Source organism: Herpailurus yagouaroundi, unplaced genomic scaffold (genome assembly GCF_014898765.1).
Source record: "Herpailurus yagouaroundi ecotype Mexico unplaced genomic scaffold, PumYag 162, whole genome shotgun sequence".
Classification (NCBI taxonomy): Eukaryota; Metazoa; Chordata; class Mammalia; order Carnivora; family Felidae; genus Herpailurus; species Herpailurus yagouaroundi.
In genome coordinates this window covers 3,656,246-3,726,630 of record NW_024412403.1, presented here as the reverse complement: position 1 = coordinate 3,726,630, position 70,385 = coordinate 3,656,246, and the positions used below count along the sequence as shown (strand labels likewise).

The following is a 70,385-nucleotide window of genomic DNA, read 5'->3' as shown; positions in this document are numbered from 1 at the left end:
GTGCACATGTGTGCATGTGAACGTGTGTATGTGTGAGCGCATGCGTGTGCCTGTACGTGGGTGTGCGTGCATGTGCGCTTGTGTGTGCGCCTGTGTGCAGTGCGCGGTGAAATCGGCACAGAGCGTGCGGGGCCTCGGTGCGCGCACCTGTGACGTGAGGACGCCGTCCAGCACCGACAGCTGCTGTGGGGACGCAGCCCGACGAGCCACCCGCCCAAAGGGAGCTTCCTCCCTCCCCCGTACCCGCCATCCAACGCTTTACCCGGCAGCTGGTGATGCTCTTCACGTTACCTTGGAAACCCCAGCTGGGCACAGGCGACGTTAGCGTGGTGACCCCTCCAGTCGTCAGAGCACACGGTCCTCCAGGCGGCAGCCGTGAAGACCTGCAGCACCGCGTTCCGGCCGCTCACGCGGACTGGACGGCGCGGGCAGAGCGGTCCCTTAGCGGCCCGGAGGCCTGAGCCCGCGGGCGGAGGCCCCTCTGCCGCCCGCCCAGGTCCCTCCTCCGCTGCCTCTGGCCCGCCCCTCCCCGCCAGGGGCACGTCCCCCCTGGTGGGCGGGCCCGGACCCCCAGCTCTCTTTGACTTCTCCTGTGGCCTCCCCAGGCGAATCTCGGCCTCGGGTGACAGCCCCTGCCTTGTCCCAACCCGGCCACCCCTGGGGATGAGTGCCAGCCGGATCCCAGCTAAGGTTGAGACCTGACAGTGGTGTGGACCTGGACCCACTTCACGGATGGGGAAGGTCAAGGCTGGGTGGTGCTTCCGCGGGGAAGAGCGTGGCCTTACCGCAGCGGTACTCGTCCTCCCCATCCCTGCAGTCCGAGACCCCGTCACATCGAGCTGTCAGTTCAATACACTTGAAAGACGAGCGACACCTGTACTTTCCGGAACAATCGAAGTGGACTGAGGAAAGGAGAAGACAGGTGTGGCAAGGAAGGGCTTCTTCGGTGCTCAACACTAACAACCATCCACTGGCCACGTGGCCTTGAGCCATCAATAATGAAACCATCCATAATGAAACCTGCACTGAAATTGCAGCCTGTTTCCCTCAGCCCGGTTTCTGTGCCAAATTCCAGAGGGTGGGGCCGCTGTCTCACTATGTGGCCTGGAGCCACAATGCGGGGGGGGGGGGGGGGGGGTTCAAGGTCAAGAGAGAAAGGGCCTGGCTGTGGGCCGACTGGCTGAGCCTGCTGAGCAAGGAGCTCCGAGTGAGGGCCACGCAGCCCCCAATCTGCCACCTGTTGTCTCCGACTGGACTCCAGGCAAGAAGAGAAGGGACCATGGACCACACAGCCGAGCAGGTGGGCCGGTCATTTGAAAGAGGAAATGAGATACTGTTCCCTATCAGAGCCCATCCAAATGACTCACTTTCTCAAAAGCCACATGAACCTTCTTTTAAAAATAGCAGGTATGCCCGGCCCGGCATGAATGGCCTCCTTGTCTTCTCCTCCCGGCCACTCACCCCTCCTGCCCGCAGGATTCTATTTCATCAGCTGCTTTGGGACACTTCCAACCGGGCAGGTTCCTTGGTGACAAAGCCCCGAGTGTGGCCAGCAGCCCCTCCTGGGCCCCAGGCTGGCTTTACACTCGTGCAGGCAAATAAAACTCAAAGTCAGCAAACCCCAAAGACGTTTGCCTCCAGTAATTAAGGCTGAGTGGCATGAGCTGGGGGCAGGGGGAATGGGGGGGCTCATGAAAGTTTAAATGCCTGAATAGGCATTTGAGAGCCTACTAAATAATGAATCGTACTCACTGCCCAGACCAATGGCCAGTGCTAATATCAGTGCAATGATCCCGATGACGATGATTGGAAAGAACTTCAACGGCAGGAGGGACAGTATCTGTGCCGCGACCGCGTCCGCATCTGAAAATCGAAAGGCGGGGCAAGAACAGGAAGCCACAGAGCGGCGGATTTCAATAAAACAAAACTTAAAATTTAGCTATCTATTCCCCTTTCCCCCGGAGCAGAGAATGTTCCGGCCCAAAGCAAGTGGCCACCTACCTGGGGACACTTTGTCCCGGGGCTCAGCCCCACACTCTCCGCCCTTGGCCCCGTTGTGTCCATCCTGGGTTGGGGGGGCGGTGTTACGGCTGAATTGTGTAACCCCCCCATCCCCGATTATGTTGAAGTTGAACCCCAAATATCATCTTATTTGGAGATGGAGTTTTTACAGACCATCAAATTAAAAAGAACTTGGGGCCCCTGGGTGGCTCAGTCAGTTTAGCATCCAGCTCTCAGTTTCGGCTCAGGTCATGATCTCATGGTTTGATGGGTTCAAGCCCTGCATCGGGCTCTGTGCTGACAGTGTGGAGCCTGCTGGGGTTCTCTCTCTCTCTCTCTCTCTCTCTCTCTCCCCCACCTCCCCTGCTCACGCTGTCTCTGTCTCTCTCAAAATAAATAAATAAACTTAAAAAAGTGTTTACTAATTAAAATAAAGTCATTGTGTGGGTCTAATCTAATCTAACTGGTGTCCTTTACAAGGGGGACATTTGAACACAGAAACAGACATGCACATGGTACATGGTGTGAAGATGCACAGGCACGACCCCATGTGAAGATCCGGGCAGAGATTGGGGTGGTGAATCTACAAGTCAAGGAACCCCGAAGGTTACCAGACAAAAATGGGGAGGAAGAGGTGGGAAAGAAAGGAGGAGAGGGAGGAGGAGAGTAAGAGAAGGAACAGGAAGAAGAAAGGCCACACACTTCGTGGCCCGAAGGATACAGAGCGAGGGGGTGGAGGCAGAGGGCAAGGTCTTTGTTTTGGCCACAATGAGCAGGCAGCTGCACTCTCAGAGCCTAGACCGACACTTGGCGGGCAGCGGTCCTTGGTCAATACGGCTGTCCATACAGCTGACCCTTGAACAACGCGGGTTTGAACTGCGCGTGGAGTTTTTATAGGACGGTCCGGTCAATGTATTTTCTCTTCCTTATGATTTTCCTAATCACGCCTTCTCTTCTCGAGCTTACTTTATTGTAAGAACAGTATATAATACGCACAGCAATCAAAACACTTGTTAAGTTGAGTGTTGATGTGATCGGCAAGGCTTCTGGTCAACCGTAGGCTATCGGTAGTTAAGTCTTGGGGGAGCCAAAAGTTATACGTGGATTTTTGACTGTGGAGGGGAGTCAGCAACCTAACCCAACCCTGTGCTGTTCAAGGGTCAACTGTGTCAGGAAACTGAATGGATGAATGGATGAATGACATCATGATAATGGAGGTTGTCTTATCTCCGCAGAGGAGATCAATTCCTTTCAGGGCGACCAATCTGCGGTCTTGAGTTAGTAGAGCAGACTCTTCCCCCCAATCCCTTCGTGCCTTCGGAAGCCTGCACCACATCACCGAGTCCCCCTTACTGAGAGCCCACTCTCCATTTACACTTTAAAAACCAGGAGGAACCCCAAGAATGACCTCTTATCATTCCAGTCGTTCTGTGTCTAAGAGCTGGATTTAGGAAATCAGTCCAAATGGTACATTCAAAGATAGCTGTTCATTTAGAACGTTTAGTATCCATTCACATTTGCCCCTTGATAGTGCCTCGGCCATGGTGCCCTGTGGGCGGTACTGTGGCCCTGCTCCCTCTCCTCGTTCTGTCTTTGAGGGCATGCTTGGAATAAAAAACAAAAATGCATAGCACCTCTCCAAAGAAGAAATGCAGATGATCAAAAAGCATGAAAAAAACCTTCCACCTTCTCTGGGAATCTGGGAAACTGCAAATTAAATGTAACGACATATCAACCTCACAACATTTATCATTATTGTTATTATTATTATTATCATGATTACATCCCCACTGTCATCCAAAGTGAAAAGAAATGGACCCCCACTTACAATCGATAGGAGTATATGCTGTGGAAACTAACTTCTGAGAGTTCGAATCGGAAATATGAACCAAAAGGCTTAAGAAATGGATGGAGGTTTTGACATAGTAAAACCACTTCTGGGACTTTATCTTAAGAGGTCATCATTGATGCGCACAAATTTCTACCGACTCGGACACTTAAAGAGGTAGCATGTGTAATACCGATGCACGGGAAACAGCCTGAATGTCCATCAGAAAGAACTGGTGACAGAACAGATGTGTAGAGTTAGTTACATGATAGGGAAAGGGCGTTGGCAAACCTCTTCTGTAAAGGGCCAGACAGTAAATATTTTAAACTTTGGGTGCCATATAGTGTCTGTTGCAACTACTCAACTCTACTATGGTATGAAGGCAGCCGTAGACAATAGTGAATAAATGTATGTGTCTGTGTTCCGATAAAACTTTATTTATAAAAACAAGTAGTGGGCCAGATTTGGTCCATGGGCCATAGCTTGCCGACACCTAAAAAAAAAATTTAATTATTTAATGCCATGGAAAGAATAACATAATATTGTTTGGTTTGGGGGGGGGGACCTTCAAAATCGTGTATGTCACTTCCAAAGGAAAATGCTGATATGCTAGACAGAAAAAGGCAAGAAATACAATACTAAAGCACAAATAGGGTTTTCTCTGAATAAGGGTAAAATTGTGGGCAATTAAAAAAAAATCTTTTTGGGGGCGCCTGGGTGGCTCAGTCAGTTGAGCATCCGACTTTGGCTCAGGTCATGATCTCACGGTTTGTGGGTTCAAGCCCCGTGTCGGGCTCTGTGCTGACAGCTCGGAGCCTGGAGCCTGCTTCGAATTCTGGGTCTCCCTCTCTCTCTGCCCCTCCCCAACTCATGCTCTGTCTCTCTCTCTCTCTCTCTCTCTGTCAAAAATAAATAAACATTAAAAAAAATTTTTAATAAAAAGTAAAAAAGTATTTTTGATTAACTGTGTTTTCTAAATTTCTATAAAGAACAATACATTGCTCATTTTTTTTTTAAAAACACTACTAAATTCCTACCACTAGGAATTAATCATGAAGAAGTCAGCAAAAGTTAGCAGAGGTGACTGTGTATGGTGTTATTCCTGCTCATATTATTCGTACTATAAAAATATTAGAAACAATTGTATGTCAAATTATGATTTTTAAAAACCATGTAAATTACGCATTACTCGATGGGATGTTGTGATGTTATGAATGCAAAGCATTTATAAAAACCAAGGCACACATGGAAAAACACCCATCTGGACCCACACTGTGCGTGAATGTGTACTTATCAGCAAGGACAGGAAGAGAATGAAGACAAACATAATATATCCTGGGGGTCAGGTGATAGGGTATTTTTTAAACGTATATTTTTGCCAACTTTTTGAGCTGTATTTTAAAACCTGTCCTACCTCAAGTCTTCTCCACCACCCCCCACCAACCACAATTGTCCAGAGGGTTTAAAAAGAATCATTAGGGCAGCCCCCACTCCGTGTTTTCTGGAACCTCAGCCAGAGCCCCCAGGTGACCCCCTTTCCGGCCCCAAAGGTCAGCACTCCTGAGAGCACCCAGGACCAGAGAGCTACGGCTCACCGTGCCAAGTCCTGTGTTTGTGACCTCTTTACAAAACCAGCTTTCCTTCCTTGTTGCTCAGAGCGGCTCCTGTCTCCTACAGTTGGATTTTAATCTGGGCATCGAATACCTTCAGCAATGCCCAGCTTATTTTAAATTTCTTGGAAGAGCTGGTGAGTCCTAGTTCTTGGGACTTTTGTGGGGAGGGGGCGCTCAGAGATTTCCCGGCAGGACTTGACTCCTAACTCCCAGGGGCAACTGGAGTCTCAATTTCTGAAAACCTCCATCCAGAGAATGCAAACTTCTCTCTCTGGGAGTTGGTAAGGGGCTGGACAAGGTGATGCCCTCTCTAATGCCCCCTCTCCAGGGTTTGGTAAACCCAAGGAAATGCAAGCATCCAGGTTGTGGGTGTGAGAAATCCTGGTGGCGTGTGTGCCCAGAGGGACATTCTGGGGACGCTTCCCCAGAAATCACACCTGGTTCCACCTACCTGGTGCTACAGGACTTATTTTCAAATCGTCAAGTCCAAAAAGCGATCTGAAGGAGAAGGGGGCCTCAGCCGCGGGTGGGTCATTTTCCCCCATGGTGACTATTTCAGGACCTCTGAGACTTGGCTCCACATCGACCTCCACCTCCTTCACCGGGAAGAACAAAAAGCATTTGTTTCCCTGTTTATAGCTTTAGCATCACCGCATCTTTGACACGTTAAATCTCTGAAATCTAACAATCCACATAAAGCACATTCAATACCGATTAATCAAACCATTTGTCTAGTGAGAACGCATTTTTTTCCAAGCCACAGCAGGTAACAGAGAAACTTCCAGAGTTAGTAAAAACCGACGAACTTACTTCCGCTAAAATAATGACTTTCCCCTTGTGTAGTCTACCAATCTTAAAACCAATTCACTAGCCATCTTTAGAGATATGCCTTTTCACGATTTAGAAATTACTGCACCATTATTTTTCAGAAGATAAATCACTTTCAAAGCACTTTCCTTCTCTTGTCTGCATTCTTTGTCCCATGTAAACTCATCCCTTTGCCAGCACCTGTGGGACACCTATCGTAAACATGACAAGTTTTTTATACTCACATAATGTCCGTGCCCCAAAAATGTAGATGGCACCAGGGAGGGGAGGCTCACCCACCGTATTTGTAGTTTCCTGTAAACACAGCCCTTCCCGGGCTCACGCGGACATGACCTAGTTAAGGATGAAAATATCCATGCCTTCTGGATGCCCCGTCTCCCACACAGCAAAGGGAGGAGTGGCTGGGGACCGCTGGCTTGCACCAGAGCCACACTGGGGCTCTGTTTCCTCCAAGAGAATTGCACCTATCATAAAGCCAGAGAGGTCAAAAGCCTCTGGAATTCATTCCTGCAACTCTAAGAGGGGCGGAGTGAGCAAGAAAATGGCGGAATGTTCCCAAGGAAATCCCAACTCGCCCTCCCAGGCATCAGTCAGGCATGAGTTCTCTGGGAACCTGCTTCCTCCAAAGAGGTTCCTACGGGCATATAAGCATAGACACTTACATCTTTCTGTTCGGTTGGTGGCAATGTTTGAGATTTGAAAAGAAGCTACGAAGCCATTGAACACACACTTTGTCTTTGTGGTCTTAGGAAAATCTAAGCAGGAGTTATGTGCTAAAAGGATTGGTTTCATTTCCATCTCAAGAGTGGCTTTGAAGGGTACCTTAGAAAACTAATAAATTCACATCCAGCATTTTTGCCTTTGATTCTTGCTGTTACTTGCTTCCTACTATCAGCATGTGGCAAATTACACAGCTTAACTTTATGACCAGAATAAGAACAAATGGTAAAATGGTTTCTGAAACCTTGAACCTGGGCACAGAAGTCCCTTCCCAGACAGACCATCGGCGGTCGGTTTCAGAACACTGAAAAATGTTGAGAAATCCCCTTTCAGAAGAGACTCACTTCCCCAGCCCCCCCCCCCCCCACTTTACTCACCATTTCTGGAGCCGCCATCATCCAAAGCAGAAATATTTTCCTTTTTCATTATAAAAGCAAGCGTGATGGTAAGCAGGCTGCCAACAGGGTAGTCCAATCGGGAAATACTTCCTTCCACCAAGTCACCCAGCCTTGTCGACTCAATCGTCACAGCGAATGGCATTATCGCGGGCATCTGTGTAACCCAATATGGCTGTGGCTATCAAATAGCCATTGGTGGTATGAGTGCAGAGACCAGGGAGGGGAAAAATGTGACTTGCCTTTAATTAGTAAGTAAGGTAAGCAAACCTTTTCAGAAACTTCACATAAGAGAGTCTTCTGAACACAGACACTCCTTTTATAAAATAACAGATAAGTCCTGCCCTGTGCTAAGCAAGTGCGCCAAGAGGGGCAGGCGAAACGCTTTGGTGGGGGCTTCTATTCCTCCCTGTGACTGAGTCTGAGTTTAGACTCACAGCCGCTCCACGGACAAAAGAGAAGGAACCTGAGGGTGTTCTCACACAGTCAGCACTCTATAGAGACACTTGGCACTCTCTTCTGCGGGGGCCTCTAAGTCCCAAGGGGTTTCTGAACACAATACAGCTTTAAGATGTTTTGTCAGGAGAGAACATAGCCCTGCCGCCGTGGGCAGAGGACTGAGCCCCATTGGAAGTCTAGTGGAGTGGAGCTGGGTGTGAATCGAGCATTCATTTATTCACCTAATATTTATGGGCCATCTGCCATGAGCCTGGCATCTAAACTCAGAGCAGATGGCAGAGGGGACAAAGCACTCACCTGTGGTCTCAGGTGATGACAAACGCTAGAACAAGATGAGGCTGGGAGAGGCTTAGGGAGTGATCAGGCAGGGTGGTGGAGGAAGGCTTCTAGGAAGAAGTGGTATTTTAGTCAAGACCTCCATGGTGGGACAAAGTCAGTCTTGTGAGCTAAGATGGTTCCAAGCATGGGACCGTCAACTCCAAAGGCCAGGAGAGATGAGCTGGGGATGTTTGAAGAACCCCAAGAAAACTATGTGCTTGGAGATTGGCAGATCGTGGAAGGCCTGGGACACTGGAAGGACTCGGGTTTGGTTTCTTTGAGATGGAAAACCACCAAAGAGCTGAGCAGGGCAAAGTCGGGTTCTACACATGTGCAAGAGGTATAGAGTCAGAGGTGGATTCACAGAAAGCCAGGAGGATGCTACTGAAAACCTGGGTCACCATGGCGGTGACTTGGACCAGGATGCTGGTGGTGCAAAGGCTGGATTTGGGATTGGTTTTAAAGGTATCGGTGGCAGGATTTTCCACTGGCAATGAGGCCAAAGAAATATATTCATCCAATTGTGGTTTCATTCAGTCTCGTTTTCCTGCCCACACCTCTCAATGTTTTTTGATTTAAGACCAGGAATCCTTCAAGCTCACCCATACGTCCTTTACATCTTTGTAACTACTGTCTCTAGCCCTTAAACCAACATTTGCCCTCAAAGACAGGGACGGAAGACTTAGAACTTAATTCTTTCTTTGTTTTCACCTGGGTTGCTGTAGATGGTGCCTCCATGGAACAAATCTCTTGGAGGACAGAGTCTAGAATGTACTCTCGTGATGCCCGGCACAACGATGAGTGTGTGATGGGGCTCCACAAACACAGATGAGCTGATCACAAACTAGGTGGTGGGATAATACTGAGTAGACACGTGGAAAACCAAAAGCAATCATAAGCAATCATTCATATATTAACATGTTGACATCTTGGCATGTGTTTCAGATGAAGTCTGTTTGCCGAGGTATAACAGGGAGATGACTCATGATGGTGGCTGAACGTCTATGACCACACAGCAGCCTCTCAGAAAGTTCACCTGTAAATCAATCCCATCAAATTCAAAATCAAATTTAGAGGAAATAGAAATCAGCATCTCCAGGGCTGGCATCTGACCTCCACCGAGGCTGTGTTTTGCTGGGTTTGGTGTGGAGGTATGAGAAGGGACACCCTACCCTGAGGGTCCTCTATGAGCTGTGAAGCTTTTGTAACCATCTGCACCCAGCTTGAGGTCCCGGCATGGTCTCACTCTCCACCTTGATGCTGTTAGTGAGAGAAGGGTGGCTTTGAGGGTAAGGCACAGGAAAAATTGTCAATCAAGAAGCTTTTGTCGCTTCACTGTTGGTCTTGGAAGGTAAATTTTCAAGGTAAGAAAAAGGGATTGGGCTTGAGAGGGCATTTCTTGGCTTACACAAATAAGATTTTTTCCAGAGAAATTTATATTTTAATATGTTGTGAGCACAGTTGCTCAAAAAGTGGTTTACTATTAAGAAAAGAAAAATATGTTTGAGTAGAGGCTATATTCCAGACCCAAAATCTGCTTTTTTTTTCTTCTGGATACCAAGTTTTGTCTACTTTGAGACTTTTAAATTTAAGATATTTCATTCATTTAATTATGAAATTGTTTTATCTTTTGGATTCCTCAAAGCAAAAAGATATTTTAAAACATAATTATAAACTTACAAGTGCAATATTGAAAACTTTTCCTCTGAAATGGGGGAATGCAGGGAGATGCACAATATTGATATATACCGTATCTATTCAACATTTGGAGTTTGTTCCAGTTCAATAAAAGAAGAAAAAGAAAAGGAAAACAAAGAGGAAGAAGAAGAAAGAGAATGAGGAGGAGGAGGAGGAGGAGAAAAGGAGGTAAATGAGGAGAAAAAAGAAGAAAAGAAAAAAGAGAAGTAAAGAAAATTTAAAAGTGAAGAATATGTACTGGTAAGAAAGAAATAAAAATATCATTATTCATAGACAACTATTTTTGTACATATAAGATTTTTAAAATTCGAAAGATTATGAGAATTAATAAGGAAGTCAAGCCAGACATAAAATTACATATAAGTTCAATGTAAAATAATGTGAAAGCAATAATATTTTGATTTACCAGCAAGAAAGAGTATGAACATGAAATTTTGAAAAGATAATTTAGGGGCACCTGGGTGGCTCAATCGGTTGAGCGTCCAACTTTGGCCCAGGTCATGATCTCACAGCTCGTGGGTTCGAGCCCCGCGTCGGGCTCTGTGCTGACGGCTTGGAGCCTGGAGCCTGCTTCGGATTCTGTGTCTCCCTCTCTCCCCCTCCCTCACTCATGCTCTGTCTTTCTCAAAAATAAATAAAAAACATTTAAAAATAAATAAAAAGATAATTTACAGTGGCATCAAAAATGATCCAATACATAAGAATAATCTAATAAATACTGCAAGACCTCTAAACAGAAAATTATGCAACAAAATCGAAAGAAATTTTTAAAAACCTGGCCTGCTATGCCAGGAAATTTGACCACTTAGATAACATTTTATCTAAGGAATTTATCTATCGAATTCCTTGAAAAACAACTTAATGAAACCAATACTAGAAGAATACTCCTGTATCCGTTAAATAAATTAAATCCATAATTTAAAACTTTCCAAGGAAATTCTAGGCCGAGATCACTTTGCCAATAAATCTTTTCAAACATTTAAGAAAGAAGTTATCCCCATCTTTAAAAAAAAAACTCAGGGGCGCCTGGGTGGCGCAGTCGGTTAAGCGTCCGACTTCGGCCAGGTCACGATCTCGCGGTCCGTGAGTTCGAGCCCCGCGTCGGGCTCTGGGCTGATGGCTCAGAGCCTGGAGCCTGTTTCCGATTCTGTGTCTCCCCCTCTCTCTGCCCCTCCCCTGTTCATGCTCTGTCTCTCTCTGTCCCAAAAATAAATAAACGTTGAAAAAAAACAAAAACAAACAAACAAACAAAAAAAAACCTCAGAGAATTGGAAAAGAGGAAATATTTCCCAACTCATTTATGGGGCCAGAATAACACTGACACCTCGAATGACCAAGTGTCCTTGTCTGCCTGGGACTGAGGGGGTTCCTTCAGTATTGTGACCAGGAAGTCTCAAGAGCCATCAGAATGGGGCGCCTGGGTGGCGCAGTCGGTTAAGCGTCTGACTTCAGCCAGGTCACGATCTCGCGGTCCGTGAGTTCGAGCCCCGCGTCGGGCTCTGGGCTGATGGCTCAGAGCCTGGAGCCTGTTTCCGATTCTGTGTCTCCCTCTCTCTCTGCCCCTCCCCCGTTCGTGCTCTGTCTCTCTCTGTCCCCCCCAAAAAAAAAAAAAATGTTGAAAAAAAAGAGCCAACAGAATGAGCGGATCACTCTACTGACACCAACATGGGAGAAGGAAATTATAAGAAAGGAAAACAACAGGCCAAGCTAATTCACAAACACTGATGCAAAAAAATTCTGAACAAAGTATTAACTAATGGAATCCAGCAATATACACAAAGGATAACATATTATGATCAAGGTTATATCTTAGAAACACAAGGTTGACTTAACATTCAGGAGTCAACTGTCGCAAGCTACCTCATTCACTGAATAAAGAAGGAAAACAATATAATCATTTCAATAGAAAAAGCCTTTAATAAAATTCAATATCTGTTAATAAATTTTTAAAAATACCTCAGTGAACTAAGAGTGAAAAATTCATTTAATCTGATATAAGGTACCTATCCTAAAAGCCCCTTTTATTCAACATGGCACTGGAGGTCTTTGTCAGAACGATATATATAGCAAGGAGAGGAAATAAAGTTTACAAATATTGAAATTTTTTAATATATCATAATTATGAAGTATACCATCATTTGAATATACCATAATTGATTGAATATACCATAATTTATGTATGCATTCACCAGATGATGGACATTTGGGTTCTTTCTCGTTTGAGTCTACTGTGAATACAGCCATCAAGGACATTCGCATACAATTCTTTGTACGGTCACAGATTTTCACTTCTCTTTGGTAGACAGTTAAGAGTAAATTTGTCATATAGTAAATGTATGTTGAACTGTATAAGAAACTGTTAGAATATTTTTCAAAATGGTTGAACAATGAATAAAAGTTCCAATTATCCCACAGCATTGTCAAAATTTAACATTGTCGATCTTGTCAATTTTTGCTCTTCTGGTGAATGTGTTGTGGTATCACAATGTGGTTTTAATTTATATTTCCCTGATGAATAATCAAGTTAAATATCTTTTCATGTCCTTATCAGCCATTTATGTACCTTCTTTTGTTAAGTGTCCCATTTAGATCTTTTGCCCATTTTAAGTTGGATTTTTTGTTTTCTTAGTATTAATTAAAGGAATATGCATATGCACAATTATGTTACGTTCTATAAATTCTGGATACAAGCCCTTTTCAGATATATATGGTGATATTTTCTCCCAAGCTTACATTTTAATTTTCTTTATAGTGTCTTTCAAAGAGCAGACATTTTCCATTTTTTTAAAGTTCTCTTATTTATTTTGAGACAGAGAGAGAGCATGAGCAGGGGAGGGCAGGGAGAGACGGAGAGAGAACTCCAAGCTGCCTCTACTCCGTCAGTGCAGAGCCCGATGCGGGGCTGGAACCCACAAAATCATGAGATCATGACCTGGGCCAAACCAAGAGTCAGTCGCTCAAACAACTGAGCCACCTAAGCACCCCAGAAGTCTTCAATTTTGATGAAACCCAACTTACCGATTTTCTTCTTTTACGACTCTTTTATGAAGCTTCACAAACCTCAGCATAGCAAAGAGTTCTCTCCTAAGTGTTCTTTTAGAATTTTTGTAGTTGTAGCTTCTACATTTAGGTCCATCATACATTTTGAGCTAAGTTGTGTGCATCATGTGAAGTAGGCATTGACATTCATATTTTTCCCATATCAATAGGCAGCTGTCCAGCCTCATTTGTTCAGAATATTATCCTTTCCTTTATTGAATTACTTTGGTCCTTTTGTTGAAAATTAAATGACCACATACGTGGGTCTTTCTGCAGTCTCCAAAGGCACACTATGGTGATCTAATTTTTAAGTTTATATGAAACAACAATGGGCCTAGAGGAATTAAGGCAATCTTGAAGAAAACAAAATCAGAGGAGTTAACACCATAGTAATTAAAACCAGTATAGTGTAAACACAAAAATGAACAAACCAAGGAAGAGAGTAAGAAACAGATTAATATATATTCAGCCACCTGATTTACAAGAAACATCCAGTGATTCACTGGACAATGGATGGTCCTTCAATGAAAACAGGTGTAGGGAAATAAATGAACATTTACCCCTACCTCGCACCATACACAGAATGAATTCAAATGGATCAAACAGCTAAATATAAACAGGGGAAATAGTAAACTTCAAGAAAAAAACACAGGGGAATATCTTCATCAATGTTGGGTTAACAATGATGTCTTCAATAGGATGCAGAAAGTTCTAACTATTAAAAAAAATGCTAAATTACTTTTCATTCAAATTAGGAGATTCTGTTTCACACAAAGACATTAAGAGATTAGAAAGGCAAACCACAGCCTGGAAGAAGTCGTTACCATTAAGCACATCCAAAAAAAGACTTACTATCTCCAGAGTTTCCACAAATTGATAAGAAGAACCCAAGAATCCAATTTTTCAAAGGCAGAAGATTTAAGTAGGCCCTTCCCCAAAGAGGTTATTCAAATGGCCAAGAGCCTGTCTCATGGGGCTCAATGTCATTGCCATTTGGGGAAATGCAAATTAGAACCACAGCGGGACACCACTCCACACCCCCAGATTGGCTACAACTAAGAAGACTGACAGTAGAAGGATGTTGGTGAACCGGCCCCTTAACCCACTGCTAAGAGAGCAAATTGGAACCACCATTTGGTAAAACCTCTTCGTAGTTGCTAATGAAGTATGCACGTATCCTATGACCTAAAAACCCCAATCCTCGATGTGTACCCAGCATGAATAACATAAATCAGGCACTAAAAGGCATATAACACAAGAATGCCCACTGCAGCAAAACACCTGACAGCCACCCAAATGATACACCAACAGAGAAGTGGAGAAATAGGTTATGTTTCATTTATCGGATCGAAAAATACACAGCAATGCAGCGAATGAAGTATAGTTACAAGCAATCGCGTGGGTACGTTTCACACGCATAGTTTTGGGGCAAAAGAGATCACACACAAAAGGGTATATGCTCTACGGCTCTATTTATGTAAGACTCAAAAGTGGCCAAAGTTAATGTACACGTGAGCACAGTAGTTACCTTCTGGGAGGGAGGGAGGAAATAACTAGGAGTCGGGGGGAGGGGTGCTAGGGGGGAGGGGTGCCTCTGAGGTTCTGGGTGTGTTCCAGAGCAGATGTTGTCAACCTTGATGCTCTTGATATTTTGGGCTGGGTCCCTCTTTGCTGTGGGCTGCGCCCGTTCCGTTCCTGTCCTCGACGTGACAGATGCCAGTAGCAAACATCCCTGCCTCCCACTGGGACCCTCAGAAGTGCCTGCAGACATTGCCAATGGTCCCCGGGGGTGGAGCCCAAATCCCCCAGGCTGAGGAGCCCCGTTTTATTGCTGGTCCTGGAGGGAGCTAGGTATATGTGTTCACTTGCCAGGTCACTGACTTCTCCATAGGATTTGTCAACTTCTCTGCACCCACATTAAACTTCAGAAGATTCTAAAATCAAAAACAGAGTCAGTGAATAATTAAAAGAACCAAAAATGTCAGAGCCCGCAGGGACAGTAGATGGCGTGTTGTTTAACGTCTCATTTGCAGGCAAGGGGGCTCGGGGTCGCCCCGGGCCCATGGCTGGTGGCCCCCGTGGGGAACTGAGTCAGGGGCTGATCCCGCGCGGGGGCTTGGCTGGACCTCCAGAACACGAACCCCATGTGGAAACAGGCCCGGTGGACACGGCGCCCCAGCACCCTGCAGAAAGCATTCTGAAAACCAACATCTCGTGCAAACAGGATATTAGCTTTTGTCAGAGAGATCAAAACTGGCTTGAGGTTTTTCTTCACACCCTCAGCCTTGCCTGCGTGTGTCTCTCTCTCTGGCTTTATCTATTCATTTCTGTCCACAGGCAGGAAGAGATGGCAGCCGGGGAGACTCAGCTCTACGCCAAGGTCTCCAACAAGCTCAAGGTCCGCGGCCCGTCCTTGCTGCTGGAGCCCCTTCTGGGAATGGGCTTCCCGGTACACACCGCGTGAGTACTGTCCTGCTGGCCGCTGGACGTGCGTTCCCGGCCCACTGACGCTTCTGCCCCCACCACAGAACTGCAGGCAGCTCAGAGCACTTACTTCCTGCCCGAGGGGTGCGCTTTGCCGAGCGAGATACGCTCTCAAAATACAGCCCTTCTCGGCTTTTTATAAATGACATACTCTTTGCCCTTCGGTCAAACTGTGCTGGCTGGCTGGTGGAGGGACCCTAAAAGTTGTGAAAGTCGGAAGCCGCGTGTTACGGGGGCACCCCCATTTCTCAGGGTTTGGAGGGGCTTGGGCAGCCTCTTTGTGGTTCAGGGACCGAGACGACCCTGGGAGGCATTTCAGACTCCAGGCCGAAGGGAGCGGTGGAGGGCACCACCACCTAGGAAATATTTCTAAGTGGTGCGGGGGAACCAGTCACCCGTAGGCAAGATCTCTTCAATGTCTGCTGGTGAAAAGAGGTGGTTAAGAAACTACCGGAACAGTGTTGATCGATCCTGCTTACCCAAGGAGGAGGTCCCCGTACAGAAAATGTTCATCGTAGGACCCACCCCGTCAGAGAGAGACAAAGTCCCCAGAAGCCATGAGCTATGGTTGGCACATGGGATACTGATTTTTCAGACTTATTCACTCCTTGGACTGGGGACCAAGGTTTCCTGAAACGTTGTAACAAAGCCCTGAGCAAACCAGCTGCCATCACTTTGAAGTTTCACCCTTTTCTTTTTCTTCTTTAAAAATTTTTTTTTAATGTTGACTTATTTTTGAGAGACAGAGCATGAGCGGGGGAGGGGCAGAGAGAGAGAGAGAGAGAGAGAGAGAGTGAGAGAGACAGAATATGAAGCAGGCTCCAGGCCCCGAGCTGTCAGCACAGAGCCTGACACAGGGCTTGAACCCACAGACTGCAAGATCATGACCTGAGCCGAAACCGGACGCTTAACCAACGGAGCCAGCCAGGCACCCCAAACTCCACCCTTTTCTTTTCTAATCCAAACCAGAACTTGGTCGCTTTATGTTGATAATAAACCGGGGGCCTTTGAAATGGGCAGCGGAGCCGTGTGCCAGGCCCCGCGCCGGGCACCTTCCCCCGGGTGCAGCCAGGGATACCGAAAGGCCAGAGAACATAGGCAGTGGAGGGGTGGGGCCCTATTCTTGGCACCTCTAAAGCCCACCCTTTATGATGTTCTCGAAGCTGGACTCATGCTCAGAATGCCTTGTGATTTAAACCAATGTCATCCTTGTCGGTATTCACCAAAGAGCAGCTCTGAGCAGCGTCACGTGGGTCCGCTGATCGACTCCAGCTGTCTCCAGGCTGGATTCCTGAGTGAGTTACCTTAGCCTGCTTCCATCCTGTCCAAGTTGGCCCCGTTCAGTTACCCCAGTGTCTGTACGTCCTGGGTTATAATGATGAGTGGGACAGGGCTGGGCCTCAGGGACCCTGCAGGCCGGTAGAGGAGGCAAACAGACACATGCTCATAGACGAGGCAGGTGGCCCTATGTGGGCAGGCTGGCGGGGGGGGCTCGGGGAAGGTTTCCTGGAGGTGGGAGCCCCCAAAGGAAAACGGGCAGGGGTGGGTGTGAGCAGGTCCGCGTTTTCAGAAATCACGGTGAGGCCGCACGGAGGCCTGGTCAGGGCATCCGGCTTCAAAGTCTAAGCAGTGCAGGCCCTCGAGGGGCCCCCAGCCCGGGCCCCATGTGCCACAGTGCTAGCCCTGCCTCTCCCGTGCCCCCCACCCCCAAAGAAGGGAAGGCAAGGTCTGAATGCTCCTCCCGGTCTGCTCTCCTGTAGGCTGAAGGCTCTGGCGGCCACTGGAAGGAAGACAGCGGAAGAGGCGTCAGACTGGTGAGTGCGGCTGCCTCCATGGGTGTGCAGGGTGTTTGGCTTGAGCTGCTCGGGCCTCGAGAGCTCCCCGGGGTGGGCGTGGGAGGGCCCCATACACCCTGGGCAGGCACCCTGCCCACCCAGCACCCGGAGAAAGGAATAAAGAGCCCGCATTTCAAACGGAAAACAGGGGCACCTGGGTGGCTCAGTAGATGAAGCGTCCAACTGCGGCTCAGGTCGTGATCTCACGGTTCGTGAGTCCGAAGCCCTTGTCGAGTTCTGCTCTCAGTGTAGAGCCCGCTTTGGATCCTGTGGCCCCCTCTGCCCCCCTCTGCCCACTCCCTCGCTCACGTGTGTACTCTCTCTGTCTCTCTCTCAAAAATACACATTAAAAGAAAGGAAAACAAAGTAGAGAGATTGAACTTTGAACAAGCCTTTCTTCACTTAAAAATCCGAGTTTATCCACACGTGACTGTCAAAGAAGGAAGAAACCCATGCGATTTGTTGAGTAAATAGGGAAGAGCTATTTCTTCCGACATAAAATACAGGCCACCACTCTCTCAGGCTCCCCCTGATGGGGAGAGAATTTACTGGTGGCCCCGAATGGCGCCTAAGGCATCGGCATGTTGCACCTTAAGGGGGCCGGGTGGGGGGGGGGGTGCGGAGCTCAGGGTGCCAGGAGGTTCTGCCACAAACCGGCTACGCGACTGTGCAGGCCGCCCACTGTCGCGGGCCTCCGCTTTCTGCTCTGGGATCACAGGTCCTCTTAACCCCCAGTCCCTCCTGAATGTGCCATGATGCCATCATTCTGTCCTGAGGCGGGAAGTCCCCTCACGCGCTGCTCTGGAAAACCACATCGAAAATCAAACACTAAAAACCGGGTCTCACCCAGCTGTGGTGCCCGCCCTGGAGCAGGATGGCAAATACGGACAGCGGGCCTCTGAGGGGCCAGTGTGTCCTCAGCGGGGACCTCCTTCTTCCCCCAGAACCTCTAGGCCAAGGACAAAACATGCAACCCGTCTCCCAGGCAAAGGGAAACACCCAGAAGCCTCTGGGTGAGGCTACCTCTAAAGTCAGTCGCCAAATTTGAATTTCAGATGAAACCCACGGTTTCAAGGGCCACGGTTCCTTCCCCCTGGTTACAACAGGTCAGCCAGACCACGAGTCCCACCGAGGCCCGGGGAGGCAGTGGGGTCCCCTAGGCTCAACCAGGAGTGAGCCGACCTTACCGAATCAGGGGAGCGCACATTCAGATGCCGTTAAAAACAGAGGGCAGCTTCAAGCGTCCACGCGCGGTCTCTCACGGTCCCGGTGGCAATCGCAGCCGACCGCCCGGTTCCACGTCCAAGTACATGCCGTGGAAACACACAAAGGGCCTAAAAAAACACGGGCCAAGGTCTTGATTACAGCGCCATGACATTTTTCAAAGAGAAACCAGTTTAAGTGTACAGCAGCGGAACGGATGAGTGAAATATCACCCGCGATTGTGACGGGCACCCACAGCCCTTCGAAGGGTCACTCGGACCCACTTAACCAGATGCCTCCGTGCCAGTGTGGATAAAGCACAAAAACGGGGTCGACGGAGAAAATGTAAACTGCAGAATAATTTAAGCAGCAGCTTGTGATTTATGCAAAACACACACGAGTGTTATCTGTGGATTTGTTACTTGGGTTTCTAGGAGGAAAAAGCGAAGTGACAATAGAGGACACGTGTGTGCAGGGGGAAGGGGGTCAGGATAAAGGGTCAGAGCGCCCCCTGTTGGTATTTGTTTTTACTCTTAAGGAGACTATATCTGTGCGTAACTAGTGTTTCCTCGAGGCGCGGCACACTGCCCGCTAAACTTACTTTCACATTCCGGGCACATCTCTGAGTCATTAGAAAGTCGTCAAAACTGTGGATCCTGATGAATCCCTGGTAAATACACTCCTCGTCCTCTATCTCATGTTTCCTAACCGGGACCCGTAACCGTACAATAAAATATGCGTGCAGTTTTAGGTATACCGTCTGCTTCCTGCTTTGGAGAAATTTCTGGAAGCAGAAATGTTAATGGAATTGTAGAATCGTCGGATGAAATGGGTATTTTAAGGCTCTTGGTGCGTGCTGGCAATTTGCTCATGTACACTCAAATTTGCGCAAATTCGCTGCCCCTTTGACACCACTGGGCGTAACTTTTATCCTTTCAAAGGCATTTTGTTAGTTTGACAGATGAGCAAAATAGCACCTTGGGGTTGTCCCCATTCTTGTTTTTGTTGTTAGTGAGAATGAACTTGAATTTGGGGTTGTAGGTCATGTCTCCTTGTCCTTAAAATAAGCTTCTGAATGCAAAGAAAATATGTAAGAGCCACCTAAATTTCATCTATTTTTTTTCTGTAGTTTTAACTTTTACACTCAATTTGAAGTCTGCTACAATTAAAATGTGAAGTTTTTCTGCAAATTGTTCTCAACACTAAGGGGGTGGCTGGGTCCCAAAGATCGCTTGAAGAGGTGCTGAGGTCTCCCGTCACCTTCTCTCATTTTCTCGGTCTCTGGCCTGGGAGTCAGATGAACGCGGGTCCGAGACTCGGGCGGCCCCTGAGCTGCTCCGCGGCCTGGGCCCGCTGAGTCCCGCCCGAGAGGGGCTGGGGGTGCAGCCTGGGTGCTGGAGGCGCTCGGCACGGCCTGTTCCTCCGAGTTGCTGCCCTCCGTGGGGAAGGGTCCTTTCGTCCTGGCTTCAGGTGACAGCGCTGTTCTCTGTCACAGGCTACGTTGTCATCGCAACGACCCTTCTCTGGACGATCCCATCCCCCAGGAGTATGCCCTGTTCCTCTGCCCCACGGGGTCCCTGTTGGAACAACTTCAAGAGTTCTGGAGAGAGAGCAAGCGTCAGTGCACGAAGAACCGAGCTCATGAGATCTTCCCGCACATAACGCTCTGTGACTTCTTCACGGTGAGTCGGCCCCAACACGCCTTTAATGCTCATTACCAGGCCGCTGAAGCCACTTCCCTGAGATAACTGAGCGATGTTGGATACAACCGAGGGCAGCCACGTGATCTACTTCCCACGACTGTAGTATCAGCCGTCCTCTTCGTGTGGGACACCCTTTACTTTCCTCCTCAGCCTCATCCGGTCAACTCCTACGCATTCCGCAAAACCCCACTCACTTATCCCCTCCCTCTGTTAAGTCTTGCCCAGCTCCCCGGGCAGAAGGGGCTGCTGCCCTTTGTGCTCCCGTCATCTTTTGGCGCGTATCTCTCGTGGCACTGTCCATGTGGCGTGACCATGTGTCCGGTGCAGCCCTGCAGCCCCCACGAGGCTGAATCGCCACAAGGTGGACGCCTCACTCACCTTTGTGGCCCGAGACCAGCACGGTGCCTCAGAGCGGGTGTTGCGGAAATGTGTGATGGGTGAACTAAAGAACGGTCGCTGCTGGCCCTTGCAAGTGCGGAACCGTTCCCTGCTTCTGTGGGGACCGGCCCTGATTTAGAATATGGCCCAACACGCAGCTTCACAGGGGTCCTGGAAAGGGGAGAAGGACCCGGGCCACTCAGGAGAGAAGCGGAAGGCGGGCATGAGAGAGAGGGAGGGGCCGACAGCCACTTCCTGTGTGGCTCCACACCAGACAAACCCGGAGAGGACGCCCTAGCCGGCCACCTCTGCCATCGGCAAGCTCTAAGGGGCCCACTCATTTCAGGGGCCCCGCCAGGGCCCAAGGAGCGCTCTGTGCCAGGCTCCACGGCGTGCACGGGAAGGGGGCTACGAGCCTCCACCAGGAATGTTTCCAGCAGATTCCCCGGGAGCCTTTGACAGTCACCCCGGTTTGCCAGGGGCTGAGGGGAGGGTCTCCCAAGGCACAGAACCTTCAGTGCTAAAACCAGAAAAGTCCCGGGCACGCTGGGGCGCGTGGGTCACCCTACTTTGCCGGCAACGGCGTTTGTGACGGTCAAGCTGTTTTCCAGCTTGTCCTTAGGAGCTCGTCAGGGAAAGGAAGGAGCCAGAGACTTTGATGAAAATAACCCTCGAATGGGCCATGCTTCATCACTCCAGCGAGGGAGCCACCTGGGCCTTTAGGTCCTCTTCCCACGTCCATGTCCAGACACACACACACACACACACACACACACACACACACACACACACACCTCCCTTCTCCTGCATTAGCCGCCCCACCAACCCCCAGCCCCGTCCCACCCTGCCTGGCTGGCTGAGCAGCCGTTCCAGCAAAAGAGTGACAGGGAAATGCAGCCTCTGCTTTTGACGTTGTGAAAGGAAAACGTCCAGCCTCCACGGGCGGGTGTCCATTGCGGCTCTGTTCATACACGACCCGGTGCCCCCAGACTACTGACCTGAGACCGAGAGACACACTGTGGACAGACAGTCATTTATTCAGGGTTATACCGTCCGTGCGTCAGGCGCTTTCCCAGGACCCGCGAGGGCCACAAAGACGCAACACACAGGGACGAGTTTAGCGAGCCGCTGGTCGGGGGGACGTGAAAATGCATCTTAAAACTACAATGCAGCTGATTCGTACAAGAATGAAAGGTGCTGTGGGAAATTCGGGGGGAGCCAGTGCCGGGAAGCACAGGGCTGGGCTAACTTCCTGCTTGGGGGGGTGGGGGAGGGTCTGCGTCTCACCATGGTCTCACTGTGGTCTCACCGCGGTCCCACGTGGCCACGTGAGTCTTCCACATGGAGGAAGGTCTTCAAGCCCAGGAGGCGCTCGGGCAGCGCTGAGCCCAGGAACCAGGAGTGGGGAAGGGCGGTGAGGGTCCAGCCGGTGCCCGCAGCCTGGCACTCAGGCTGAGCAGGGGGCCCGGAGCCGTGCATGCACCGTGGCTGCCTCTGAGTCTAAGAGAAGCCTCCAGAAGTCCGAACAGCTGAGCACAGCTGTGGGTTGAGTCAACATGACACAGAGGGACGAGAGGTAAGTCAGGGTGACAGGCGTTTCCGACTTAGACCCTTAGAGGACATTCCGTTCCAAAAGGAATCTTACCTGGAATCTCTAAGAAACCGAGGCAGGGTGCAGAACAAATCCATAGCCCCAGACGCGGGGGCGAGAGAATCATGTTCCAGCACTGTGGCCACAAATAGGCTCACGGGGCTGCCTGATCCGAATCAACTAAGCTAATAGCTGCCCTTCTGACGAGAGGCGAGAAAGCACATCCTTGTCTCTTCTCCCTTAGTGCGAGGACCACAAAGTGGAGTGTCTGTACGAGGCTCTAAAGAGAGCCGGGGACAGGATCCGGGGTTCCTTCCCCTTGGTCGTCCCTCTGGTTCTCCATTCTTCCATCAGCTACCTGGGCTTCTTCGTGAACGACAGCCCTGCGGACGTCATCCGAGAATTCGCCACGACGTTCGCCATGGAAGTGGCTGTCTTGGCAGGTAGGCAGCCCTGGCCAGTTGCACACGAAGGGCGCGGTTGACGGGGACTGACTGCTCTGTGTCCGGGGCCATGCTCTGCTCCTCAGGTGCCTTGGGCCAGCCTCGGGGGGAGAGGGCTGCGGGCTGCGGGCTGCTCCTTGCTGCCACTGGCTGGGCTGGGCTCAGAGGACGCAGGCGCCCTGGCCCAGGACGTTTCCATCGCCACCTCTCCCTTTTCAGCCAGCTCCTCCAACGTGGCCTTGCTCTGGGGCTGAACAGCTTAGCCGGAGCTAAATCTAATGAGCCAGGATGTCCTTCAGAAGGAAAGCAGACTCTGAAAGCAGAGGCCACCTTTTCTCCAAGTGGGAATACCTTTGTCTGCATCGATACGGGTTTTCAGAACACTGGGTGCGCTCCAGCTGCCTGGAAACCTGTCCCAGGAGGAGACCTCGAGTGGTCACGTGATGACAGTGGATTACGGGCTGGTTCCCACACGGGGACGTCCGAGGCTCCCCAGCCCCATGCCCGCCTTGGGCAGATGCCCTTCCGGGGTCAGTGCTGTGTGTAAAACACAAGTCCTAGTTGGTTTTTGTTGATGTTTTAGGGAAGACCATAGTCTTTTCTCCATGGCCTCTCGGGGAAGGATCGTCGAGATTCACTTTGAGAATCTTTGAGCCTCCCTTTTTCCCCAACCCCTGCGCTGGTCTGGAGACAGGATCCGGCTGGGGTTCACGGGAGGGACTCTGGACTTGACCTCAGAAGACGAGCGTCTCTCCCTTGTCTCTGGTTAGCGCTGGGCCTTCATCAAGTCACATCAGCTCCAGAAGTCGCTCTTTCTCTGCAAATCGGCGAGGACTCTGGCCCTTCAAACAACGCAGCCTGTTTCTGTGGAGTTTCCCCCTCGGTCCTGGCACACAGAAGAAGTGCAGTGTTGTGGTGACTCCCGGCACCCTGGTGGAGAGACGCCGCCCTACCCCTCCTCAGGTGTCGAGGCCCCTTCTGATCTGGCCACGCCAGGAGGTCACTGAATCCCGGATTTCCACTTGGAGGCTGGCCTCTGGGCTCCGGGGTCCTATTTGCTGGACGATTAGCAGCTTACCCCGTGGCTCTGTGGATTGGCGTCCTTTATAGAAACAAGAGTCAGGTGACGGCTCTTTAGTCTCCTTGCGGCCAAAAGGACAAGGTGGTCTCGTCCTGCCCTGCCCCGTCAGCCCCTCGCCTCAAGGCACACAGGGCACCTCCCTTACGCACTGCATCCCCCAGTTGGGTCTCACTGGCCCCATTTTAAAAATGAAGAGACCAAGCCGGCGAAGGGGAACATTCCTGTCCAAGGTCATTGGCGCGGGGGAATCGTGTCCCCTGAAATTCCTGTCCACCCTGAACCTTAGAAACAGGCTTTATTTGGAAACAGGGGCTCTGCAGACACAATTAGTTAAAATGAAGCCAGACTGGAAGCCAGACTGGAGGGTGGGGTCTAAATTCAGCGACTGGTGGTCCTACGAGAGAGGAGAGAACACAGAGACACAGGGGTGGAGGCCATGGGGAGGACACAGGGACGCAAGGATGCGGCCACACGCCAGGGACCACCCGGAGCCCCAGGAGCTGGGCGCAGCAGGGAGGGGCCTTCCCAGAGCCTTCAGAGGGGGCGCAGCCCTGCAGAAGCCTACAGACTTCTGGCCTCCAGACTGCGAGAGAGCACCTTTGTGTGGTTTTAAGCTCCCCAGTTTGTGGCCATTTGTGACCACAGCCCTCGGAAAGCAACAGGGTCCCCTAAGCGGGGGTCGGAGCAAGAACCTCAGTCCAGCTCGGTCTTGCTCACCCCCACCCGGGTTCAGGCTGACCGGCCCTGGGCTCCGCCAGGGAGGCTCCGACCCCACGGCTCTCGCCCTGCCCTCCACGCCTGTGCCCTGACCTGACCCCAAAGGGCTGGGAGGGGCCGGCCAGCTTCAGTGCGTCCCCATCAGGGCATCTGTGTCTCTCCCCAGAGACACGCCCCCAGAGGCAGGGGCTGGGAAGAGCGGACAAGGGCCCACGCAGAAGCCACGTGTGGTTCATGGATGACAACCGGTGTGGATCTTTCCCGGGCCACACTGACTCACGTGGCCAGGTGGTCCTCCGCCCACGGCCGAAGCACCCAAGAAAAGAATTTCCCCGCCACCCACATGTGCTCTCAATTTATGCCTCTCGCCTCGGCGGTTTCTTGTTTGCCGCTGAAGTCTCATGTAGCGGATGGGAGACATCACTGGGCCACCAGGTCTGGGCCCAGGAAGCAAGTGCAACATCCGGGCCACGTTCCAGAGGAGAACGGGGCCTGTCTGTTGGTATGTGTTGCCCGGGGGAGAGGTGGCCGGTAACCAGTAGTTACGAAAAGACTCCTGGAGATGTGAATCAAGAGACGGGTTTCAGTGCCGCCCCAGCAGGTGGCCCTCACTGTCCTCAAACCGCTGCTGTGCAAACGCAAGCTCTTCCCAAGGTCGCCCCACCAGGAGAGGAGGGTGGCTCTAAAGCCAGGCCTACGTGACGCCAAAGTCCGCGTTCCTGTCGGTCACCGCCTCCCCCAAACACAAACTACTTTGTGGCCCAGAGGCCGTCGGATCCTGGCTGACCTCAGGGCCCTGGGATGAGGACCAGGAGGGCAGGATCCACCAGGGCAAAGGCCTCCCAAAGACACCAGGGACCGACCATTCCAAGGGCTCCCTGCCTCGCCAAAGTGAGCAAAATGTGAGAGATGCCGTCATGTTTGACACAGTTGGGTTCCCCGTGGCATTTTCTTCCCGAGACTCTGCAGCAGAACCAAAACCATCGGCCCAGAGTTCAAGGCTACGAGTCCAGGCAGCTGGGTAGTGTGTGCGCCCCGGAAAATGAAGGGAGAAGTTGTGACTACATCCACTTTAATCAGAGGTTCGGGCCACTGGCTTGCAAACTGATAGGCTCCAAACACCCGGACCCGTATCTCCACCCCTCCTCCTTCCTCCTCCTTATAGGATTTGCAGTAGCCAGCTATGTCCTCTATAAGCTGAACTCTGGGGGGTGCCTGGGGGGCTCAGTCGGTTGAGCGTCCGACTTCAGCTCAGGTCACGATCTCGCGGTTCGTGAGTTCCAGCCCCGCATCGGTCTCTGTGCTCACAGCTCGGAGCCTGGAGCCTGCTTCGGATTCTGTGTCTGCCTCTCTCTCTCTGCCCCTCCCCCGCTCATGCTCGCTTGCTCTCTCTCTCTCTCTCTCTCTCAAAAATGAATAGACGTTACAAAATTTTTTAAGCTGAACTCTGTGAAATGGCACAATCTGGGGGGAAGGAGGGGGCAGAGGCAGGAGGCACCAGGCAGACAGGCTTCCCATACCAGCCCTGGGCACGTAGCCGTCGTGGATGCATAGCCACCCCACACACGCGGCGCCCACGGTGGGGGTAAAAGCGCCCACCATCCTCGTGTTGACCTGGTTTCGCAGACTGCACCGTGAAGCCCTGCTCCAAGCAGCTGCACCTGACCCTGGCCCACAAGTTCTACCCCCACCACCAGAGGACGCTGGAGCAGCTGGCCAGAGCCATCCACCCAGGCCACAGCTGCCAGTGGACCGCCGTGCTGTACTCCCGAGACATGCGCTTCGTGCACTACCAGGTGAGAGAACCCAGGCCGGGAGCCTCGGCCGGAGTGGCCCTGGCCAGGCGGTTGAACTGGACACTCCCCAGGGGAGCCAATGGCGGCCCACCGGTAGATAGAGCACTTACCCCCAGGAGCCCTCCTCCTCTGGAGGTATTTCAGGGAAAGGAAGCCCTTCTACTATTTTTTTTAAAATCATTCCTATTTCTGCGCAAATTTAGAACTAGTATTCTTTTACGTATGACTGGCAGACACAAAAAAGTTTGGAAAAAAACCACCAGTACCATTTCTGGCAATAAAAAGTGGACTATTGCAAAAATTTATGAGTACATGGTGTTGCTTATTAATTTGCTTAAATGACGATTTCAGTGAAACCTCACGCAAGACTTCCTCCCCCGAGATGGATGGTTTAGATGGAAAGCCTGCAGTGCTCCTTTCAGACCCGTGGAAGTAGCATGGATGAATCCACCGTGTTCCGTGTTGTATGAAAGGCTATAAATAACCTTACGCCAAGGGAGGTGGATGTGAATGTCTAATTCTGCTCTAAGATCTTTCATGTTAGAAATAAGTAGTAATAAGAGATGATAGACATAGGTAGATGGATAGATGAATAGATAATTGATAGATGTGGATAGATAGATGATAGGTTAGACAGGTAGATAAGATAAATGATAGATAGATAGATAGATAGATAGACAATAGATACGAATAAATAAGTAGGTTAGAGAGATAGGTAGATATGGATACATACGTAGAAAGATCAGATAGATAAGATAAATGGATGGATGGATGGATAGATACATAGATACATAGATAGATACATAGACAGATGATAGATAGATGATAGGTAAATACCAGAATTCATTTCCAAACCTATCCAAAGAATTCTGTGCCATAGTCTGTCATCGGCTACTATCTGTCACCCGACACAAGCCTGGACAGGCCCTGGAGTCGTAGAGCACAACCGGGGAGCCTGGGGGCAAAGGGCAGATGTCATCTCTCTCATGCTGCCATCTTTCCCAGCCCAAGTCCATGCTTGAGACATGAAAACGCTCGCGTCTTTTCCAGACCCTCAGGGCCCTATTTCAGTACAAACCCCAGAACGAGGACGAGCTGACACTAAGTCCAGGCGACTACATCTTCGTGGACCCCACCCAGCAGGAGGAAACCAGCGAGGGCTGGGTGATTGGGACCTCCCAGCGGACCGGCTGCCGGGGCTTCCTGCCCGAGAACTACACGGAGCAAGCCAATGAGTCTGACACTTGGGTCAAGCACAGGTGAGTGCTGCCTCTAGCGGCAGCCCAAACTTCTTCTCTCTGATTAGCATCCAAGAACGTCCCTCGGAAAACAGTGGTTGCCGCGTGCTTGTAGACCATTCCATCACTGGAAAGAAAATTGCCTTCTCCATGCTGGTGACATTATCCCTGCAGGTATACGGTAAATATCTTGGCCAATCCATGGTTTTCTGCAAATAATGCTCAGAAAGCATGAATTGCTCTATGTGGCTTCTGAGATCGTAATCCCGAAACGACTGTAAAAACTTCTGTGTTATGGACCTGACAGATTATATCAGAGAGCCTGAGCTTGGCTTTACCTAGCCTTCGGCTCAGCGTGTCAATTGTCAAGTCCGAAGGTCCATTACTAGTTTTCTACTGCTCTGTAGCAGATGACCGTGAACTCCCCAGCTAAAGCAACACACGTTTATTACCTCATACTTTTCCTGCAGCAGACGTCCGGGCACGGCTTAGCTCGGGGTCTCTCAAGGCCACATTCAGGTTTCGGCCGGGGCTGGGGATTTACCTGAAGCCCAGGGTCCTCCCCCAAGCTCACGTGGTGTTGGCAGAACGCATCTCCCAGAAGCCGTGGGGCTCCTGGTGGCTTCTTTGCGTTCAGCTGGAGAATCTCTTCATTTTAGCACTTTTAGCCTCGTCTGGAGAGGCTGGGGTTGCTCAGAGTCATTAGGTACCTGTTCTTTTTGTCCCATTTACTTCTCTCCATTAATCTCTTTCCTCACATGTGTTACTGTGAGCAACAAAAGGAAACCGGTGCTTGGAAATATTCTTAGCGACGCAACCAATTTCACTCAACTTGCTGCCACTACATGGTAGGGATCCCCCTTCCTCCAGTTTCCTGGAACGTGTGACTCTCACCAGCATCCATAAGACCATGAAGAGTCTGTCCAAAGTAATTTTTTTAGCGTGTGTCTCAAAATTCTCCCCACCTCCACCCACGGCTCAGTCCCAGAGCTGCTCCCGTATTTTAGGTATTTGTCACAGCAGCACCCCACGCTTAATACCAAGTTGAGGAGCAGTTAAGGTTTAGCCAGAGAAGCAGTAATTTATATACATATCCACACATACAACAGAAATGCACTTATAAAATATAGAACATTTCGTATTTAACATACAAAAAGTTATTTATTAATAATGTAATAATTTCTATTTACATCATATTATTTATATTATAATGTATGGCCATGTTACACACCACACACATACACACACATTTAAGGAATTGCCGTGTGTGACTGTTGGGGCTAGCTAAGCAAGGACAGGCAGGCAAGAAGGGAGGGAGGGGACCACAAACGTTGGAAGCCATGACTCATGGAAGCACTTGTCTGCCTCTGACAATCGGGGAGGGAGCCCCCCAGGCAGGTGGGAGAATGGTTTCAGGCACAGCTGCTATTTGGAGTCACTGAGCTCAAGGAAGCCCTGAGCCTTTTTTAAAGACCTTCCAATGGAAGAAGTCAGGCTCCCCTCCCCCCACCCAGGATAATCTCCGTTTTCATTAATTTAAAGTCTGCCAACCGGGACTTTAATAGCATCTGCAAAATCTCTGCACAGCAGCACCCAGCTTAGTGTTTGGTTGGATAGCCAGGAAAAGGTGTGTGTATACTTCCCACCACGACCTAAACTTCCCCTAAAAGAGACCGTTAAATCATGAAACAATGTATTAGTGAAATAAATTAGGATATATCCGTATAACACAACACTTGCAGTCTTTAAAAAGGGTCACAAGAAAGTATTTTACGTGCTGATATGAAAAAAATCCAAGATAGGTTGCAGAACGCAGTGTATATTACAGAGCTATATGTGGGGAAGGGTAAAGTAAAAAACCACTGTCTGTACATATATGTGCTCAATATGGATTTATATGCATGCCTGTGCCTAAACACTGCCCAGAAAAGAGAATCTCTAGAAACTTCCCACAGTGGTCCCCTGGGAGTTGGGAAAGGGGCTGGGGAAGAGAAAAGGACTTGGGGAAGGGACTTCACTCTCTACCATCCATGATTTGTAAGTATTTGAACCATATATATATATATGCATTACTTATTCAAAATATAAATTCATCCATTTTAAATTTGAAGAAAAGAATATAAGGACATGGGGTCAAAGAGACAATAAAGGGGGAGAAGTCAGACAAATCCAGGGCTAGGTTGCAGCCAGCATGCATGCTGTGAGATCCCTTCCCACACCTGATGCAAAAGGGACACAGTTTCCACAGAATGGTCACGGCCAACCAAGATGCAGTAGACCAGTTGTCTGCGAGAAACACCACCGTGCGAGGGCAGACACGGCCACGGGTCCTGTGGGCTACCACAAAGTCATGGGCCATTGGTCCCACAAGGGACTGCAGAGATAATCCAATAGGGCCTCCTGTCCTGGAGAGTCGAGGACACCCTGGCCAAGGGAGGTGGGGAGGCTGGATGATGTCACACAATTAAGGAAGCAATTGTTTCCCTTGAGAACCAACTCCATCCACCATCCAGTCCAATGAACTGTTTAAGAAATCAGGAGATACCGGTTATACCCTAACTGACCGTCGCAGTTCCAGGAAGGGTGAGGCAGGTCCTTCACTCCCTGCTCAGGATGTGAGAGCTTCACTGCCACCAGGAAGTTGGCAAACCGAGATATTTCTAGAACTACATGGTGAAGACTCTGTAGAAGATGAGTTTTGGGCTCCTACATTTTTTGCTTCACAATTAATCCTCCAGCCACCTGTGGCCAATGTGACCATTCTGGACTTTACCCTGACACTTCTGGGACTATTCTTCCTAAAGACACGTTTCCCTTATGAATTAATAAATACTAAGAACAATTGAAACAAAAAGAAAAATAAGTCGTAGTAGGCTCGGCGATGGGGTGTCTGACTGGCCATGTTTTGGAAGCACCCCCATCCCCTCTGGGAGCCTTCAGGACTCCCACTTGGCATGTGCAACCACTGGCCTTACAGTGCCCGAGGACAGATGTGCACGTGCACCGGGACCAGCCCCTACCTGCCAGAGGAGACACCCTTCTCGGTATGAGGTTGCATAGGTATGTTCTACCTATGCACATCTAGGTGTGTTCATTGCTTGGCAATTGAAACATCAGTCACCCATCATCAATACACTGCCAGCCTTTTCGAAATGGTCCCAGGTGTCTTTGGATTCACTGGGCAACAAAATCGCCCCCCCAAAATCTGTCCACGGCCTTGAAGAAGGAGATCAGAGGGGACCAGCATGATACGATGAGGGAATGTCTTCCTGGTTCAGAGTGGTTTTCAATGCTCTACGTAGAAGAATGGATATAGCATAATCTAGAACAAACAGCAGAGAGGTTTTGAAGGTTAGAGCTCAGAGAACAGTTTGTCCTCTGGGCAGGGTGAGAAGATTTTCAAAACTAAAGCCACACCTGTCCAGTAATTTCCAAAGCCACAGAGCGAGTTGGTGGCAAATATCTCAGACATAACAAAGGCACTGTCATGGGTTGAATCGTCTGCCCCAAATTTCTATGTTGAAGTCCTGGCCCCCAGCACCCCAGAACGTGACTATAGAGACGGGATCTTCACAGAGGTGATTAGGGTAGAATGAGGTCCCTAAGGTTGTCCTGACCCAATCTGACCAGTGCCCCTGTGAGAAGAGGAGATGAAGACACAGACACATGCAGAGGAACGACTGTATGAGGACACGGTGAGGACAGCATCCACACCTCCAAGACAAAGGCCTCAGGAAGAGCCAGCCCCGCCCACACCTGGATCTGGGACCTTGAACTCCAGCCCTGAGACAGTAAATGTCTGTGGTTGCAGCCACCTGGTCTGTGGCGCCTTGTTATAGCTGCCCCAGGAATCTACTATGAGGATGTGGTCCACACAACCCCACAGACTGCAGTTACGCCCTTTTTAAAAGCCACGGCGAATTTAAACCCATCTATTTTCATGGTGTAAGTTGGCCATTAAGTTCAAGAGAAAATCCAAACTATTTAAATGTTCAGTTATTTCCTTTCTCCTCTCGTTGTAATCTTGATTATATTTCCTTTGTTGGGGGGCCCGGGTGGCTCAGTCGGTTAAGCGTCTGACTCTTGACCTCAGCTCAAGTCTTGAACTCAGGGTCGTGAGTTCAAGTCCCACGTTGGGCTCTGCCCTGGGTGTGAAGGCTACTCTGAAAAAAAACTTGCGTTTGACAGACAGGCGAAAAACAATTTGGTTTTCTCTCCGACTGTAGACTTCACAGATGTTATTTATAGATAAGGAGGCTTCGCTGTCTGTGAGGTAGAACACTAGCAGGATGTGCCATTCCCTCCCCCACCCCACCCCCGCCCCGGAAGAGGAAACCCACGGCGTTTCCTTTGTCAGTGGGAGACTGTGAATGGGGCCTCTGCTACGGGAGGAGGGGAGAATGTCAGCGGTCTGGACGTGGATTCCAGTGTTCTTGGTCCACTTATGGCCAACGAAAGCCCGCACCTCTCAGGAGCTGGCCACCGACACTGTGACAATACATGAGCAGAAGAAATCCATGTGACCTGGATCCCGCCAGTGGGAGTTTCCAGCACAAGGCAGGGCAACAACCCGAAAATAGAAGGTACAACTTGCAGACATTTTGAGAAGTGCACTCGCCAAATCAAAACGCCACGCAGGCACGAATGGTCCAGGGCACGAGGCGGTGTCTGTGGGAGGCCAGTGGCCAGAGCCTGGGGTGCTCCCGGGGAGCCCCAGAATCTGGCCCTGGTCAGGTCTCAGCATGAACTTGTGGGGGCTAGCGGTGACTGCGGGTGAATCGGGGACATGACGTCTGTATGGGAGAAATACAGACGTTCACACACGGGCCGAGGAAGTACAAACACACCACGTTCATGACTGAGGAAGAAGAATCATGAATGTATTGATTCCTCTCGGATTCACTTCCAGGTTTAATGAAATTGCAGGAAAAGATCCCAACGGAATCATTTGCTGGAACTCTACCGAATGGTTGAAAAGTTTATCTGGAAGAATGTACAGGAGAAGAGCTGAGGAAACTTTGAAATATAAAAATAATGAGAAGAGATAGTTACTCTAGGATGTTAAAAACCTATTATAAACCGACGATATAGTCCTGGATTGAGGGAAAGAGAAAAACAGATCAGTGGCACAAAACAGATACCAGAGCAGGGAACCTGGCCCGTCAGGAAGTTTACAACCTGCTCGACACATCAGAAGCAGAGGAAGAAACGGGCATAAAACGAACAGTATTTTATGTGGCCTCACCTCATACACAGAACTCCATTCCCGACAAAGATGAGAATTGAAAGGAAGCAGAAAATCATGTCAGGTAGAATGCACTTTAAATGAATGAATTTCTGATTTCTACACTGAGGGGAGCTTTGAAAGCATACAAGTAGTGGAAGGAGTCTTCTTTGTGTGTTTATTTTTGAGAGAGCACGAGCAGGGGAGGGGCAGAGAGAGAGGGAGACCCAGAATCCGAAGCAGGCTCCAGGCTCCGAGCTGGCAGCACAGAGCCCAACGCAGGGCTCGAACTCACTAACAGTGAGATCAGTCTGACGCTTAACTGACGGAGCCACCCAGGCGCCCCCAGAAGGAGTCTTAATCAGAGACCTAGCAGATAGGTCTTTAACACTGACTGTTAAAGGCTTAGAATTTAAGGGTTTGGGGTGTTAAGAACAATGAAGTACACTACAGTCGGAAGGTCAGGAGGAGAGCAATGCTCTTTGGAGCACAGGAATGAGGACGATGAGCCCTGATCGGTCATCCCCGTGAGCACATCACCTCCCCTTCTCTCCCTCCGTGACCACACCGGCTGCGACCCGGGTGTCCGCCCTCCGGATGATTCGTTCCTGACGTTTTCGTTTCACCAAGAGGTCACCTACCGTATTCTTCACTCTTGGCCACAGTGACAGGTGAACAGTCAGAAGAGAGGCCACCAGCTCTGGCCACCAGGCCACCCGCCCACCTGCAGCCTGGGCCCACGTGCCCTTCTCCCCCATCAGACCACACCGGGCTTTTGGAACTCTTGCCCAGGGGCCCACGGCGCCCCATACCCCGTGCCCCCAGGCATCCCACGCCCTCCGAGGGCTCCGCTCCAGCATCTGCCCTTCCCAAGACTCTCCCCCCGTCATTCCCGCCAGCAAACAAACACGCCGCTATCCTTAAAAACAAACTCAAGCACAAGCCCTTTTTTCTTGTTTCCCTTTCTAGCTACTGCTCCTCTTCTGCACTCAGATTGTAGGTTTTTTTAATTAAATTAATTAATTAATTTCATAAGTATACTCTTTGATCCCCATCACCTATTAACCCATCCCCCACCCACCTCCCCTCTAGTGACCATCAGTTTGCTCTCTGCAGTTGAGTCTGTTTCTTGATTTGTCTCTCTCTCTCTCTCTCTTTTTTCCCCCTTTGCTCATTTGTTTCGTTTCCCAAATTCCACATGAGTGAGGTCATACGATATTTGGCTTTCTCTGACTGATTGATTTCACTCAGCATAATACCCTCCAGCTCCATCCACGCTGTTGCAAATGGCAAGATTTCATTCTTTTTGATGGCTGAGTAATACTCCATTGTATCTATATACCACATCTTCTTTATCCATTCATCAGCTGGTGGACACTTGGGCTCTCTCCGTAATTTGGCTACTGCAGATAATGCTGCTATAAACATAGGGGTGCACGTATCCCTTTGAATTCGTGTTTTGTGTTTGGGGGGTAAATACCCAGTAGCACAATTACTGGATCGATGGGTAATTCTATTTTTAACCTTCCGAAGAACTTCCGTACTGTTTTCCAGAGCGGCTGCACCAGTTTGCATTCCCACCAACGGTGCACGAGGGCTCCCCTTTCTCCACGTCCTCGCCAAGACCTGCTGTTTCTTGGGTTGTTAATTTTAGCCAGTCTGACAGGTGTGAGGTGATAGCCCACTGTGGTTTTGATTTGCATTTGCCTGATGATGAGTGATGATGAGCATCTTCTCATGTGTCTGTTGGCCGCCTGAACGTCTTCTTTGGAGACATGTCTGTTCGGGTCTTCTGCCCATTTTTAGTTGGGTTATTTGGTTGTTGACTATAGATTATTTTTATATTTATTTTTTTTAAGTTTGTTACTTTTATTTGGAGAGAGAGAGAGCATGCACACAGGAGGGGCAAAGAGAGAAAGAGAGAGACAGAATCCCATGCAGACTCCACGCTGTCAGCACAGAGCCCGACACAGGGCTTGAGCTCACAAACCATGAGATCGTGACCCGAGCCGAAATCAAGTCAGAGGCTCAACTGACTAAGCCACCCAGGTGCCCCGACCGGAGACTATTTCAACATAGAATTTATAAACATGATTTCTCCTTTGATAAAATGAATTTCCCGTAGGGAACTTGGCCAGTTTCTTGCTCGTGGAGCAGGTAGATGCCTTTCTCTGTCCTCCTCTGGCCGCTCTCCCTGTTCCTTCCAGACACACTCACTTGGGGCACCTGCATGGCCCCTCTCATGTTGAGGAGCTCACACCACTCTATTTAGCTGTGACTTTTCCCCTCCGTCCTTCCCAGGCCACCTGGAGGCGTGCCCACCTCACAGCATCTCTCTTGGTTGGTCGGACAGGTAGCGATTTCTTCCCTGCGTCCCACCCCTTTCCTCCGTGTTTCCCTAGATCTTAATGTGTCTCTTCACTGCTTATTCATTCTTATATCCCAGCCACACCTATCTTCCCACCGTTGGCTATTTCAGAAGGTGAATCTACGAGGACGTGGCACTGGGTTGCCTGGACCACCCTACCGCACAACAGACCCGGGGGCGGAAACCACCCGCATCTATTCTGTCAGGGTCACAGGCTGCAAGTCCAGGATCAGGGTGTCGGCAGGCCTGGTTCCTCCAGAGGCCCCTCTCTTTGGCGTGTAGACGGCCACCTTCCCGGTGCTTCTTTATGGTCTTTCCTCTGTGCCAGCGTCCGTGTGTTTCTCTGTACCTCCTGGTCTCTTCTTGTAATATAGAATCGGGCCACACTGCTGACCACATTTTACCGTAATTACCTCTATAAAGACCCCGTTTCCAATAAAGTCACGCTCTGAGGTACTGGGGGTCAGGACTCCAAATGTCAAGGAGACACGGCTCAGCCCATAACCGGTGGCGACAGTGATGACGGACAACCAGGATTTACTCGGGATTTGTTATGCGCTGAGCACTGAGCTCCTTGAACACACCATTGTGTTGTGTCCTCGACAATGACCTTACCTGCCCATCTTGTCGTGAGCATTCCCACACACACGCGTGACCAGATGCGGGCAGGTTGCTTCCCAATGCCTTCATGACAAGAGCACCCTCGTTTCTTCCTCCACAGGACGTACACCTTCAGCCTGGCCATGGACCTGGTCTCCAGAAAGGACAGGGAGGCCAGCAGCAGGCGAAACGGAGAACCGCACCCTCCACAGACGCCGAGGGACGTTAGCAGCATCCAGGCTTTACAGGTGACAGGATTCCCTGCTTTACAAGGTGAACGAAGGGAAACCACACTTTATGTCAACTCCCTGGGAGACTCAGGCCCTCGGGTACGGCTACAGGCCCGGGGGGCAGAGGGATGGACGCCCCATAGCCGTGAGCCGGGCTGCAGGCCCCTCACGGCAGCCTGCTGGGCATTGCAAGAACACAAAGCATGTGTCTGTCATTCTGTCAGTAATGATGCCAGGACATAAAGCAGGGAAAACGCAGGGACACAGCCTTCCCCAGAATCCTGGACTCTAATACCAACGATCTCATCAGCAAGTTGTGTGGCCCTGAAGAAGCCACCTCCCCCAGAGCCCCAAAAGTTGGAGGTTCTGAGCTTCCAAGTCTGCACTGGGAGAGACGATGCTGGTGCTCGGTAATCGTGAGGGCCAGAGGCCGCAGGGCCAGGCGTTGGGGCACAGCAAGGGCACAGAGGCCCTGCCACCCGCAAGGCGTACGTGCATGGGTGAAGGCTGCCCGCAGGACCTCCTCGGAGCAGGCAGCCCCTCCTCCAAAGCACACAACTGACATGGTGTCCCCGACGCCGTCAGGGCGGTGGGCAGGCTGGCCCTCCGGTTCCTTTCCCAGGAAGCCCCAGGGGGCAGGCCAGCACGTGCAACCAGCCCTTGACCACTTCCCACTTCAGTGGGGATGCCTCTCTGACCCGAGGAGTCTCCAAAGTGATTCCTCCACGCCCCGCCACCTGTGCCCCCACACTGCGCGAGGACTTCATCCCGGCCACCTCCAGCCAGCGTGGGATATGTCAGTCCTCATTTTACAGATGGGAAGACTGAGACTTATGGAGGGGAGGAAGCTTGCGGGGGCCACTCAGGCACATAAGCGCCCCTGAACTTGGTTGTTCTGGAGGATTACGGGAAACAAGGTGCCCGCCGCAGGCCAGGCCCTCAGTGCTGAGAGTCTGTTCCTGCGCAGAGAGCAGGCCTGTGCTGTCTGGCTTGTCCCTGTGTCCTCAGCACCTGGCTCAGGGCCTGGTTTGTAAGTCTCATTGGATGAATCACCGAATGACCCAATGAAGACCCTCATCGGGACTCTTGATCGAATCACCCTAAATCCAAACTCGCCCTCCTTCCCCAAGAAGCCACCAGCCCCTCAGAGGCTGCCTCCAGGCTGAGGTGGGCTTGGTCCAGATGAGAGCTGAGCACAGGACGCTGGGCACTGGGGAGGCCACAGATCGTCCCCTGTAGATGGATCTCCAGTTCCAGAGCGGCCCCGAGCAGAGCGGCCACTGGCTGGGAGCCAGAGACAGACAAAACCAGGGCTCCTTTACCCAGACTGCCCAGACTCCGGAAGGCACAGTGGAGGCGGGACTTGCCCCCCTTGGTAGGCTGCAAGAGAGAGGGTATGGACTGGGGTGGGGCTCCCTGAGGCCGTGCCCCCCTTTCCAGATGGAGGGCGGGAGAAGCTGGAACGGGAGGGTCGGCCCACAGATTGGCCTGTGTCTGAACTTGCCGCGGCTCTAAATGGGCAAAAGCCCGACAGACGTTTCCCTGCGAGCCGAATGCTCCTCACCCGGTCTGAGGTCCCCCCTCCACATGGTAAGGAAAGAATACAGTGGCATCAGCTTTGGTGAATGGACGTCAGTAGACTGAAGAATGGCCCCGAAGATATGGGGAGCTAATCCCTGGAACCTGCAAATGGTCTCTTATAAGGAGGAAGCGTCTTTGCGTACGGGGCTGAGCTAAGGGTCTTGATGGGGAGTGTCCTGGGGGGGGGGGGGGGCCTAAATCTAATCACAGCAGCCACTAGGAGGGGGAGAAACAGGGGATCTGACCCACAGGAAAGAAAAGAGCACGCAGATACACAGAGGAGGAGGCTGTGTTGAGTATCGGGACAGAGACCGAAGTGTCTCAGCCAAATCCAGGGATTGCTGGGGCCCCGGAGCTGAGAAAGCCAGGAAGGATCACCCCCTAGAGCCTCAGAGGGAGCACGGCTCTGCTGATACGGTGACTTCGGAATTCTAGCCTCCAGACCCTGAAGGAACACAGGGTCTCAGCCCTGTGTTTGCTCTCAGCCTCCAGGCGGTGATGCGTTGTTACAGCAGCAACGCTTAACCTCCACCCGGGGACCTCGTGTCTAAAGAGGCGACACGGCCCTGGTATCCCCTGGACCCCAAAAGCAAGGTCATTCCACTCCCCGTGGACCCTGCGCTTTTTCTTGATACACCTGTTGCAAAGCTCTGCATTTCAAATTTCAAATGCTCCAAATTTAAAAACCCAGGGAAGAAGATGCTCCAAACTCAAAACCCCAGCCCAAAGCGATCAACAGTACTTGGAGACTCGGTAAGCAGACTAAGGCTGGGAGCCCTGTGTGTCCTGCAATCTGCCTGCAGACAGGGGGCAGGGATGAGACATTTTAATGTTCATCCTCCTGGGGAAGGGCATCCTGGTGGAAATAGGCGTCAACCATACTTCACAAGTGGAAGACAAGACCAACTTCCCTTTGGTGCTCTACCCGAGAAGGTGGGTGTTTGCCTCCAGAACCAAACGTCTGCACCCTGTATTAAGAGACCATCATAATATTGGCTTTGCTTTGACCATATGTCCACTTTGGAGCATGGGCCCCGAGGCCCTGAGAACCTGTGCATGGAGACTTGGAATGTTCCACGGGCTCACAAGCAACACATTTCATGCACACATCAGAAGGCAGCCAAACTGGCCAGGAATGGCCAGCGGGTTAAGCCGCTGGAGACTGTGCGTGGCTGTGGACTTCACGAGGGACGAGGGTCTGTCAGGAGCTGTCCGTGGTACTGGCCCCAAGAACACCATGAGGCACGTGGTGTTTGCCCGCCACCTCCTTCTCAGCACGTCCCAACACATGGTGCCACTTGACCCTGCCGACAAACTCAGAGAAGTGCTGAGAAAGGAGGCAGATGGTGCAGACCCTCTGGTGCAGACTCTGTTTGAAGAATCAAATCTGAAAGGGAACGGCCAGTAGCATTGCCTGGGGTACAGATGTGTCGTCTCTCCAGGGTGCTGGGTGTCCAAGGGATCTGCGTTTTCCGTTCTAGCATTTGGGAGAAATCAGAGCGGGCCTGGGGATTGGTGATGGGGCTCCATGCTGAGGAGGGCCATGTCTCGCCACCTCCCTTCCTTACTCCACTCTGCAGCAAAAACACACAATATCAGCTCCTTCCTTCTCACCTCTAAGCCCAGCCTCAAACTGCTATGAGGCCAAAGATGGGAAGCAGGAGGAAAGGGTCCATCTGCGAAAAAGGAACTGGGCAAAGACAAGCTGACCACCAGCTACAGCTGCCTGCCCAGTGCCCTTCTCATTCTGACCATCCCTGGTGAGCTTGGCCAGTCCATCCTGGTGACTTTGGCCCATTCATCCCCAGTGACCTTGGCCCACCATCCCCGGTGACCTTGGCTCCAGGCATGACCAAGTTCCATGTCCTACCGGAAGTCCCCCCAGCCCTCCTGCTGTGGTAGGACTTGCCACCTCTGCCTCTCATCTTCTTCTATGACTCATCTTTCTATGTTTCTCCCTTGGTCCCAATGAGATCCAAGGTCCCTAGGTGGGGAATCTGTGAACTGAAGCTTGTGTCCTAGTCTCTGACATGCATGCTCCCAGTATGCTAGGCCCCAGGGATGCTGACAGCAGTATCTACATGCAGGGAAAATACACAGTATCTATTATATGATAATATATATGTATGGATATAGATAATGTCCTAAGAAGTCACTATGGAGCGATACTCTTGTCTGAATGTTTGCGTCCCCCCAAAATTTGTATGTTGAAATCCTAACTGCCAATGTACTAGCATTAGAAGGTGGGGCCTCTGGGACTCGATTAGGTGAGGGGAGGTGGGGCCTTCATGATGGGATTAGTGCCCTTATACCGTTGCATCCACCCCGATCTCAGATTTCCAGCCTTCAGAACTATAGGAAATAAGGATCTGTAGCTAATAGCCCCCAGCCTGTGGTGTTCCATGAGAGCAGTCTGGAGGGACATGGGGTAAGGACCTAGAAGAAACAGAAAGGTAGACAAGTTGATGTGCGATGTATGGCATAGGTTATTCCTGTGGGTTTGCTTTCCCTTTATAATGTCATAATGCCCAGGAAACAGAAAGTGGCCAGAAATTAAAGAGATTCCCACCTTCAATTCCCAACCTTCTTTCATTGCAATGACTTTGGCGAAATGGGCTACAGTCCCTGAGCAAGGAAGGATGAGACTCTGTTTCTAGGCTACCTGTGGGATGACGAGGGGAGGTGCCCATTGAGTAAGTCTAAGAATGGGGGTGTTAAATTGCCCATGTCTTTCCTCCACCATCTCAGGCCACAATAGCGAGGAAGAGTGTGTTGGTGGTGCGCCACGGGGAGAGAGTGGATCAAATCTTCGGGAAGTCGTGGCTGCAGCAGTGTTCCACTCCTGATGGTAGGTACCATCCTGGCAGGATCTAGCCCCAGAAAGTATATAGATCTAACAAATGACATCACTTCTCCGTTTCCTGAGCTGGGTCCCCTGTGGCACCGTTCTTCAGGGTGATAGTATATGTGGGAGGGGTACGTGCTATACCTTTCTCCAGAGATATTCTATGCGTGCACACTGTCTGTAAGTATCTTACCTCAAATGCTTTGTGGAAGATGGGGGAATGGCTATCAACAGTAAGCAATCAGCTGGTGTGACCCATGGACAGTCGTCTTTATTCTGGATGCACACACGGCAAGTTGGTTAGCGAGTACAGCATTGAGTTGACACTGTGTCACTGTGACCTGCGGTCTCTGAACCCTCAGCTGCTGGCACAACCCTATCTCAGTCTCATTGCTCTATCTCTCTGAGATAATCTTCGCTGCTGTGGTCGCTTCCCTGCAATGTTTAGCTGTGCAACTCAACCGATGGACATATTTTGAACGTGTGTCTTGCTTATCCCAAGTTCACCCCACTGGATACCAGGAACGAAGGACAGTGCTTATACCCACCCACAACGATATGCATCTATACCAATGCAGATCCCTGAACGGAAATCCCAGCATGCCACAACATCTAAGCCACAAATAATTGTACAACTGAAGATACTGAATGAACAGAGTGATAAAATCCATTCACAGTAACTGGTCTAGCTAAGCTCTTTTGGAATTCCTGTGGGAGCCCAGCAGGATAAGAAAAGGGGGAAATGAGTAGGGAAAACCACTGGCAGATGACCAGCATGCACCAGGAAAATTCTGAACGGATTACGTCATGGCCAAACATATCTACAAGACCCTACGGAAGTGATGCTATGCTTGTCTCTATAAAACAAGATCAATCACAGACGCAAAGGCTCAGGAAAGAGACAACAGGATGACACGTGGCTGTGAGGACAAATTGACATTCAGACGTGCAATGAGAAGAAACTTCCCTGTAATACAACAATTATTGAAACCACAGATTGAAATCGCACACCACGTCAGTGTGCGTGTGGCCGTGGCGGTGTGAGAACCGACACAAAACAACCAGCGCCAAGGACGTTCATTGGACATCATGGAAAGAGGAAGAATATTGACAAAAGACTGAGCCATCTACAGGGGAAAGACACCGGATAGTCCCAGCTGGAAGGAGGCTCCTGGTGGCTCTTTCCACAGGCCGAGCAGGCCTTGATAATGTGAATACTGACAGTCTAATTTGTCCAAACTTTGTGTATTACATTGTTTAATCAATTACAATGGGGTATTCAGGGGGTGCTGCCAGACTCTCCTTGGACCCCAGATTTCCTCCTCGTTTCTGCTCACTTCTGGCCCTCATATGGCCCTTCATTTCTCAGTGGTGCTAGCCAGTTGACCCCCCTCCCTCTGTGAGGCTCTACACCATCAGACCCTAACTTTGCTCCAATCCTTATCCTCTTCTGAGCTCCGCTCTCTGCTTCTCACAGATAAAGCGTCAACGAGGACAAAAGACTTACGTGGAACAGGTTAACAATACCATCAAGGGACCTTCTCTGGGAAGAAAACAAATACGACTTTCCCCAGAAAACACAAGATATGTTTTGGCATTTAATGAAAGCCTTTCTTCAAACAAAGTCTCTGCCAATGGAAATGCCAAGGAGGGAGCTCCCAGGAAAGTCATGCATGAAAGCAAGGCATTCAAAGTAGCAAGCTGCCTCTTTGTGTTTGTGAAGGGCTAGGAGGCCATGTGGAGGGCTGGGCTGGTGTGCTCGGGCAGGGTTAGTGACGGGGTCCACCCCAGGATGTGCAGCAGGTCTCAGGAAAGGAGGCTGGGCTGCTAGAAACTACCAGCAGCTGGGAAGTTTGGGGTTGCTTGGGAGGACGTGAGGGCCTGGTGTGGCATAGTGTCCTCTGTAGGGGTAATCAATAATTCAATATGAGGTTGAGCTTACCACTTATCGACCACCTCCCCTGAGCCAGGCGTTGGGATCCGGGCATTACCACACTGATTCGTTGTAACAGTTCTATCATTTCTCCCTTTCACTAATGAGGGAGAGTAAGTCAGTTGACTCTAATCATACAACTAGTAACTGGTGGTCCCAGGATTTGCACGTGGGATTGTCAGATCATAGAGCTCAAGGTCAAAGTCAGGGTAAGCGTTTTGCAGCCTCTGGTTGGAGGGTTGAGGGGAGACCCCACGGATCCACCTGATTTCCAGCAATCGACTGAAGGAGCATTCTGGCCACGTGCACTCTGTCCCCGGGGACAATGTAACACACTGTCAGCTGCAGGGATGGGTAGAATTTCCCTTCCGTAATTAATGCCAACTTGAGATGTCTATCAAGTTTAGCTCAGTCAGTAATGGAGACATTCCTTTCTTAATCAAGAAGATTGTATGAGTGAATCTTCTTGAGGAGACCTCAGGGGACACAGAGGGTCTCCAGGTTTCTGGGGTTGACACCTGTGTCCTGTGCATTTGAAGAGATGTGTCATGGTTGACTCCACATCGCAGAGCACCTTTAAGAAAAAACACAGATGAGGGGAGCCTGGGTGGCTCAGTCGGTGAAGCGTCTGAATTCAGCTCAGGTCATGATCTCACAGCTCGTGAGTTCGAGCCCCGCATCGGGCTCTGTGCTGACAGCTCAGAGCCTGGAGCCTACTTTGGATTCTGTGTCCCTCTCTCTACCTCTCCCCCACTTGTACTCTGTCTCTGTCTCTATCTCTCAAAGATAAATAAACATTAAAAAAATAAAAAAAAAAAAAAGAAAAAACACAGACGACAACAATTTAAATGATAACCTTGCTTCCGATGTGGGTCGTGATCTTGGGGGTTCCAAACCTGCACTCAGTCGGTGGACCTGAACGCCTGGTGACTATTTATGCTTCAGGGAAATACTACCGGCCAGACCTGAACTTCCCTTGCAGTCTGCCCAGAAGGAGCAATGGAATCAAAGACTTTGAAAATGATCCTCCACTATCATCGTGTGGAGTTTTCCAGTCCCGCATGGCAGGTATGTTTGGGGACCATTCTGGTAGAAATAGTAACATTAATCACAGCAATGATGATCACTAATGCATACTGAGCCCTTGCCACATGCCCGCGGAGGTCCGCGTCAGCATTAACCCCATTCTGATGAGGAAGCGGCTCAGGCACACAGAGGTTAAGGAAGTTGCACAAGGCCACACAGCTAGTAAGTGCAGGTAGAGGGGTTTGACCCAGGATGGATAGTTGGGGGGGGGGGGGTCGGAAGGAATGAAAGATACAAGAGAGGGGAGGAAAAAGCAATGAACACTAAAAAAATTTGTTTTTTAAAGAACATATCCTCTCTGATTTTACTTCAGAATCTGTCAGTCTGGGCTTATGCTTTATGTCTGGGGTTCTGGTCCCACACGGTTGACTTTTTGGAGCCAAAAAAGCCAACGGGTTCATCTGGTCTTCATTTTATGAATGAAAAGACCCGAATCAAGAAATGAGGGAGGTGTGTGGGCTTGCACACTGCTGGTTACCGGAAGGTGCTCACGGTCTCTGAAGGGGTGTCCGTGCGGGCAGTTTTTGACCTCTGCACTCATTTCCGGGGACGCCCTGATGAGGTGCCACAGGTGGAGTGGCTCCATCAGCAGAAATGTGTTTGTTCTCTTGCGGTTCTGGAAGCCAGGCGTCTGAGTTCCTCCCGAGGCCATGAGGGCGGCTGCTCCAGGCCCCTCCTCTGGACTTATAGACGCCGCCTTCTCCCTGGGTCTTCACGTCGCCTCCGTTGCCTCCTCGCCTCCCTCTGTGCCCATCATGGCTGTGTCCAAACTCCCCCCTTTGAGAAGGACGCCGGTCAGATTGAACCGGAGCCCCCCACCCCCACCCCCAGTGACCGCATCGTCACCTGACTGCCATTGTAAAGACACCGTGCCCAAAGAAGGTCACACTCTGAGGAACGGAGCATGAGGACCCCCGCAGATGAATTTGGGGGGTACGATCCAGCCCGTGACAGCCTCCCCTACAGCCTTGCCAGCTTGGCACCGTGCATTTCCTAAAAAGGTCCCCTTCTTTCCCAGGGGCCAGGCCCTCTAATTTTGTGAGAGGAAATGTGAGCTCTGGGCTTGTCCCTCTCTGCTCAGGATCTCACAGCCTGAACTCCAACTGTCAGCAGGGCTGAGCTCCCATCCGGAGCCTCTTGGAAGCAGTTGCAGTTTCCCCCAAAAGACTGTTGGGGGAATTCGGTTCCCTGTGGTCGCAGGACTGAAGTCCTGGTTCCCTTGCTGGCCATCACCAAAGGGCTTTCTTTTCTCAGCTCCCACGCTCCTTGCCACGTGGCCCCCTCCATCTCCGAAGCCTGCAGTAGGGAATATCTTGCATACGGAATCCGCATACCTTGGACTCTCTGACTTTTTTTCTGTGACAGCCAGAGATAAATCTCTGCTTTTAACGGGCTCGCCCGGATGGGTCAGGCTTACCCGCAATTATCTCGCTTCTGCCGTAGGACACAACACTCCCACATTCACAGCCTCCAGCCACACTCACGGGGACCTTACGGGTGGGTGCACCAGGGGCTGGAAATCTCGGGGCCATTAAGATCCTGCCTACCTCAGGTAGCGAGCCAGCCCTCAGAGTCCTCCCCATGGGAGGTTACAATTTTGAAGAGGGGTTTTTGCACCTGCTGTTTTCCAGGAGAAGCACTGCTGGACAGCGGCATCAGAATCACCTCCGTCTTCACCTCCCCAGCCCTCCGCTGTGTGCAGACAGCCAAACACATCCTGGAAGGTCGGTAAGAGCTGCAGTGAGCATCGCAGGTGGCCCTGACCTCATGGTTATTCTCCAAAGGGGGGAGGGAAGGGAACGGGGGTAAGAATCGGATGAGTGGCAATGAATGGCCACAGAAGTCGCAAGACAGTTTTGGACCAGTCCTCCGAGAGCTGTTAGCAGACACTGAGCCCCTCAACATTTCTGGAATGCCAGGATTCTAATCGAGTGGCAGGAGCCTGTCATCACACTGTCCACCTGCATCTGCTTGTATCTAACATATGTTTAAAAAGAGAGAGAGAGAGAGAGAGAGAGAGCAGAGGAGGGGCAGAGAGAAAAGGAGAGAGAGAGGATCCCAAGCAGGCTCTGCACTGTCACTGCAGAGAGCCCCACATGGGGTTTGATCCCACGAACCGTGGGATCATGACCTGAGCCGAAGTTGGACGCTTAACTGACAGAGCCCCCAGGTGCCCCTGCCATGTGGCTTTCAAAACAGCATCCGAGGAGGGGTTTCAAAAGCCCACAGAGCTGGGAACAGCTGTGGTCCCTTCTGAGGGCCAAGCTCATGACTCTTGCCAGGGCGAGAGGAGCGGCTGCTGGGAGCTGTCCAGCACCACTGAAGGCTGATGTCCCTTAGGAAGCCCCCAGACCACCTTTAGCAGCTTCTGCCCGCAGGAAAAAGAAAGTTCCTGCCAGAGAAGTTGCAGCCTGTTCTGGGGGCCTTGGTTCTTCGTCTGCTGCTGGAGCCCTGCCCTGCCCTCTTGGAGGGAGGGGGCGGGGGGCAGTGGACATGATGTAGTCAGCAGTGCAGGAGCACAGGCCAAAGCTCCACAGTGATGGGACAGAGGGCAGAAGACGTGGACACAGACACAGCAGGTGTGCTAATGTGGGGGAGGGGGCTTGCCTCTACTTTCTTAGAGACAGTGGGGGTCAGGCCACCAGCTGGAAGTGAGAAAGGGAAGGACTTCTGGAGGTTTGGGGTGCACGGGAGGCACGACATGTCTATCAGAGAGATAGAGGGTGGTCACTGAGTACTGACTTTACATGGAGACCCAGCCACCACAGGGCCTGGGGCTTTCCTGCAGGGGCAGACGTGGAGGACCAGGTGGAGAGCTGGAGCAAATGACGGGTGGGCTCGACACGTGAAGTACAAAGTTCTCAGAAATGTTCTCCGGTGATGATAACGTCAACGTCTCTAATACGATGTCTCGTGGACTTTTGGTCTATATGCAGAACATCCTCTTTTATTATCACGATGCTGTTTAAAGTCCAAGTGTATAAATTCTGGGTCGTTCAGGAAAATCAGGGCGCTCGACCTTCTTCACAGGTCCTGGAACAGGACAGACCTGTTTTCAGACTGACATCTGAAAGGCTTACATGCTACCCTTAGTTTCACTGTCATGTCAGTGACTGTCCAGATGGACCATTTCCCAAAATGTGACCCACAGAACAAAGTGGCCGCAAGATGGCTCCGCAGAAGGAGTGGCCAAGACCATTTGGGAACCTCTCCAACTGTTCCCACTGGACACACGGGCCCTCCACAGGCTGGAGGGAACTCAGGAGCCTGGTTAGACCGTGTAACTCCCTTTCGTAAATGTGCTTTGGCAAAGGAACTTGTTCCGTGGACCTGGAATACGTTTGGGGAACTGATTTATTTCCAGCATTGGAGCTTAATGACATTTTCTCCATTTCAAATAAAAGCATTCAGGCCCTTTTTCCCCCACTCAAAGAGATGGCCTTATGCTATAGGTGTTCTCTTGGTCGAGGTATGAAATTCTCGGGAAGGGTAGCTGGGAGAAGTCTGGGTGTTCCAAGAGACAGCTCCCTTCACCCTTCACCTTCTCAATCTGGGTGTCTGTCAAGATGGCGCCTCAGTGGTGACCAGTGTGCTCCTCGATTGGCCGAGTCTTTTCCATGGATCGCCGGGTTCGTCGACATGGTGTGCTCTCACTCTTGATCAATGATGAGGCCCAGTGCTAGTCTGGCTGTAGAGATATATGGGACCATCAGGGTGAGCTCACTGATAGTGGCATCTCGCAGGCCGGGCAGACTCTGTCACCCCTCCTCAGATGCCTTTCAACCATCTGTGGGTTCTGTCTTAGAAATAGCATAGCAGGGGCACCTGGGTGGCTCCGTTGGCCAACTGTCCAACTCTCGATTTCAGCTCAGGTCATGATCTCATGGTTTATAAGTTCGAGTCCCAAGTCATGCTCTGCGCTGACAGCTCGGAGCCTGCTTGGGGTTCTCTCTCTCCCGCTCTCTGCCTCTCTCTCTCTCCCTTTCAAAATAAATAAATAAACTTAAAAAAAAAAAAAGAAATAGCACAGCTGTAAGTAATCCCAGAACAATATTTGCCAAGGGAAAAAAAATCCACATTTTTTTAAAAAAAGTATTGTTTAAGAGACTCACATAAAACCAATCTGGACACTGAGGATTACAAACGCTTGTATTCCGTTGGATCCAGAGCTCAAACTGGAGAAAACAATTAAGATAAGAGTGGAACCCGGCATCTTTGAATGGACAAAATGGGAGTCTGGCAAAACCACCCCAACCCTCATGACCCTGGACGAGCTTCAGGAGGCAGGTTTCAACGTCAGCATGGATTACAGGTGGGTCACTCCCTCCCTTTCTGCCGGGGTGGGGCACCTTCGTAGCTCCTGCTCAAGAAGAAACATTCACGACAGCACTAAAGACTATATTTGGGGGACCACTGCACTGGGGGTGTGACCAGGGACCAGGACTGGACCCTGCTCTGAACATAATGGGGACAAGTGAGGGATTTTAGTGAAGGAGCAGGGCAGAGGTGGGACGCTACTGAGGGATGGGGCGGTGGGGGGTGGGGGGGCAATTCTCCATGCACCGCCACAGCAGTAGCCTCGCCGAGGCAGGCCAGAGAGAGCGTGCGCAGGCATCACCTGCGGGTGACGGGGGAGGCAGGGTTTGCTCAGGATTCGAGGAGGAGCAGACACCAAGGGTGGGGGTTCCGGCTCCCTGTGTCAGCAGGAGTCTCGCTAAAACCTACTCTACACGGTTGGACACGGAAGCCCACGGTCGGCCTCGTGAGACGCGGGCTCCGGGAGCCCGGCCAGGGTGTGGTCCAGGAGACACGGTTTGTCCTTCTCTACCACAGCCCACTCTTTGCCGTCACAAACCCTCCTGGGGTTCAGTGAGCGTACTTGCTAGAGAGATCGAACGTCGGCCCTCGGCCTGCTTGGGGCCCACACTGAACTGTCACGTGGACCTAGAACCCCGCCCTCCCAGAAGGGCTTCTCCTTCTCCCGCTGACCACACGGCCAGCAGGCCGGCGCGGCAGCCACCCCCGTCTCCTCCTCCAGGCCTGCGTTTCCCCTCGCCTCCCTCATGCCGGCCGAGAGCTATGACGAGTATGTGAACAGGTGTGCGGTGAGCGTCGGATGGATCACCAGCATCCGCCCACGGGACGGTAAGGGCCTCCCGCGTCCCCCAGCCCCCGGCCCTGGGGATGGGCAGCCCCCCGGGGAGGTGGGGTCTTAACCTCTGGGGTGGAAACTGGCCAATTCTTAGAGTTTAGGAAAGCCCCAACCTCGTCCGCCCCCTCCCCAGCCAACAGCAGTGTCACACGGAAGCCTCTGCAGTCACCGGGCGCGTGGCCACATACCTGTCACCACCCGGGGGGGGGGGGTCCCGATTCTGTCACCGAGAGCCGATGGGATCCAGGATGGCAGGGTCAACACAAACCGCTCGTGTCCGCTTCCTAGGAAACAAGAGACTAAGAATGGAACGCGAACCAGATGTCAGGTCACATTCGAACAAAACATCTGTACATGTAGACAGTTGAGACCGTTAGAGAAACCTGAATACAGAATTTGAGTGTGGAGTCTGAATGTGGACATGCCTGAGAAACCGTGTGAATGCTGTTAGGTGTGACGGTGGCAGGCTGGGCGTGGCAGGGTGGGAAGTGGTCACGTGAAGGGGCAGACTGAGGTATAGTCTGTGGAATGGTGGGACGGTGGGGGTAGTGGGGGAGGGGCGGTGTAGCTCACGGATGGTGCGCGATGTGCCAATGGCACGCCATTGCGGCTCCGGGATGCATTAGACCCACCTGTGGGCCTACTGGGGGGATATTTGAAAACATCCGTGGTAAAAGTTGACACGTAACCCTTTAGAATTTTAAGTTAGCACGCTGAGCATCAGCGACGTGTCAGAGACCAAATAAAACGTCGTGGGGAAAATCCAAGCGAAGAAGGCACGCGCTCTGCCCTCAAAGAGTTTGGAGATTGTTGGGGAAAGACATGACATCCAGAGTATTAGGAGTTTTGAATAACACGAGGAAGAGTCTCCGAGGCAGTGAGAGACCACCAGACCCGCTTCCCCACCTGGTTATCCTTCGTCCCTCATCCCACAGACTCAGGCAAAGATGTCTGCTGACGAGGGAAGACCATCTCTGCTCTCAGGGAAGAGCTGAGCACCTGGACTCCCCGGACAGTCCCAACGCGCCAGGGGGACGCGCTCCCTCACATCCTGTAGGAAGAGACCCAAACCTTGCCGCGCCCAGCTCCCCCAAACACAGCCGGCCACGAGGCTGCTTTACAAATGGCCCATTTTGACCGGTTGGCACCCTGGGGAACGTGCTTCCAGAAGCCACACCTTAGTGGCATTTGGTTGATTCTCAAACTCCTGTTACGCACAGTTACTGCGACAGAGGGCCTCAGGACAGACAGTGACGTGAGAGCCTTTCGCTGTACAACGGGGGCCCGTCCTCAGGCCACCGCTGTCCAGTTGCTCCAGTTCGAGCCTCCGTCCTGAGCTGAATTTCAGTGTCCACAGGATGCTCTGCCCTTCCGAGGACACTCCCCCCGTTACAGGGGTGAGGCCTTCCGGAACAGGGATGGGGATCTGCTCAATCAGCTCCAACCCCTCTGAACACTGTCTTGTGACGCTCACCGCAGGGAACACAGCCCATCCGTCCCCATGTGGCTGAGGCTGTCAGGATGCAATGCTTGAGGGACAGGACAAGTCGGATTTGGAAGGTGAGCGGTGCCGGAGAGGGGACAGCATGAGGCAGGCGGGAGCGTGACAGGTGTGGCCAGCGGCAGAGGAGGAGTAAAAACTCCAGGTGGGCTGGAGCGTAAGAGCCGACCCCACCGGTCCCCGGGCAGACGTTATCTGTGAACTGGTCACCGTCCTGCACAGCCTGGCGTCACCTCCACGCACACCCCATGACTCTGCAGCCCAGAGGACTGAAGCCTACGTGCCCACGTCACCCGAGCACCGAGAGCACAGACCCAGAGTCGAAGCCGTGCGTCTGCCTCCCAGGCAGCATCCCGGCTGCCACCGCACCGTGACTTCGGAGGCCAGAGATGTGAGAGTGGAATTAACAGGAAATAGTACATCAGGGCTTCAGTTACGCTGGAGAATTCAGTGTCAGGAAGCAGCAAGAATGAATTGTTCTGTGTCGGCCAGAACCTTCAGGGGAAGCTCTCCACCCGACTGCCTCCTCCAGGTGGATCCTGTGGGGCCAGCTACAGCACCTTGTGGACCCACCAGGACCCGCCAGCTCCCCCCAGCTGTGACTGGTCCCCGTGGCAGTCACGCCCGCCAGCAGAAGACTCGCTCCACCCGTGGACTCGGGGTGTCGTTATTGAAGCGGGAGGCATCAGCAGGCTCCTGGTGGCTGATGCCTTTCAAGCTGAGGGACCCAGCCTTGGAGGCAGCCATCACATCCCGCAAGAGGTGGTCCCTCAGGTCACAGCGCAGTCTCATCCCCAAAGCTCCCGACAGGCGCGGCCACCCCCAGAAGGTGCACGAGGACGTGATACAGCAGGGACCGTGCACACGCATGGGGTACCCGCAACTCGGGGTTACCTGCCGCACCGCTTCCGACCCAGGATCTCTCAAGGCTTTGTGTACCCCGGGGGTGATTCCACCCGATGACTTTGGGGACTCTCGTTCTACTAGAAGGCGCTCTCCGTGCCTGCTCTGACTCCGAGGTGTCCCTTTCTGTACAGTAGGCGTCATCCTGATCGTGGGCCACGGCTCAGCGCTGGACTCCTGCACCCGCCCACTCCTTGGGCTGCCTCCCCGCGACAGCGGAGACTTCGCCCAGCTCATGAGAAAGGTATGTGCCTGCCCCTTCCTCCCCTTCGGGCCGTGAAGTCAAGCACACGGGGTCATCACGCTCCCCTCTCAGAATGAAAGCAGGCGTCCAGACAACCCAGGGCAGCAGGGACGCCCCCCCACCCCACCCACCCTGTGTCCTGAGAATGTGCGCACCTGCTCTTACACAAAGGGCGGTCCTGGGTGGGGGGCTGATGGGAGCGGTTTGTCATCTTTATCATCATTATGGCAACTTTGGCCATTTGCTGCCCAGATAATATGAAAAATAAGAAACAGGCAGTCCCTGTAGTGGACCAGATGGTCCAGTGAGTAGTAAGTCATGTGGATACAAGGACAAAGGACAACTGCGGGGCTGGCTTGCTCTGGGGACCCAGGGTCAGGGGGTGGGGGGCTCGAGGACAGAAAGGAACCCCCACCCTTCGCCTTTGGAGTCAGCCCACCATGGAACACACAAGCACTTGCGGTGACGGCCGGCGTGTCCGGGGCCGGGCTGGGGCTCTGCAAACACTCACAAGAAAAGCTAACAGGTGACGGATGTGTAGAGAAGGGTAGTGAGTGGTCTGCACCGACCTGTTGACCGTCACCCAATGAAATGACTCGAGGCAGGCAAACTGGGGGCTCAGACACACCCCCTGCTCCCGCACCGAAAATCTACTCAGGGCCAGACTTGCCCACTGTCCTTGGCCTTTTTATCAAACTAATCGGCCAGTGACCTTGAGGCCAGGAGTACAGTGGCATAAACGACACTTGGGATGGGTGATGGGCCCCTGAGCTGGTTCCTTCGTGCAAAATCGTCACAGGACCACGACCAGCCCCAGCTTGTTTGCAGAGGGGCAGCCCCGTGCCCTGCCCGGCCCACAAGGGCTCTGTGCCTACGCAAAGTTCCCGGCTTTCGGAGCCCCGCCCTGCCTGCCAGAGAAAGCCGGGTCCTCCCTCACGGGGGGCGAGTCAGAGAGCGATACCTGCGTGCACCCTCTCTCTTCCCATTCACTTTCCTCTGGACCTGAGTGGAAGCCCCTCAGAGTGCCCCCGAGGTGGGCTTTCCCAACTGTGACCCAGATGTTCCCGAGCCCTTAGGGGTCCTGGGCCACCGACTACCACTCTCCGAGTGCAGGGCTCGAGGCCACACTGGGTGAGGATGCACTTTTCTGGGGTTTTCCTGGTCGGCCCCCGCGCACCTGCTCCCCGTCTGTTGCTCTAGCCCCTGTCCACCTCCCCTGTGCTCCCGTGCTGCCCGCTCCTGCTCCCGCGCCCCTCCCCCCTCTCCTGGGGCTCCAGGTCACCCCCACGATGGCCACCGCACATGCCAGCTGCTGACCGTTGCATGTGGAGGCTGTTCCAAAGCCCTATTAGTCTTTGCAGCCCCATTCCCACCCACTGCCCCGACCCTTGGCCAGCCTTGAACTTCCAAATTCCTCTGACATTTTTATCCTGACACTTTGGTGCCCACCCCACCCCATCCCCAAATAAGCTGCACTCGCCTGCACACAGCAGAAATTTACCAAGGGGCTCTGTGGAGCCACGGGCCTTCAAATCGAGGGCAGACGGAAACAGATTGTTCACGACCTTCCCCTTGCCCACCCCATCACGCTGCCTCCCCATGTACACACACACGCACATGCACACACATACAGTCACACGCATACACACACAACCACACTGGTGTACATGTGCATGCACAGAGATGCATACACATATGTGTGTACACATACATACATGTGTGCACATGCATACACACATGTGTGCACTTGTACAGGCACACGTGCATACACATGCATGCACACATGCATGCACACAGGTGCACACATACACATGCGCATGCGCACACATGTGTGCATGCACACACATACATACACACACACATGCACACTGGTGTACACGTGCACACACATACACAGGCACATGCACACAGGGGTACACATGTACATGTATACGTGCACATGCACACATATATACACATGCATGCACACATGTGTGCATGCACACACATACACTCACAGACACAGATGCACACAGGTGTACACACACAGGTACATGCACACAGGTACACACGTACACATGTGCACACATATATGTGTATGCACATACATGTGTACGTGCACGCATGTGCACATGCGCGCATGCGTGCACACGTGTGTACATTGCACACATAAATACATGCATGCATACATGTGCACGCATGCACACACATGCACGCAGGGGTACACATGTACATGTGTGCATGCACACACACATATATACACATGCATACGCACATGTGCACATGCACACACATACACTCACAGACACAAGTGCACACAGGTGTACACACAGGTACATGCACATGTGTGTACATGCACATATGCATGCACACGCGTGTACACATGTGCATACATGTACGTGCATGCACACACACACACACACACACACATGCACAGTCTCTCTAAGTAGGAGAGAGTCATCCTGAGTCAGCGCCATCATCCACGTGGACCCCCACCGCATGTTGGAATTTCTGCAAATTTTGTCTCACCAAGAAATTTCCAGACATCAAAAGAGAAGAAAAACAGGAAAGCAAAACATGCAAACGACAACAACAACAACAAAGCCTTAAAAACAAAGATTTCCACAAACACGTTCATTTTACAGATGAAGGGATTAAGGTCTAAAGTCTCACTTTGTGGTTTTTTCCTGGGCTCTGAAAACGCCTATATCTTTTTGCGATGCCAACTTTGAGAATGTAAGTCACTCTTCAAGCTGTAGCCTGGGCACCGTTGAGCCTCGGGCAGGGTACTTCTGTGCCGCAGGGTGTCCTGGGCACCGTAGATATCAGCAGCATCCTTGGCCTCTGCCCGTTAGATGCCAACAGCACCCCCAGTGCCACCAGCTTATTGCTGGTCCACAGACATCGCCCTGGTCCGTGGGAGCGAGGGGCACGGCCCTGCTGGGGACGGCTGTGTGAGGCACCAGCATCATGTTTCAGGCAGCGGTGCCAGCGAGAGCCCATCGTGCCCACCTCCCCGGCCCAGCAGGGCCTGTCTGTTGGGTCTAGAGCGACTATAAAATCGATCGACCTCCTACAAGATATTAACAAGTGATTGAAAACTCTGTCCTAGATTCCTTCTCTGGGTATGTGCTTCTGCGAAGAAAATAAAGAGGAAGGGAAGTGGGAGTTGGTGAACCCTCCCGTGAAGACGCTGACCCACGGCTCGAACTCCGCATTCAACTGGAGGAACTGGATCCCAGGCAGCTAAGAGACTCGCTCGTGCTCTGCGCGGCTCGTGCCGAGGAGGCCCAGCTCTCGGCGGGGCTGGGCGACGCCGGCGTTTGAGGGGGTCCGACGCCCCCTCAGTGTGATTTGTAGAAGCACAAGACGCACTTTCACGTCCCAGGACGTTCAGCCACCTGCCGCCACCTTCGTAGCCGCCGCAGGTGGACCTCTGTCCTGCGAGCTCAGACCCTGTAAGGTGTGGACATGCCGCGTGGCCCGGAGGGAAGCGGGTCACCGTGACCCACCACAATGGACAGAAGGACCTGCCCACTGTGGCTCGTGGGTTTCCCGTCATTCTCCCAGTTCTGTTTCAACCCTCTTTGGGCTATGTCTACACAGACCCAAAGGGGGCGTAATATGCAATAAAATCTCACCAGAAACCACCCACCGGCTGGAAATCAGGGCCCCGCAGCTCACAATGCCCGCTCCCCGGGTACCGGTTCTATCGCCGCACAGTAAGTCACCACGGAGCGGCGGTCAGGGACAACACGCACTTTTGAACACACACACGCAAATCAGTCCCGTTCCGGCTCTGCAGGTCAGGATTCCTAAGACAGGTCAGCGGACTCCGTGGCCCCCAGAGGCTGTGGGGGGGTCCGTCTCCTGGCCTTTCCCGGCTGCAGAGACCCCTGCCCTCTCCGCCTCCATCCGCACACGGAGCGTCTTAGGTCTGTCCCTGCCCTCTGCTTGTACCTCCTCACACCCTCACACCCCCAGCCCCCTGCGGTAAGGTCTCTTGCAGTTATGGAGGGTCCTCCCGACAGTCCGGGACGACCTTCTGCCGCAAGACCTGCAGCTTAATCCCATCTGCATGGTCCCTTTTGCCCTGTAAGGGACACAGCCGCAGGTCTGGGATTGGGATGTGGATGTCTTTGGGGACAGTCGTCACCCCCCACACGCCACGCATGGGGCTGCTTGTACGGGGGCCCCGGTATGAGGAGGAGACGCGCTTCCCTCGTGCAGGCCTGCCCCAGCTTCTCCTTTTCTCCCTTTTGGCCAAGTGGCGGGGGGGGGGGGGGGGGGGGGGGGCGCACACGGACTCACAGGAACACCCACCGGCACGGGGACACCTGCCAGGATGCTGCAAATCCAGGGGTGCCTCTGACTCCAAAGCAGCTGGTCCAGGTGGCCGATGGGAGTCTCTCCCATGGTGTCCTCTCCCCCCACCCCCCACTGGTCACAGCGGACCCCACCGCCAGCGCACTCAGTGCCCCAGACAAAATCCCACCACGGTGCGGTGAGCCCGACTGGACTCCCTGCTCTCCCACCGTGCCCCAGTTCTGACATTTCATTGTCGCGATGGGGGACCGTGGGGGACCGTTGCTGACCCGTGCCTGGCCTTTCTCAGGGAAGTACCCGCCCCATCCCCAGCTCTCCCCTGCTGTCTCCCGGGCAAGGCTGGGGCCACACAGTCCGTGGAGCTCTTGAGGAGCAGAGAGGGTGAACCCAGCGTGGACCCCGGAACCCGCACAGGGAGCGCCACGTCCCAAGGGACACACACAGGCTTTGGAGTCTAACTGTGGAGAGGAAGACAAAAGTGCCTGTCCCTTGTTTTACTTACTCGTGACATCATTTTTCTGTCTCCAAACATAAAGCAGTTTAAGGTTGACACAGAAGAGAGAGCAGAGGGCAGCCGGCTCACGGGCGGCTCCCATATCTGGTCGACAACACAGTCTCCGGGAAACAACCCTGCACACGTCCCAACAGGAACTGACCAGAAAGCCAATGGGTGCCCTGGGGCACCTCCTACGGGTCCGTCCTGCCTCCGAGCACCCGGACGGCCGCCCCTTTCTCTGCAGCAAGTATGTGACTGGGAAGAAGTATTTCCTTGTTTTCTCTCCCGGATACCCCCTGGTGCCACCCGGACACTACTAATCATGATGATGATTAAAAACCTTACAAATCAAGCAAATGGCATTTAAATAGTGGCCCTTTCTTTGGGGCGGTCCCAAGGTGTCTGGATTTACCCTTTCGGGAGGGAGGCTTCTGGGTCACAAGCCCCTGACCCTCCTCCTTGCTGGGCTGCTGGTGGGGTGGGGCGAGGGACGGACAGATGGGTTTGAATCTCAGATTCCAAGGCCAAAGTGCAAGAAACGTGGGGCACCTGGGTGGCTCAGTTGGCTAAAGCATCTGACTTCAGCCCAGGTCACGATCTCACAGTTTGTGGGTTCGAGCCCCGTGTCGGGGTCTGTGCTGACAGCTCAGAGCCTGGAGCCTGCTTCAGATTCTGTGTCTCCCTCTCTCTCTCTGCCCCTCCTCTGCTCACGCATTCATTCTCTCTCTCTCTCTCTCTCTCTCTTTCAAAAATAAACATTAAACAAAAAACCTATAACAAAAATAGCAAGAAATGCCATTTTCTTTCTATTCTAGAATTCTGGTCCCCGCTAGCCCCTCGTTCTGACACAATCACAGGAAAGCCCAGTTCTGTCACTTTTGGCTTCCAGAACGAGGCTCATCATAAGCATGGGACCCTGAGAACAGAGCCGCCCGGCAGGAGGGCGGGAATGGAAGTTCATCGTCAGTTGGTGCCAGTTTTCAGTTCCACGAGCAAGGAGCCCGGAAACCCAGAACGATCCCCTAAGCTCTCGGAGGGTCTGTCCAGCACCCCTGCGTTTGTGAGCCTAGACTGACCCCTGCTGACGTCCTCTGGAAATGCTTGCCCTGTTACCGCGGCGCCCCCCACCGCCTGGGCCACCCAAGTCATCTCTGGTTTCCTCAGCTGTGAGCTGGAAAAAACACACCCGGAAAGAGCTCCCTGCGCGTCTGCTGCCTGCCCTGATGTGGCGAATAATTTGTGCACAGTCACCAAAGCTCCCCTCTGCCCCACCACGGGCTGTTTTGAAGATGAAAGCGGGGGGGGGGGGGGGAGAAACAGCAGCAAAGGATAGGAGCCTGAGCCTGGTCTGATGGGGCACCTGGTACCTCAGAGACACACGTGTGTGGTGACAGGCCCGGGGCCACCGTCCCCTGGCAAACACCCTCCCCCGTGTTACCCGAGAAGAAACAGCCATCGTGATTTCTCCCTGGAACGAGTCTTATCTTAGAACCGAATGCGAGATTGCTTTTTTTAGACGTGAGTCATGTTGGCGAAGTTTGCAGGCTGAATGGTGTGCCCCAAAATTCATAAGCTGACGGCCGGGCCCCAGCACCTCAGGAGGTCAAGGCCGGGTCTTTAAAGAGGCGATTGAGGGGCGCCTGGGTGGCGCAGTCGGTTAAGCATCCGACTTCAGCCAGGTCACGATCTCGCGGTCCGTGAGTTCGTGCCCCGCGTCGGGCTCTGGGCTGATGGCTCAGAGCCTGGAGCCTGTTTCCGATTCTGTGTCTCCCTCTCTCTCTGCCCCTCGCCCGTTCATGCTGTCTCTCTCTGTCCCAAAAATAAATAAACGTTGAAAAAAAAAATTAAAAAAAAAAAAAAAAAAAGAGGCGATTGAGGTAAAGTGAGGTCGCTAGGGTGGCCCTGATGCAACCTGGCCGGTGTCCGCGGGAGGCAGACCTAGACTGTGGTACTTTGTCACCGCAACCCCAGGACGATGTGGTGCGTGAAAGTACCAGTATAAACACCAAAAAAAGGTACAGCTCTGGACAGCTGGGCACGGGCCACATCGCACAGCTCAGCACAGGGCGCGTGGCAAACGGCACCATCACCCGAGCCTGTTAAATGCCCATGTCCGTGCACCACCTCTCCTGACCTTTGCTTTTTCTTTTTGTCCTTGCTTTTCAGCATGAAACATAAGAGTCCGACTCCGTGTGGGCAGATGAGGTTAGCGTGAGGGGCAAAGGCAAGAACACGGGTCACCCGCGTGGCCTCCCGCTCCAGCATTGGGGAAGAGCTTTGTCGCGGTGCTTCCTGGGCTCCTCTGTCCCTGCTCCACGCGTTCCAGGAGCCCCCAGGGGGCTCGTGGTGCTCAGGAAGGAGTCTGTGTGACACAGCCCCCCAGCTTCCTCGCAGAGCCCATGGCCCTTCCCAGCACCCCCTGTTCCAGAAGCCTCTGCTGCCTTAGCCAGCCTGCCCGCCGGGAAGAAGGCCAGGAACCCACCTGGGGTCACCACCCAGTGCTCCCAGAGCCTCCAGTGCCCGGCTGGAGGGAGCGGGCTTCTCCGCTCTGACTCCGAGCCACTTTGTCACCTGGTCTCAGGGGCTCACAAAATCCTGCTGCACCCTTCAGAGCCCCAGATCAGCACAAGGAGCCGTGGTGGACGGAGGTGAGCAGCACAGGTCTCACTCTGCACCCACCCAGAGCCCCCTCCCCCCAGCCCTCACACTCAAGGCAAGCCGTCTATGTTTGCAGACGCCAAGACCACGGCCCTGGAACCCCAAGAAAATCAACCGAAATCCTAGAGTCACAGGAAGCAAGTTCAGGAAGTGCCTGAGCTCAAACATAAAGCCCAGACGTTGGTGGATGTCGTGCATGCTGACATCGCCAGGACACGTGGTGACAGGAACGGCCCGTTTGCCCAGCACTGACAGCAGAACGTAAAATGCCCAGGAACATGCTTGCAGGAACACCTAAGCACATAAACGTGCCACCGAGGGGCACAGAAGAAGGCCCACTGGCTGGGCAGGTGCACCGTGTTCCTTTGCAGCAAGATTCGACACCTGGAAGGCGACGTCTCCCTGCGCCAATCCGCAAAGGGACCACGGAGCCCCTGTAATCACGACTCACCTGCAAAGCTGTGTGTCCAGGGTTTCGAAATCTCAGCACCGCTGACTTCTGGGGACGACAACTCTTCGTTGTGGGGGCTGTCCTGGGCATCGTGGGGGGTTTAGCAGCACCCCTGGACCTGACCCAGTGAGATGCCTGTGGCACCCCCCCCCCCTTGATAGTTACAGTAACCAAAAATGCCTCCAAGTCTTGCTAAATATGCCCTGGGGAGCAAAACCGTCCCCCGCTGAAAACCCCTGAAGTGTCCCCTTCATACAGGTGCCGAGAGCCCTGGTTCCCGGTGGTGTGTCAAGGCCCTCGGGCACACACATGACGGCACAGGTGCGCGGGGGAGCCTGGAATAACTATTTCACACCCTGGCTGAATCTATACACTAGTACGGAGACAAAAGCCAGGAAAAAAATAATAAGTCTGTATCTTTTTTTTTTTAATGTTTATTTACTTTTCAGAGAGAGAGAGAGAGAGAGAGTATGAGCGGAGGAGGGGCAGAGAGAGAGGAAGACACAGAATCCAAAGAAGGTTCCGGGCTCCGAGCTGTCAGCACAGGGCTTGACGCGGGGCTCGAACTCACGAACTGTGAGATTGTGACGTGAGCCAAAGTCGGAAGCTCGGCCGACTGAGCCACCCAGGTGCCCCTCTTTTTTTTTTTAATGTTTATTTTTGAGAGAGCGGGTGCATGAGCAGGGGAGGGGCAGAGAGACAGGAGACAGAGGATCCGAAGCCAGCTCTGCACTGACAGCAGGGAGCCCGATGTGGGGCTCGGACTTACTAACCGTGAGATCATGACCTGAGCCGAAGTCAGACGCTCAACCGACTGAGCCACCCAGGCGCCCCAGAATATACCTATATCTTGAGTCGAGCGGCTCGTGATGTTCCGAAGGGCAGGGTTCCATGAAATCAAGACAGAGGACGTCCAGGCACGAACCAGGCTTTCGGAAGCATGCGGGTGAAGACGTGAGCCCGGGTGGGGACACCTTGCCAGGGCCACCAAGAACAGCGCCGGCAAGCCTGAGGAGGGGGCCGCTCTGCCGTGGCGCCTGCATCCGGATGACAGCAGAGCCTGATTTGACCAAGCCCCCCGCCCAGACTCTAGATCTCGAAAGTGTACCAGGATCATCCAGGGCCTGCAGAGTCCTCGGGCGGGGGGGCACGATCCCAGCACCGCAGATGCTCTGAGAGAGGAGTCTTGTCAGCCCCGTCCGGTGCAGGCATGAGGATTTGTGGAATTGCAGCAAACAGGTTCTGCTAATGAGGGAGACGGTGATCGGTCAACATAAATGAACATCAGCCACAATCTTGTGCAAAGGAATCACACTGGGACTCAGGACACCTGGGCTTGGGCCCCCATTCCGTCTCTCGCCCATTGTGACTTTAGCTGCAGGCCAGCCGGGTCACAGCCTCCCATCCTCTGTCCCGGAAGAATCTTCCGAGTGGTGAGCCGTGGTGGCCTGATCTGGAGTGTGTGCGGTGTCGGCCGGTCCCCATGGTGTACCTGCTCCCCCCACCCCCACCGTGGCTGATCATGAGCCACCAGTGTTTTAACAGCCCGTTTAGAAAATGCCTGAAAATTGGGGCGCCTGGGTGGCGCAGTCGGTTAAGCGTCCGACTTCAGCCAGGTCACGATCTCACGGTCCGTGAGTTCGAGCCCCGCGTCAGGCTCTGGGCTGATGGCTCAGAGCCTGGAGCCTGTTTCCGATTCTATGTCTCCCTCTCTCTGCCCCTCCCCTGTTCATGCTCTGTCTCTCTCTGTCCCAAAAATAAATAAGCGTTGAAAAAAAAATTTTTTTTAAAAGAAAATGCCTGAAAATGTAGGAATCCGCTCTCATGAGCGGGTGTGAGCCGACTTCAGCCCCCCGCTGACAGTAAGCATGAACCTGGCTCTGGGAGAGGTCACCTTTAGGGAGAAGGTGCTTGGACAGGCCTGCCGGGGACCTGGGACAACACAGCATGCGCTTCAGGCTCCGCCCCCTTCCCCGCCAAGGAAGTGAACAGTCTCCCCAGTGGGGATCGGGGCGGGGGAAGAGGGGCCGCAATCTGAGGGTAGCAGTGCTGGGGAGGAGAGTGGGCGAAAGGCCACGTGGGATCCCTCCAAGGCTATGCCTCCTCCAAGCCCCCCCCAGCAGCCAGCGACTCTGGCGCCCGGACCAAGCCTGCAGGGAGCCCGAGTCCTTGCCTCCCCACCCCCCCTGTTCAACTGGATGTCTCTGCCTCTCCTGGCGGCATTGGCTCAGCCACGCCAGGAAGTCACACACTTCCGCCAAGGCGAGACGAAGCCAGCACGTCAGGTTTACTGACAGTGAATTTGCAGGCGGGCATCGGACTATCAAGTGGGACGGAATCTTTAGAGACGTGAGGGATTTTACAGATGCTCCATCACAAAGTGTAACCAGAAGCCGGCTGTGTCAAAAGGTGTTTGTAAGCTGCCGCGGAACATTTCCGGAATCGCTAACTTTTCATCCCCATTTGGTTCCAAGCAGATGCTACTTGCAGCTGTTGAGGACCATATGCTCCTAAAACTCGAGCCCACAGAATAAGCCAAGAATCGCGCACACACACACACACACACACACACACACACACCCCTCTTCTTGCTGAAACCTGCAAGTTCTCTGAGAAGTCATTCGGCAAATAAACGATCTGGAAACGTCAGATGTCTCCTTCTCTCTCCAAAAGCATATTTCTTTTAACTCTCAACTCATCTTTCATGGTGTGCCACCCCTAATGAGGTAAAGATTCGTCAGTGCAATAAATAACGTATTTTCCAAAGAAGCTACAGCACAAAATGAACCTAAATCCCAAAGGAGAAGTCTGTGAACCAGCCACCCACAGGCAGACCTCCCCACCGACGCCACCCAGAAAGGCAACACAGCTTATTTTAGTGATTGATTTGGGGAAACGCACATTCGATTTGCCCTCAGTGAGCCCTGGACCGCTTTGCTCTCCCTGGTCTGGGTGCAGCTAGAGAGGGCGAACCCTGTGCCCTGGTTCACTTTGACATGATTAAAAAACGGGGCTCCCAGAGCACAGTATCCGGAGAAATAGAACCAGCCTTGAGCAAAGGTGAGGAAGGCCCCGTAAGTCATTGGCTACCTTGCTTCTCAAGCGTGTGGTCCCCTGGGCGTCACCTGGGAGCTTGCTGGAAATGCCATTTCTGGGGCACCCGGGGGGCTCAGTCGGTTAAGCCTCCAACTCTTGGTTTCCGTTCAGGTCATGAGCCCACAGTTTCGTGAGTTCGAGCCCGTCTGTGCTGATGGTTCAGATCCTGCTTGGGATTCTCTCTCTCTGTCTCTCTGCCCCTCCCCCACTTGCGCTGTCTCTGTCTCTCTCAAAATAAATACACTTAGAAAAAGAAACCAGAGGGGCGCCTGGGTGGCGCAGTCGGTTGAGCGTCCGACTTCAGCCAGGTCACGATCTCGCGGTCCGTGAGTTCGAGCCCCGCGTCGGGCTCTGGGCTGATGGCTCAGAGCCTGGAGCCTGTTTCCGATTCTGTGTCTCCCTCTCTCTCTGCCCCTCCCCCGTTCATGCTCTGTCTCTCTCTGTCCCAAAAATAAATAAATAAAAAAAAACGTTGAAAAAAAATTAAAAAAAAAAAAAAAGAAAAAAAGAAAAAGAAACCAGAGACCCAGGCCCCCTGCCAGGCGCTGGACCGGAAGCTGCCCTTAGCACCGTCCCCAGGGGGTCTGCGTGCCACCAACGAGGAGCTGGGCCATTTGCCCCGAAGTGTACACAATGCAAGATACCGTGAGGAGATGAGGAAGAATAAAGCAGAGAGGGACACGGTGACGGGGAGGGACACTGTCTTGTTAGAGAAACCCGCTACTGTCCCCCAGGTCACAGCTGGTCACCTGAACAGCTCCCTAAGTCCTCCTCTTGCTTTGTTTATTGCGTGAGATAAGTGAACTCATATTCTTACTGCTGGAGGGAAAGCTGTCCTCACCCTTCAAGGCCTCATAGGAAGCCACGCGGCTTGTGTGAGGCGATCACGGGGTGTCTTTGTGGGCAGTGCACCACGAGGTCCTGACAACAGAAATGCAGGCTCGGACCCTGTCCTGCAGGAGCTCCGGGCAGGTGGGTCCCCTGGCAGGTGGGTCCCCTGGCAGGTGGCTCTCCAGGCAGGTGGGTCTCCAGGCAGGTGGGTGGGACCATGATAGGGAAGATGGAGGGGGCGTGCCCACCTTGCCCAGCACAGCCCCTGTCACTGGGTCGTGAATGTCACCCCAAGCGTGTACTCTGATGCCACAGCCCAGTGCACAAGGCAGGAGCCTGGGCAGGACAAACCAATGAGGACTCTCGAGCAAAAACACTCACCATTTCGTATGAGCCAGAGATCCAACGAGCCTCAGACAGGCGCCCCCAGACTGAACCCCGGTGCGCTGAGTATGGCAGGTACAGCCCGGGGTTACTCACAGAGAAAACTACCCCCTGTTCCCCGTTCAGACCAGACTGGGCCCCTCCTTGTAAATCCGACCTGGTCCTTGGCCCTGCTGGGTCCTAGGGACAGCAACAAAGGAAACCCCCAGAGTATAATGGCTTATCATCCATTTCCGCAGTTGTTTTTATTGTGGTGATAAACCTACGGGAGCCCCGTTATAATCCTCTGTGATCTTAACATACCCTGCGACTTGCCAACGTTCCGAACTTCCTGGCATCATGAAACGCATTTGTATTGCATCTGCAAAAGGCAATGAAATCCAATAATGTCGTGTAATCTGTTTTACGCCCTCTTAACAATCCGGATTCCAGGCAACCGTTTTCAAGTCCGTTTCGTTCAGCAGATGTGTTCTGGGCCACTGCTGTATAAAATGAACTTGAGCGGACTGAGTCTTAACGAAGGCAGCGACTGCCAGGCAAAGGTTCAGTCCTTGGAGCTGCTGTGATAAGCACGTTCCTGCATTATCTCACCGAATCCTCAAGGCAACTCAGATCTAGGATGAAGAAATCACATCACATGCAGAGGCAGTCGTGAAGCTGGCTGGCTGTGAGGCTGCTGCCCGAATCCCGGCACCCGGACGCGTCAACTCGTGGGTCCCGACCACCGTGACCCCGAGGCACGTCAGAAAGGCCCTAAGCAGGTGGTTCTCGAAGTGGGGTCCCTAGACCGGCAGCACCTGCATCCCCTGGGAGCTTGTTACAAACGTACCCTCCGAGGTCCCGCCCCAGGCTCACTGAGTCAGAAACTCTGGGGTCGAGCCCAGTAACCTGTGTTTTAACAAGCCCGCCAGGTGATTCTGGTGCTCGCCCGCTGGAGTTTGAGAACCACCGCTGTAGGGGGACTTGCTTTGTAAAGGAATCCTATCGCAGATCCCTTACGAAGATCAGCCCCTTGAACTTGGCCACCAGGTGTTCATGTCAGCTTTGCTCAAAGGCAAGACCCCCGTATGAGGGGAAGACGGTCCCATGACCTTATAACTATCTAGACACATACAGAATTTGCCCGTCGGTAAAATCCGAACCACAGGGAAGCTGGAGGCACGGACAGTGTTTCACCTGATGGTAATTTTCCCCTCCTCCTGCATCACTGGGGGTCCACACTGCGCCAGGCTGGGTACCAGGCCAAGGGCTGGGTAGGCAGTGAGCTCGAGGACTTCCAGTTGCCTCTCTGTCTCCAGGCTGACCTGCGTGGACACATCACCCAGGCTCCTGTGTCCTCGGGGCCATGGGGAGCCTGGAGGGGGGTGGCGCCCGGAAGGAGGGCGGGGTTGGGGTATCTATTTCCACAGCTCACTCCCTTACGAGGTTTCTGTCGAGCTACCCTCACCTTCGTGCATTCACTCCTGCCGCGGCCTTGACTCAAGGCCAGAGTGGCTCAAGAAAGAGCTTCTCCCATTATCAGGTTCCGCACCAACCAGCTGTGGTCACCCCATCGCTGGCTGGGACAGGGAGTAGGTCACCCACGGCGAGCAGTAGCATCCCTACTGCTCACTTTAGCTGTGGCTGTCACCATACCAACTAATAACACAGACTGCACCGTAGGTCACCTGGCGTCTCATGGCCCTGGAGGCACACGCTCAGGGAGAGAGAGACGAAAAACCGTGGGCATACAAACAAGACCAAGCACGGGGACTCAGGGGTCCTCCTCCGCTGATCGCCGGGCAGATGTGCCAAGGACATGGGTCTGATTATAGGACTGGAGGGCGGCAAGGAGCTGAGAGCCCATCGAATGCTCAACCCTGTCAGATCTCTTCCAGGAGAAGGTGCTAGAAGGGAGTGAGAGGTGGAGACACGTCGTGGACACATTTGGGCAGAAGCGGATGAGAGGCTGAAGATTTGAAAGCGCAAATTCCCCTGTCGGTAGAGAAACATCCCCCTCTCTTCCCCTCCCCTCCTCTCCCTCCTCCCTTTCCCCTCTACGCCTCCACCCTGCTCTCCCCCAGGGAAGGAAGCCACCCTTTCTTTGCTACACAAGCCTTTCCACACCTGCTTCTGGGGAAGTTTCCTCTGATCTGCTGTCGGTTCTCAGGGCCCCCTCCTCCTCTCATCGCTCCGGCCCCAGAGAAGAGTTGAGGTCAACGGAGCCCGGGTCGGGGGACACAGACCTTTCCAGGAGGGGGCTGCCCACTCAGGGGAAGATGTCGGGTACCCCCAGCACGCCAGCAGGAACCCGGGAGCAAGCGGCAGACCAAATAGGGTGGAATTAGTCGAGATTTGCTGAAATGTTCGACATAGCGCCCTCGCCTGGGATCTACGTACGCGTTGCCTCAAGCCCCGAAGGCGTAGTCAATGAGTTACCAGCATGACTACCTGAAGCCTGAACAAGGATGGTGTGGAATTAATGAGGGCAGACTGTTTGAGGTCCTGGGCTGCTGTCCAGGACAGAGGTCGAAGGCTCAGGGACGCAGAAGTGGGGAAACGGATTTGTTCTCTGCAACTGACTCAGCCACTGCCTCGTCATAGCCTCCCGCCTTTGGGGGCCCCGAGGACAAGAAGATTGCATGGGAGTCCTTGCCGAGCCCCGGGCTGTCCTCTGCAGCCTGGAGGGGGTGCTGGGGGCACAGCCCCTGCACTGAACTCCGATGTCAGCAGGGATAATGGGATCCCAGAGTGGGAGTAGCATCCGGCCACCAGGGGTCAGGCGGGCCTGGACGCCTCCAGAGGGCACGGTGTCTTGATCCACTGGCCTGTGTGGCTGGCTCCTTGTCCACGGGGTCCCTGGACACGAAGGAGATACCTTCAAAGTGCTGCGTGACCTGTTTGGGTACGAGAAGCCGTGATCTGCTAAGAAGGGACCTGACTGATGGCTTTTTCCCAGCCAGTTTTCTACACCCAGTTCACACCTCTCTAGGGAGGCCCTCCCTTTACCAAGTGCTCCCTTGAATCACCCGTTTGGAGAGGGTCATCCGTTTCCTGCTGGGATCCCCCTCTCAGAGGACAGTATCCGGTGGGGCGGTGGTCACTACCGGGGCCATTGTAAAAATAACCACATCAGGAAGCTCTCCTTACCAGAAGATAAGGGCGCTGAGAAAAGGTCACCCGAGGACAGTCTAGGTGAAACAGCGAAACCCACGTTTCACTATTTGTGAAAGCTCGGGCTCGATCGGACTTCAGTTTGATAAACTAAAAATGGTGAACACAGGTCACCTTTACCTCGTATTCGCCAAGAGGGAAATCGTGCAAAGTCGTAGCTGGGCGCCACCAAGGCTTAATACCGACCTGACAGGAGTCGCAGCCTTCCCCCGAGGCGGGCCTGGGAACCGTGGGCCTGAGCTTTTCTGAGCAGCACGAGCGGGTGGCCTGCCTCATGAGACCCCCTGCCTTCCCAGGGGAAAGTGACCTTGCCTCAGACAACGGTTTGCCTTCTGCTAATAACTTCCTGGTCCCGCCCCTTTCTGCCCCCGAGAGCCTTCCGTTCCGTACAACTGCTCAGAGCTCCCGTCCATTTTGCAGGTGGGATGCTGCCCCATTCACGAACCCGCCAGTAAAGCCAATTAGATCTTTACATTTTCGGTTAAGCGTCCGACTCTAGATTTTGGCTCAGGTCATGATCTCACGGTTCACAAGATCGTTCCCCGCAGCAGGCTCTGCAGTGAGTGCGGAGTGTGCTTAAGGTTCTCTCTCTCTCCCCCTCCCTCTGCCCCTCTCCCCTCTTGTACATTCTCTCTCTTTCTAAAATAAAATAAATTTTGGGGCGCCTGGGTGGCGCAGTCGGTTAAGCGGCTGACTTCAGCCAGGTCACGATCTCGCGGTCCGTGAGTTCGAGCCCCGCGTTGGGCTCTGGGCTGACGGCTCGGAGCCTGGAGCCTGTTTCCGATTCTGTGTCTCCCTCTCTCTCTGCCCCTCCCCCGTTCATGCTCTGTCTCTCTCTGTCCCCCCAAAAATAAATAAAAGTTAAAAAAATAAATAAAAATAAAATAAAATAAAATAAAATAAATTTTAAATAAATAAAGTTACTTGGTTGAGTTTTTGTTCTTTAAAATCCTAAAACCCTTATAATTTCTTAGGTGAGGAGAGAGATTCGGTGTTTGACCCTGGGTCCTGAAACTGAGCTCCTAAGTCCCTTGGAATTTCCGGGGTGTCAGGAGCATCTCTTATTCGAACGAGGTGGCTCAGGATGGCTCCCAGGTGGGGGCTGGTCACCAGGAAGACCTTACCTGCTGCCCAGAGACCAGACCAAGTCAGCAGGGAAGAACAGGGGTGCATCTGACAGGAGAGCCCTGGGAGGCTGGGTCCCCAGTGAGAGAGAACTGGCCTGGCCAGGGCCCAGGCCATCCCTCTGGACTGTCAGGGAGAAGAACGGGCAGGTGCAGGAACTTCTCTGAGATGGGGCCCCAAGAGCATCACCCAGGAGGGCAAACGTGCGGGGAGCAGCCCCCAGGATGGCTCCAGCGGAGACAAAGCCATAAGGCTGGCGGAGGCCAGGGGACAGGAACCGTTTCCATCTTGAGGTCAAGAAGAATGTCGCCATTGTTCCACTTGTGATAAAGACATTTGGCGAACAGTTCTGTGCTCGGCCCAGCGTCACACGCGGCAGGCTCCATACCTGGTGAGCCCCTTCGGGACCCAGCCTTCCCAAGGACGATAGCTACGCACTCTGCGGAGGTTACAAAACAAGGCCCTGGTGCCAGTGGACAGTGAACGAAAAGCAGCCAGCTTCTAGGAGAGCCAACAGTGGCAGGAAAAGCTGGGAAGGGTGACTTCCGTTCGTGTGGCTTCAGCCCGTACCCGCTGCAACCACGCAGAGCGACCTCGGCCCCTGTCCAGTCTGAAGAGCCAGAGGGCTGGGCTCAGGCAGCCACAGCCTTGGAAAGTGAGCAGAGAATCCAGGAGCCGGGGTACATCTGCCCAGTTAGACTCGCCTGGCTTCAAAGTCCTGCACATCAAGGACTCTGACAAGAAGACAAAGAGGCAGGGGCCCCTGGTGGCTCAGTCAGCTAAGCATCTGACTCTTGATCTCGGCTCAGGTTATGATCCCACAGTTTGCGAGTTCAAGCCCTGAGCCCTGAATCGGGCTCTGTGTTGGTGACACAGAACCCGCTTGGGATTCTGTCTCCCCTTCTCTCTGCCCCCTCACCCACTTGTGCACTCTCTCTCTCTCTCAAAATTAATAAACTTTGAAACAATTAAAAGTTTTGTTCATTTTGTGTCGAAAGTCCATCACCATCTGGAAGCAGATGATGTGTCATCAGAAGGTCAACAGTAGCCTAACGCTAGGTCACAACGTCTTCGACACTCACCTCACCTCATCACGCAGCATTTTATTATCTCCCATCATCACAGGAGGGGGGAGTGCAGAGAGAGAGAGAGAGAGAGAGAGAGAGAGAGAGACCACGTTCATATAACGTTCATTAGAGAATATTATCATTGTTCTATGTTGTTATTACTTATTGTTGCTAATCTCTTACAGTGCTGATTTATAAGTTAAACTCTATTATACGTATGCATGTATGTATAGGGAGGACATAGTCTATGTGGAGTTAGGTACTACCCATGTTTCAGGCATGCGCGGGGGTCTGGGAATACATCGTCCTCGGATAAGCGCGACCACGGAACCACATGTATACAGTTACACACACACACACTATTCTTTCTCTTTTGCTCTCTCTAAAGCAAACGGGGCAAGATGGAAACAATTCCGGAGTCTGGGCGAAGAAAATACAAGTTCCTTTTCCTCTTCTTGCAAATTTCCTGTAAGTTTGGAATTACATAAAAATAAATTACAAAACATCAAAACCACTGGGAAAATGTAATAAAATTTTCAAGGACTGATGGGGTTGTGTCAAAAGGACCAGGAGTAAGTACGAGGAGCTACCAGTGGCCAAAGCCGTCCGTTTCAGCACAGTAAAGAATGAGGATTGCACTGGGTTGAAACACACTGACTCAGTGAAAATCCATGAGGCCACAAGGATCGCTCAACAACAAAAAAAAAAAAAAAAAAAAGAGAGAGAGAGGAAGAGAGAGAGAGATCCGGGGGCACCTAGGTGGCTCAGCCAGTTAAGCATCTGACTTCGGCTCAGGCTCATGATCTCACAGTCTGTGAGTTTGAGCCCCACATCAGGCTCTGTGCTGACAGCTCGGAGCCTGGAGCCAGCTTCAGATTCTGTGTCTCCCTCTCTCTCTGCCCCTCCCCCGCTCGTGCTCTGTCTCTCTCACTCTCCAAAATGAATAAATGTTAAAAAAAATTTTTTTAATAACAACAAAAAAAAAAAGGAAAACCACTGTTTAAACCATGGTTGTAATGGTCTGAGGGGTGGCCCAAAAGATTTCAGGTCCTAATCCCTGGAATCTGTAAATGTCACTTCTTTGAAAACAGGGTCTTTGCAGGTGTGATTAAATCAAGCAACCTGAGATGGGGACGTGGTCCCGGATCATCCAATCACAAGGGTCCTTGCAAGAGAGAAGCAGAGGGAGACGTGAGATGGAAGAGGGGGCATCAGGGTAGTCACTGAGCATGGGACCCACCAGGAGCTGCAAGGACAGGTCCTCCCCTAGAGCTCCTCAAGGAGCACAGCCCTGCACGGACCTCAGGTTTGGACTTCCCAGCCTCCAGCACAGTGACGGAATAGACGGTGATGGAATAGACGTCTGTTGATTGAATCACCCTGTTTGTGGTGATCTGAGACAGCAGCCACGAGAAAGTAAGGTAACAATAAAACAGATTCGGACAATGATCAGGAGCTGGTGTTGAAACTGGGCGGTGAGGATGGAGAGCAGAAGGTCGTACGATGTCAGCGTTCACAGCACACACGCTGCTTTTGCCTGCGTGGGACAAGAGGGGTCAGGCTGCTCAGTGCAGGGTGGCAGAGCTAATGCAGGGGCCAGCCAGCCACAGTGTGTCTTCTGATCAGATGACACAGGAAGTATACAACAGCAAAAAACGGTGCATTTAGCTAACTGTTCGTGAACGGTGAATCCACCAAGCCTTTGGCCATAACTTCTAGAAATTAGAAATACAGGGGATAGCAGAACAAGCTAAGAGAGCCCAGACACAACCAGGGGCTGCAAT

At 52.4% G+C, this 70,385-nt stretch overlaps 2 protein-coding genes across 6 annotated transcripts in view; one reads left to right on the top strand and one right to left on the bottom strand.

Moving 5' to 3' along the window:
- The window catches only part of TMPRSS3 (transmembrane serine protease 3), a 15,724-nt gene extending 13,660 nt beyond the window's left edge, over nucleotides 1-2,064 (bottom strand). The window contains exons 1-4 of the mRNA XM_040484968.1: nucleotides 2,002-2,064; nucleotides 1,753-1,927; nucleotides 786-902; nucleotides 292-415 (exon numbers count right to left, since the gene is read on the bottom strand). Of these exons, the coding sequence (XP_040340902.1) occupies nucleotides 292-415; nucleotides 786-902; nucleotides 1,753-1,927; nucleotides 2,002-2,064 (479 nt within the window). The remainder of the gene's footprint in view (nucleotides 1-291; nucleotides 416-785; nucleotides 903-1,752; nucleotides 1,928-2,001) is intronic.
- Nucleotides 2,065-15,150: 13,086 nt separating this feature from the next.
- Nucleotides 15,151-54,665, top strand: UBASH3A (ubiquitin associated and SH3 domain containing A). Of its 5 annotated transcripts, none has more exons than XM_040483850.1 (14): nucleotides 15,151-15,359; nucleotides 17,144-17,197; nucleotides 19,917-20,103; nucleotides 22,338-22,536; nucleotides 25,961-26,130; nucleotides 27,181-27,389; nucleotides 35,682-35,808; nucleotides 40,120-40,219; nucleotides 43,095-43,217; nucleotides 44,867-44,959; nucleotides 47,403-47,547; nucleotides 48,274-48,380; nucleotides 50,929-51,035; nucleotides 54,127-54,665. In XM_040483850.1, the coding sequence occupies exons 1-14, from the start codon at nucleotides 15,247-15,249 to the stop codon at nucleotides 54,262-54,264; spliced, it is 1,872 nt and encodes a 623-aa protein (XP_040339784.1). In that variant the 5' UTR covers nucleotides 15,151-15,246; the 3' UTR covers nucleotides 54,265-54,665. The 5 variants fall into 5 exon arrangements, with proteins under 5 accessions (XP_040339784.1, XP_040339783.1, XP_040339785.1 ...); XM_040483849.1 differs by having other exon boundaries at nucleotides 50,926-51,035; XM_040483851.1 differs by lacking the exons at nucleotides 50,929-51,035; nucleotides 54,127-54,665 and adding an exon at nucleotides 48,676-48,847 and having other exon boundaries at nucleotides 15,155-15,359.
- Nucleotides 54,666-70,385: the final 15,720 nt, after the last annotated feature.

What these genes read in the sequence shown, in the direction of transcription:
- UBASH3A (XM_040483849.1), top strand. Translation starts at nt 15,247, where the DNA reads ATGGCAGCCGGGGAGACTCAGCTCTACGCCAAGGTCTCCAACAAGCTC. An exon ending in TGCGCTTCGTGCACTACCAG is followed by an intron (nt 26,131 to 27,180) that starts GTGAGAGAACCC and finishes CGTCTTTTCCAG; the next exon opens with ACCCTCAGGGCCCTATTTCA. An exon ending in GCAGCATCCAGGCTTTACAG is followed by an intron (nt 35,809 to 40,119) that starts GTGACAGGATTC and finishes CCACCATCTCAG; the next exon opens with GCCACAATAGCGAGGAAGAG.